This window comes from Arachis hypogaea, chromosome 11 (assembly GCF_003086295.3).
Source record: "Arachis hypogaea cultivar Tifrunner chromosome 11, arahy.Tifrunner.gnm2.J5K5, whole genome shotgun sequence".
Classification (NCBI taxonomy): domain Eukaryota; kingdom Viridiplantae; phylum Streptophyta; class Magnoliopsida; order Fabales; family Fabaceae; genus Arachis; species Arachis hypogaea.
In genome coordinates this window covers 15,093,829-15,159,256 of record NC_092046.1, presented here as the reverse complement: position 1 = coordinate 15,159,256, position 65,428 = coordinate 15,093,829, and the positions used below count along the sequence as shown (strand labels likewise).

General features: G+C 34.9%; 3 protein-coding genes across 7 annotated transcripts; all 3 read right to left on the bottom strand.

The window, feature by feature from the left end:
- Nucleotides 1-14,336: 14,336 nt before the first annotated feature.
- LOC112720370 (CASP-like protein ARALYDRAFT_485429) lies at nt 14,337-33,051 on the bottom strand. The gene is made up of 3 exons (XM_025771292.3): nt 32,764-33,051; nt 14,792-14,924; nt 14,337-14,677 (listed from the first exon to the last, which is right to left on the bottom strand). The coding sequence occupies exons 1-3, from the start codon at nt 32,910-32,912 to the stop codon at nt 14,483-14,485; spliced, it is 477 nt and encodes a 158-aa protein (XP_025627077.1). The 5' UTR covers nt 32,913-33,051; the 3' UTR covers nt 14,337-14,482.
- A 2,799-nt stretch (nt 33,052-35,850) lies between these two features.
- On the bottom strand, nt 35,851-41,975 carry LOC112720369 (putative pentatricopeptide repeat-containing protein At5g43820). Of its 3 annotated transcripts, XM_025771289.3 has the most exons (4): nt 41,397-41,957; nt 39,128-39,236; nt 38,633-38,689; nt 35,851-38,077 (listed from the first exon to the last, which is right to left on the bottom strand). In XM_025771289.3, the coding sequence occupies exon 4, from the start codon at nt 37,996-37,998 to the stop codon at nt 36,328-36,330; it is 1,671 nt and encodes a 556-aa protein (XP_025627074.1). In that variant the 5' UTR covers nt 37,999-38,077; nt 38,633-38,689; nt 39,128-39,236; nt 41,397-41,957; the 3' UTR covers nt 35,851-36,327. The 3 variants fall into 3 exon arrangements, with proteins under 3 accessions (XP_025627074.1, XP_025627075.1, XP_025627076.1); XM_025771290.3 differs by lacking the exon at nt 39,128-39,236 and having other exon boundaries at nt 41,397-41,975; XM_025771291.3 differs by lacking the exons at nt 38,633-38,689; nt 39,128-39,236 and having other exon boundaries at nt 41,397-41,953.
- A 3,828-nt stretch (nt 41,976-45,803) lies between these two features.
- LOC112720368 (vesicle-fusing ATPase) lies at nt 45,804-49,089 on the bottom strand. 3 transcript variants are annotated; one of them, XM_072206508.1, is made up of 7 exons: nt 48,587-49,080; nt 48,403-48,499; nt 47,463-47,518; nt 46,995-47,060; nt 46,824-46,906; nt 46,464-46,597; nt 45,804-46,199 (listed from the first exon to the last, which is right to left on the bottom strand). In XM_072206508.1, exons 5-7 carry the CDS (start codon nt 46,862-46,864, stop codon nt 45,988-45,990), a joined length of 387 nt encoding a protein of 128 aa, XP_072062609.1. In that variant the 5' UTR covers nt 46,865-46,906; nt 46,995-47,060; nt 47,463-47,518; nt 48,403-48,499; nt 48,587-49,080; the 3' UTR covers nt 45,804-45,987. The 3 variants fall into 3 exon arrangements, with proteins under 3 accessions (XP_072062609.1, XP_025627071.1, XP_025627072.1); XM_025771286.3 differs by having other exon boundaries at nt 47,463-47,683; nt 48,403-49,089; XM_025771287.3 differs by having other exon boundaries at nt 48,403-49,074.
- Nucleotides 49,090-65,428: the final 16,339 nt, after the last annotated feature.

The window sequence follows — 65,428 nt, the reverse complement described above, 5'->3', positions numbered from 1 at the left end:
GACATAATAAATAAAAAATGTGCTTTTGTTATTATAATATAAATTAAATACCATAAATATAAATTATGTGTATTTATTTAATAAGAATATAAATTGATAAATGTATATACTTATAATATGCTATTTAATATATACAATTAATATTTTTATATAGAATAAATATTGCAATAAAGAAAAAACAGGTGCGTGAAAAAATAACAATTAAATTTTGCTCATCTCATTAAATAAAGTTAAAAATAGAAGATTTTAGCTGATTTTGATTCCTAACTTTGGTTCCAAACTTTTTTTCATATATATATATATATATATATATATATATATATATATATATATATATATATATATTAAAATTTTAGATTATTATACAAACGGACAGAGAAAAAAAAATCATGATTTGTTTTAGAATTTTTGTTAAGTTGAGAAAATATCTAACAAATTTGATAATAATAAATATTTGATTGAGATATAATTGTTTGAGTGTATTAATTTTATATTCCAAATATTGTAAGAAAATTTTGATAAATTTTGATTTTCAAACAAACAAACATCAAAGCAAATAAGCATTTTATTCTGAAATATTCTCACAAAAATAAGAAAATAATAAAAAAATTCTATAAGATGAAATCAAGCGAGAAAAAAAAAAAATCTCTGAGTATATCAACCGATACTACACTTATGATAGTAAGGATTTGAAGAACAAAATTAAAAAGATTTTCCATTGACTGGAAAACGGTCACAATACTTATTGTTAATAAAAGATCTCCTTGTTATAACCTATGAAGCACGGATATTTTGTTTAGTTATCGTGTCTGCATGTCGGACACATTTCGGACACAAAACTCACCGACATTCGTCTGATACGCGTGTCTGCTGTGTCCAACCGTGTCTTAGTAAAAAGTAAAAAATTCTTCTCCGAACATACTTGGACATACCTAAATACTATCACGTGTCAGCGTGTCCAGTCTTATTCTTAACATATATTGTTAAAATAAATTTAGATATAGTATATATTATTATTTATTAAATAAAAATATTTTAAATATTTGAAATAAGACATTAAAAATAATTAAAAAATTAATTTATATTTTAATATCAATAAAATATCAAAATATCATTACGATTTATCTAAAAAATACGTTATATTTTATATGTATGCGTGTCCCGTGTCTTATAAGATTTTAAAATCCGCGTGTCGACGTGTCCCGTGTCGTGTCGTGTCCCGTGCCCGTGCATCATAGGTTATAACGATCCCAATATTTATTGTTGTTACTACATATATTTAAAAGAAGACAAAAATAAAAATAATTTTTTGATTTATCAATTTTCTTGCACTAACCGTTTTAGAAAATGAATTCTCTTTATTTTTTTAATAATTGAGAAAGAATAAAATATAATCTCTTATTATTAATTTTATAAGTAAAATTAAAAAAATATAAAAAAGTATTAAAAGATTAAAAATCACAATTTTTCAATTAATAAAAATTGAGAAAATTTATTTCTACTATTATGTTACAATATTGTATTTTCTTGATTTAATTTTCTGTCAAGTCTCTTGAAAAACTTTAATTCTATTTTTTTACGAAAAATGCATTAAAAGTTACACCCGAATATTTGCACGAAACTATCTAACATTATTATATCTTCCTTCTTCTTTTTTTAATTTTTATTTTCGGGCAGGATCATCCAGCTCATAATTAACAGTTTTTAACACACAAAAAAGAGGATTGCCGCCGAGTGCCGGATTTTGGTCTGCTAGTTTTGTTTCTTACGTGTTCACTTTCTGAAAGTTGCGTACTACAGTTTAAATGTTAGATGTTTTATTCAGACATACTTCAATTAATATATCCCTACACTTTGTTTACGATCAATGAGATGTGCTTACTTCACTGTCCCCCCGGAAATGTCTTAGATACACACAAAAATTTAATATATCTTCAGTGTCAATGTTGATACTATGATGTAGATATATAGGGCAGACAGAGAGTAAATTAGATCTTTTGTTTTTGAAAAAAAAAAATTATTACTTTAAAAATTTTAAAACGAATTGATCTTTTCGGAAGGAGAATTATTGCTTTGTCTTGTAATGTTTACATTTTAGAATTTATTCGTCTTATAATAAATTTTTTTAAAAATTTATTTATCTAATATACATATTAAAAATTTTATTAAAAGTATTAAACTACTCTTCTATATTAGCCCATGACAACAATAAAAAAGTCTTGTGGCCCACAAATTCAACCCAACAGAATACATAAATTCAATTCTAATTTCAGTCTTTATTAATTTATCTTATCTTATCTTTATGTTATCTTCTCTTCTTATCTTATCTTTACTTTTATCTTTCATAGGACAATGCTCTATATATATTTAGTTTTACCCTCATAGTTTACAACACTTCAGTACAATTCAATCAATCAATAATCAATAAAAGTTCGCATTCTTTTCTTTTCTTATTCTTTCACAATTTTATCATGGTATCAGAGCCTTGGTATTCTCCTTGAAGAGGATACATAAGCTATCATCTTTTCGGTGAGAAATCACCCTACATCTTTTTCAACCTCCTCTCACAATGAATAATCAATCTTCCAATTCAGTTCAAGATCCAACCAATCTTTGTTAAAGGCATCCAAGTGAAAATCCTACCCCAGTTTTGGTTACCCCGGTTCTTTATCAGCAATTCTGTCTGCGCCTCCTTTCTTCCGACAATTTCGTCTGCATTCTGTTTCAGCAGTCATATCTGCATTTTGTTTCAGCAGTTTAATCTGCATATGTTTTAGCAGTTTCATCTGCATTCTTATTGCGCTCCACGCGCCCTCTTTTTTTTTTATCGCGCTCTATGCGCCATTTGAAGTTATTGCGTCATACGCACGCATTTTTTTTGAAGATCGCTGCTTAAGCACAGCATCTCCTTTTATATTTTTGCCGCCGGCAGCTCAAGCTCCGCTGCGCGCATTTTTTGAAGATCGCTGCTCAAGTACAGCATCTCCTTTTATATTTTTGCCGCCGGCAGCTCAAGCTCCGCTGCGCGCATTTTTTGAAGATCGCTGCTCAAGTACAGCATCTCCTTTTATATTTTTGCCGCCGGCAGCTCAAGCTCCGCCGCACGCATCTTCCTTCGCGTCACTACGTCAGATGCGTCTTCCTCAACAATTTCATTGGAACTTATCCAAGCTGTGGATTATTGACATCTTCCATCCACCAGCTTGCGGGGGCGTATTAAACTACTATTCTATATTAGCCCATGACAACAATAAAGAAGTCTTGTGGCCCACAAATTCAGCCCAACAGAATACATAAATTCAGTTCTAATTTCAGTCTTTATTAATTTAGCTTATCTTATCTTTATGTTATCTTCTCTTCTTATCTTATCTTTACTTTTATCTTTCATAGGACAATGCTCTATATATATTTAGTTTTACCCTCATAGTTTACAACACTTCAGTACAATTCAATCAATCAATAATCAATAAAAGTTCGCATTCTTTTCTTTTCTTATTCTTTCACAATTTTATCAAAAAGTGATCGAAAATTAAAAAAAATATATATTTTTGAAATTTTATAATAATGAAAAGTTATTGAAAACCCAAAGTTCAATACCAATTTAAAAGTTTACTAGCAGGCAAGTTGGATGGAACGAAACCATTGTGGCTCTTCGCTTTTGTAAGCTTTCAGAAAAGAAAAACGCTATAAACAAGGGTTTAGTTAATCCTCCATATTCTAAAAAGGAAAAGTATGAGGAGCCAATCTATGTTTTATACAATGTGTACAATAAAGTTAAATTAAAATTAGAATTAAATTAGAGGTAATTAATCAATTTTGAGTAGTTTTCAATTTAAAATTTGAATTAAATTATGATTCTCGTTAGTTATGGCAATTAATTAATTTTGAGTAGTTTTTCATTTAAAATTTAAATCAAATTAGGATTATCTTCCTCTCTCAATACGGTGTAAACTCTTCTCTCACTCTCTCCTCGAAGCAAAAACTGGTACAGTACCGTCACGGTTACCAGTCACCGTCGGACATCGCGCCGACACTCTTCCGACTGGCGCCGTTGTCCGCACATGCCACCATACATAGGGAGGACGCGCATATTGTGTGAGTCGAGCTCGCAGCACCGCAGCAACCTGGATGTCTAGTGCCTCCATCACAGCCAGTTTGTGCCTTCTTCCTGTCGCCGGTTGTTCACTTTCTCTGTGAACGTGGATGGTTATTCTTGGGTGCTTAGTTGTAGAAGATGATTGCTGGTTATGATTTATACACGTTCACATTGGATGTTCATTTTCTCAGTTTTCGTGGATGTTTATTCTTCGAGTAATTCAACAAGACCCAAGCAGCAGCGCTGAGATGATGCGAGCGCGGGGTTCAGGGATGCAGCTCACGTCGACGACGCTGACAGTTGCAGGTCACGGATGTTCAGCCGCGTGAGGAGTGACGGAGGTTCTTCCGGCGAGGGCGTTGGCGCAAGGAGGCGGAGCGCGACAGTTCCGGTCAGCAGGAACGGAAGCTACACGTCACGCAGAAATAGAGCGGTAGAACGCAGGTTGCTGCGCACACGGCAGGACGGCGAAGAAAGGGAATTTTTCTGCGGAACAAACAATGAAGTTTTTTGGAGGGTAGGTAACGGTGAGTGACGAAGGTTTAATGTAAAAAAAGCATTTATTAAGAATAGATAAAATGTTTTTTAAAAAATAAATTTTAAAGATTTCATAATATTAAATGTATAAAAAAAATTTAACTTTTGATAATTTTTTGTTGTTGCATTATTAAGATTATCTTTAAAATATTTGTTAATAAAACTCTTATAAACAATTGGCTTAGATATTATTCATAATATATATATATATTGAGTTTATTATATAGCATTTTGTAGTAAATATATATTTCTCGTAATTTTATGTAATTGTCAAAATTTATTTATTTATTCTTTCGGACATGTCAAAATTAATTTTTGACCTATTATTTTATTATGCGGAGGTAATGGAATGGGAGGTCACATCTCACATGCAGATCCCGTCCCTTATTTGTTAACATGTTCTTTTGGTGGGAGATTCTATGGTGCTAAACGGTTGAAGTCTCTTTATATGTTGAATATATGTGTCGGTCTTGAGTTATGTCCGCGTGTTGGAGTGACTGTTTGCATGTCGGATTCTCTAAAATGAAGCAGACTGTGGGCTCATGATTTTAGTGTTTGTCTGTTAATAAAATTAATAAATAATTGTCTTTTAACATTCAGTAATAAATGAATTTTTTTTTTTTTTTTTGGTTTCCCACGGTATCCCCTAACCCGGCAGGTCAAGGACTAATCCGTCACGGTACTGAGCTCCATTTAAGGGTTTGTTATGGGCTCAGGCTAGTAAAAAAAAAAAAAACCAGAAACCTGCCCCTGAACCCAACCCACTTAGACTCTCCTTCTGCGCGGATTCTTCTTCTTCCTTGCTGTTACCGCCGATTTCGTCTTCTCCAGGGAGCTCTGCTACGCTGCCAGTTGCCATCGTCCAAGTCACAGTTGATTACCGTGATGCCCTTTCCATTCGCTGTTGCATTGGAGCTCCGCCGCAACTCTGATTCACGCTACTGATAAGGATTTCTCGATGCAAGATTTGATCAAAGTCTTTGAAGATATTCTTTTCTATGCAACTCTCAATTACAGAGTTAGCAATAGACCAACACTAAAATCTTTGGACCTTATTCTGCGTCGTCTGTGAGATTCTGACATGCAAACAGTCACTCTAACCACTCATTCTTCCACGCCGACACACCTCAAGATCAACATATATGTTTAGCATGTAAGAAAAATTCAATCCTTCAGCGCTATAAAATCTCCCGCTTTTGGTTTGAGAGAGTGAAGTTTGTAGACGCGTTGTTTAACTTCAACTGCCTGTACAACCAATATTATTAAGGATCAATATTATATGACCAACCAATATTATTGTTTTTACTTTTTAGTGAACAAGTAATAATTTATATCATATTTATAAAAATTTTGTTCAAAAAAAATTATATAATTTATATTTATATTTTTTAAAATTTATAAATATAAATTAATAAAAATTTATTTATTAAAAATAATTTAATATTTATACTGATTAATTAATAATAAAAATTACTGGCCAAAAAAGAATTTGTCTTAATTAATTCCAAGGGTGGGATCTAGTAGTTATTTTACTATTTAGATAGAAAATAGCAACCGTATAATATAACCTTTGTCTAGAAATTTGAGAGGAATGGATTTTTCTTCTTTTTTTTTTTTTTGAAAAATATTGTAAGAGTAGTGGGGAAATGATTATAAGTTATAACAGCTGTTGCTACTTGCTAGCATAGAGAAAAGAAGGGGGAGAAAAATGAAAGGAATTACTAAAAAAGTAAATAAATAATATTTAATAAATTTTATATAATTTATTTTTTATTTTAAATATTTTATTTTTTTTTTAAAGAAAAATCAGGCAATTTAAACACTATAACAAGACACTGTAGAACTCACCAAAATGAAAATGAAAATGAACCATGCATAGTGATATGTTAGGGATTACGTAATCGAGACAAATTGAGAGTAGTGGAAATGGGTACCGTGTCATTTAGATAGCCAAACATGGCAAGAGTATTCATCTTAGACCCAAGACTATAGTTAGAGAGTTGCCAGGTTTGCCAATGAAGTTATTGACTTAAAAATGATTTCATTTTTTTTTTGTGACTAAAAATGATTTCATTTTATTTCAAATAATATAATCTTTTTATACTTATTTAAAAGTTGTAAATTAGAGTGTCACTCTTAATTTTAAAAATAAATGAATAAATAAATAATTCTACTTGTGTAAATTAATTTTGTAATTGAGATTATAGAATTATATTGAGTAAATATCTATTCTAATCCCTAACCATTTAGATGAAGAATTAAGCATACTCCTATGAATTGAAATTAACAAATAGGATCTCAAATTTTATAAAAAAATACCTATCGCGACCGTTGCAATCGGATGGATGTTGACGTGTCCGTAACTATACCCACTCATTCTCTCCCTCTCTTACTACTATACTCTCTAGTCTCTATATTCACTAATGAACCAGTCACTCATTCTTTCCTTCCCCTTCTTCTTAATTACTTATATTACTCAAAAACACAACAACAACAAGAATCTACGATCAAACTCTTGCCGTTCTTTCTCTTTCACCTCTTTACCATACAAATTAATTGACAGTTGATTCCTCTTATGTTTTTGAATAATAATAAGTAATTAAAAAAATGAGAAAAAAGATGAGTGAGTGGTTCATGAATAACGAGTATAGCAGTAGAAGAGAGATAATAAATAAGTATAATCACTAATACGTCAATATTCATCTGATTACAAAGATCGTGATGGATATTTTTTAGAAAGGGATGCTCTGTAAAGACGCAGAAAATATTTTTTTTAAAGATATTTTTTAATAATTAAAATTTAATATATATAATTATTTAAATTATATTATTTTTGTCAAAATTAGGTTAGATAAATTAATTTGATTAAAAAATAGTAAATTAAATTTTGAAGTTATCTAAATTAATATTATTTTTTATAAAAAATGACTATAATATCTCTATTATATAAAATGACTAAAATACTCTTATTATATATATATATTAATTTTAAAAATTCTAAATTCTAACCATTTTCTTCTCTATCGTTATAGAGTTAGAATTTAAAGTTTTCAAAATTTATATATATATGATAGAAATATTTTAGTTGTATTTTATAATAGGGATATTGTAGTAATTTTTTATGAAAAATTTATACCGATTTAAAAATTTAATTTATTAATTTTTTTGCTAAACTGATTTGTCCAATCTAATTTTAATAAAAATAATACAATTTAATTAATTATATGTATTAAATTTTAATTTTTAAAAAATATTTAAAAAAAAAACATTTTTAACATCTTTATTTAAGTAGTTCCCTTTTAAAAATTGATGTCCGCTTTGTTAATTTTAATTTGTAAAGGTGCCTTAATTTTTCGTCCAAATAATTAAAGACCGGAATATACATTTACTCAATTATATTTGATGCACATACTCTAACAAAAGTAGAGGATTGATAACTCGTATGTTTTATACTTAGATAGATCCACATGTAAAATGATTATTATTTATTTTAAATAACAAGTGGTTGATGTCAATTTCACAATATTTTATATGAACTTTTATAGATGATATTTAATGTAGATGATTCATATTATTTTTGCTATGCATCAATCTCTGTCTCTTTCTTCATTTTGTTTGTATTGGGTTTCACCTCCAGTTCATTCTGTTAAATTGAATTGTGATGCTACTTGGTTTGCTCCTTCTGGCTATACTGGTTTTGGTTGTATCATTTGCAATCCTGATGGATGTTGGTTGAAAGGTTGTACTGGAAAAGTCGAAGTGTGCAGTGTTCTTTTTGCTGAATTGTATGCAATTTGGAGAGGTTTACTTCTTGCTTGGGAGAGTGGATTTCGTGAGGTTATTTGTGAAACAGACTGTTTAGAAGCTCTTTTCTTGGTAAACCAAATAATGCTTGGTAAGGATATTTCGGAATGGGATTTGGCAAAGCAAATACAGGAGGTTATAAATTGGAATTGGAGAGTCTCTATTCTTTTAATTCAGAGGATTGCAAATAGTGTTGCAGATTGTATGGCTAAAGCAGCTGCTTCTGCCGCGGACAATCACTCGAATTGGAGCCAACCATAGAGTGAGCTTCAACATCTAATAGATTTAGATATGACCCTAGCCAATTAATTTGATTTTGTCTCTTTTTTTTCTTTCTTTTCTATTTAGTCACCAAAAAAAATATGAGCTTTTATAATTAACGAGTATAAATATAATTTAATAATTTTATTACTTGTTATCTAATTTGTTTAAGTTTGTAATATAATAAAGAATCCCGTCTTAACTAATATAAGTAAAATAGATAAAACTTGAATATGAGAAAATTCAAATGTAAAGGGGTATATATCATAATTTAGTTAAATTTAATTACGTAAAAAATTTTAAAAGAGTGTTCACTGAAACAGAGAGATGAACTGAATTATTGATTTATCATTGAGTGACTGAATGTTATACAATATATGAGACAATTCTGCTATATATATAGCAAACTACCACAATTCTGTTGAAGCAGAAATAACAGAATTAAAAACAAGATAGGTTAGGGTTATCAGTCACTTAATAAGTATGACTTGATCTTCTTGATCTTGATCTATTACATTACATACTTTATTTCTATTACCCTCCCTCAAACTCATGGTGATTTTAGAAATAACCTTGAGTTTAAAACGAAACTTCTCAAAGATAGGAGCTGATAAGGCCTTAGTAAAAATGTCAGCAACCTGTTCTGTAGAGAGAATGTGTACAACCTTCAATTGGTTTTGATTAACCCTCTCATGGACAAAATGGAAGTCAAAATCAAAGTGTTTTGTTCTGCTATGAAGAACAGGATTTTCAGCAAGCAACACAGCACTGATGTTGTCACAGAAAAGAGTGGGGGTACCCAAGAGTGATATGCGAAGTTCCTTTAATAAATTCTGTAGCCATATAATTTCAGGGTCTGCTGCAGCTAACCCACGATATTCAGCTTCTGTGCTGGACCGGCTCACTAAAGATTGTTTCTTGCTTGACCATGAAACAAGATTCGATCCCAAGTAGATTCCATATCCACAAGTAGATCTTCTGTCATCAATGTCAAACCCCCAATCGGAATTTGTAAAACCAAATAGCCGTAAATCAGTAAAAGCATGAAACAATAGACCTTGATCAATAGTACCAGCCAAGTATTGCAAAATCCTCTTTACACATTTCAAATGTGAGAACAGTGGTTGTTGCATATACTGGCTAAACTTATTTACCGAAAAGGAGATCTCAAGCCTGGTAAGAGTTGCACATTGCAATGATCCTACTACAGACCTATATAGATATGGATTATCAAATTCATCATCTCCCTGGTATGAGAGTTTTAAATTCGTGACCATAGGGGTAGGAACTCCTTTAGAGTTTAGCATATTTTTCTTTTCTAACAGTGATTGAATATACTTTGATTGAGACAAATGGAAAGAATCTGAGGATAATTTAGTAACTTCTATCCCTAAGAAGTAGCTAAATTCTCCAAGATCCTTTAAGAAAATAGCATTGTTTAATTGAGTAATGGTGGTTTGAATGACACTGTTATCATTACCCGTAATAAGAAGATCATCAACATAAACTAAAATGTAAAGAATAATGTTATCAGAAGATTTAACAAATAAGGAAGGATCTGACCTTGTTCTATAGAAACCAAAAGCAGCAAGAGTTGAGGCCAATTTCAAAAACCAAGCTCAAGGAGCTTGTTTAAGGCCATAAATGAACTTATTTAACTTACATACACATGATGAGTCACCCTGCTGGAAGCCTAGTGGCTAAGACATGTAGACAAGTTCCCTGAGATCCCCATTCAGAAAGGAATTATTGAAGTCTAGCTATCTGATTGTCCAGTGAACAGTCAGGGCCAAAGAGAGCACCACCGAATTCTAGAGGGTTTAATCACAGGAGCAAATGTTTGATCATAATCAATTCCCTCAATTTGGTGATTGCCTTTGGCTACCAAACGAGCTTTATACTTCATGATTTGGCCATTGGGATGTCTTTTGATGGCAAAAATCCAACGGCAGCCAATAATCTTATCTGTGGGTGTTGAATTGACCAGTGTCCATGTATTAGTCTTGTATAAGACTTGTAATTCCTCCAACATAGCATTCTTCCAGTGTTCTGATTTCAAGGCAGCAGCAACGGATGAGGGTATATTATTAACAAGATCACATGAGGTGGAGAGTGAGGCAGTAAGGACTTTTGGTTTAAATATGCCAGACTTAGATATGATTTGCATAGGGTGAGTATTAGAAGAAATTCTAGTAGGAGGGGAGTTTCCAATTGAATGATAGTATCAGTGATGAAGTTGTTGTGAGGATGTAGGGATTGGTGTGGCTGACCAGATTTTACTTGTGATGTTAAAAGGGGAGTGGTAGGTTCGGAGTGCTGAATGGAAGCAGTGGTAGTCTCAAGGACAGGAGTGGCAGAAGAAGATGACAAGGATTCTATTATACTTGGAGAGGATGGAGGAAATGAAATAAGAGGCAAACGGAGAGTTGTATGAAGAAACTGACCAGATGGTGAAGAGGATTTATGAAGTGGAAAAAGTTTAGCATAAGAAAATCAGTTTTCATCAAACAAGATATGTCTTGTAATAATAACCTTACCTTCTCTAGTTAGGCATTTGTAGCCTTTATGATGAGAGGCATAACCCAAAAATACAGAGAGTTGTGATTTAAAATCTAATTTATGAGTATTATAAGGTTTCATACAAGAAAAAGCAGCACAACTAAAAATCTTTAAAAAGGAGTAATCAGGTAGGTGATGATGTAAAAGTTTAATAGGGGATAAATTATTAGTGTTAGGAGAAGGAAGTCTATTAATAATATATGTTGCAGAAATCAAAGCATCATCCCAGTGAGTTAAAGGGATTGAGGCAGTGGCTAAAAGTGCCAAGTCTACTTCAGTCACATGTCTATGCTTCCTCTCTGTCCTCCCATTTTGTTGATGAATATAAAGGCAGGAGAAGCAATGAGATATTCTTTCTTGAGCTAGATATCGTGTGAAGGAATTAGAGAGATATTCCCTACCATGATCAGTCTGTAATTATTTCAATTTTAAACCAGTGAAAGTTTCCATTTCAGCCTTGTATTGAAGGAAAGCCTGAAAAGCTTGTGATTTGGTATAAAGTAAATAAATGCAAGTATACTGAGTGTAAGCATTCACAAAAGAAATATAATATGTGAAACCATGATAGGATGTATATGGTTCAGGGCCCAAATATCACTGTAAATCATTTCTAAAGGGGCATAAAAATTGAATCATCTAATTAAAAAGGCAACAAGTGTATTTTAGCCTGACAACAATGGTCACAAACACCAGATTTTATTGAAGCAGAGGAAATAGGTAGATTACACTTATTCATTACAGAAACAACAGTCTTGGATGCACAATGACCTAAAAATTTGTGCCATAAATTGTAAGTATCTAATTGGGAAGTATAAACCGTAGGTACTGAAATACAAGAGTTAGAATTTGGTGAAGATATATGACTATTCTTAGGTGCAGATTTTGTAACAGCAATGTTATCAAACTTGTACACTCCATTATATGGAGCTCCTTGTAGAAGAATCTCCTGGACATTCTGAGATTTCACATAACAAACATTAGGATGTAACTCAAAAAAGCATGCATTATCAGTGGCAAATTTGTGTACACTCACTAAATTTTGTGTAATTTCAGGAACAAGTAAAAGCTGATTCAAAAGAAAATATTTGTTTGAAGCTAAATTCACCAAATATGAGTGTCCAACATGAGAGATACTACTATCTGTTCCATTACCTAGAAGGAGTTGGTCTGTACCAAGAAATTTAGAGGGAGCCAAAATAGAGTGTGCATCATTTGTGATATGATTGCTTGCTCCCGTGTCACGAAGCTAGCTTGCATATGAAAAAGTGGATGGAGCAGCCATGTAAGCCCTTGGATTGTGATAGGTAGTAGGGGGTGGCAAGATTCCAGATTGGGTTGGTGTTCTTGCATTAGAAGATGGTGCTTAATATTGTTGATCAAAGCGGTGAAAACAAGAGAGTGTAGTATGACCGGTCCTTTCACAGACTTAACAAATCGGTCTAGAAACAGAATTTGCAAACCTGCCTCTGTTAGAATTCTTCCTCCTCGATCTCTTTTTGGAGCATAATTTGTGGTATTCGGTGGCCTGGGAAGGGAAGATGGTGATTGAGTATAGTGTTCTTGTATCGTTCCCAAAGCAGCCTTTTTAAACATTTCAATCATTTCTTCATGTTCAAGAAGAAGTGCTTCAGCTTCAATAATAGTAATAGATTCAGATTTTTCCATTACTGTTGAGAGATACGAAGCATAGTCTTCTTTAAGGCCATCTGTAATGGCTGATATATGATCTTCTAGAGAAAGAGTGTAGCCTATTGATGCCATGGAATCAACAATTTCTCGAATCTTCTTGAGATACTCATTTGCTGTTATACCTTGTTTCTTTACAGACTTTAATTCATTCTTCAATTGCTGAATCTTGATTTTGGAGGTCTTTGCTAAATATTCAGTGATAGTTGTCCAAGCTTGATGCGCATACTTGCAATCCAGCATTCGATTCTTGAATGTGAGGTCCAGAGAAGAGAGGAGCCATGTCATAAGGTAATCATCTTTTTGCTTCCAAGTCGTATAAGCCTTTGATTCTGTACCCGCTTCTCTGGCAAATTCAAATTCAAATTGTGATGGAATCTTGTCAGCAGAAAGATAATCAGTAAGTCCATTAGCATTGATAACGTGAAGGGCAAGCTTCTGCCAGGTTCAAAAGGTGTTTTCAGTCAATTTGCCAAGAACAGGTGCAGTAAAGGGTTGAGAAAAAGGGAAAGAAGAAGAAGAAAAAGCGGGTGGGTTCTGATGAGGGATGATTGAAACCATGAATCTATCACCTATGCTCTTGATACCATGAAAGAATGTTCACTGGAAGAGAGAGATGAACTGAATTGTTGATCTATCATTGAGTGATTGAATGTTATACAATATATGAGGTAACTCTGCTATATATATAGCAAGCTACCACAATTCTGTTGAAACAGAAATAACAGAACTGAAAACAAGATAAGCTAGGGTTATCAGTCACTTAACAAGTGTGACTTGATCTTCTTGATCTTGATCTATTACATTACATACTTTATCTCTATTAAATTTAGTTATCTAGAATTATTGTTGCCAAAAAAAAATTAGAATCATCATGGATTTTGGCAAAGTGCTCATTATTATGTAGTAAAATATACATAATTCAGAATTTAATACCAACCTTAATGATCAACCCTCAATTTGAGTTTATCAAAATCCATTTATCGGGGGGTAAAAGCGCTAAAATACCAATCCCAACACAATCGATTAAAATCCCATAATTTGGGTACAATGCTCCTAGCGCAATTTAACTCACAAACACCTCATTAATAACCAATCGAGCCCTTCATTCTCATTCAAAATCATCTAATTAAAATTAAAAATGGTAATTTTGAGCTTCATCAAACCCCAATTCAAATTTCAACACTCAAATCCTCATTTTCACTAAAACTACTTCTTTGGAGAACCTAACCCCAAAATTCAGCAACTATATCATCAAATCAAGCATGGACAACACTGTCCAAACACAGTAATTTAGAGTTTAAATTTAAAATGTTAAGTTTAGAATTCATCTTGCCACATTATTATTGGCTGTGCAAGGATGCTTAGGAGGAAAAGGTTGAGAACCACGATAGAAACTTCAATTTTCTTTTTTCTCTTGAACTAAAAGCAATTAAGCAATTATTACATTATTATTGACTATATTCATCACAACTTTATTCCCTTGAAAGAAAAAATAAACTTATCATTTGCATACATATGAACAGCCAGCAAAATAATTTACAAAGACGGTAAAATCCAAAAGTTGAACAGACAAGAAGCTGAAGAAAGAAACCAGGACAAGAAGGCCATAGCAGCAGACAACTGATATCTGCTGCACAACTTTGGCGGACAATAGGATCCGTCCGCATCCAGCAGGAGATCTGTGACGCCGGCCGTCGAACACGCTGCCGCTAGCGATAGATATGACAAAACCTGAAGTATGTGACATATTCTATTCTCATTATTGCATTATAGAAAAAATAAAGTTAATTTTTAGTTGGTCAATATCAGCAATAATGTTTCTTTTTTGTCATAATTTGCACATACCATGTCACCCAAAAGGATCATGAATATGAGTCTTCTTTGATGAGGTAAACATTTTATAAACACAGAGTATGCGTCTACGACCAACAATGTTATGCTCCACGGAATTACCAACCCCATGACTGTCACCAAATAGCTGTTGAATATCATGAACAAAAGCAAAAGGATGAAAATCCTCCTATTGAGGCATGCATAGAAGATAAGCTACATAGCATAAACACCAAGATGCTTCTAATTAAGTTCTAATACAACTTTGGGAACAAGTATAAAAAGTGCACTCCCAAGTCTTTTACCTCTTATTATAAACTATAAAATATGGTATACATATAAACTCTTCAGAAAGAATGAATAACACCTCTGTCATCATGCCAACACTTCCACAAAATTGCAGAGCATTAGTAACATAATTTAATGCCCACATAGCGTAAACTTTTATGATACGATTTCTCTCAAAAATTTAAAAATTTAAGTTGATAGGAGGAAATAATAAGAATAGTTATATATCTAATACGATTCTTTAAGTAAGAATAATTTCTTTTGAATTTATTTAATTTTTACATAAATCTTTTTTTTTCTTTCATTTATCTTATACTATTTTTTTCTTTTTATAGCTCACCAAAGACCAAAGATTGATAGTTAAGTCAAATAATAATAATAATATATTTTTTGAAATGTTAAAAAGTTCGCAGTTAATTAGCAATATTTAAAAATATAGACTAAAAATATATTGTTAGATTATTAAAGAAAAAAAAAATAAAACTAATGGCTAAAAATGATGTCCAAAAACAATAAATTCTATTAATGCTTAAATTTTTTTTAATTTTTTTCCTAAAACTTTATTCCTAACATTAAAATACATATACCTTTTTATTTAATTTTTATGGTCAAAATTAGTCAATGTATACTTTCAAAATTGTCCCTATCATAAGTTCATAACCACATCATTATCATCATCCTAATTATATTCTCACATCTTCCTTCATTATATCCAACACCCCACCTCCTTCGTCAACATCAACATCATCAAGATCTAAGTCATCATTTACTCCTCAATATCACCTCTACCGTTCCCCTTCCATCACCAAATCGATAGCTAGTCACCACTCACCACTCAATCTATTAATTAAATAACAACATTATATTAAAAATTAAATTGATTCAAAACAACGGTGGAGGTAGATTAACTTTTCGAGAGAGGACAAAAAAAAACAATTTACAGTAAACAAAGAATAAATAAAAATGGTAAGGAGACTAAATTAAAATGTATACTTGTAAAGAAAATTTGATGGTTGCACGAGGCTCCGCCAATGGTTCAAAATTCACTTCATATACAGTTATTGATGATTTTTTCTAAGGCTCTACAAATCGGACCGGATTGATTGGTTTGACTGGGTTAATTGAAAACTGGTCATCTGATCGGTCTGGTTGACTTTCAAAATCGTCCTGTAAAAATCGATCAAAAAATCGACCGAATCGATGATTAATTGGTGAACTGACCGAATCGGTTGGGTTTTTTTAAGGCCCAGTTTTGTAATCTGAGTCAGAAACGGCGTTGTTTTGAACGCTAGAAAAAAAAAGAAAGAAAAAACCTACTAACCTAGTCCGAATTTTCAAACGTTGCTAATGAAGTCACGAACATTTCTCTATCCCTTCCAACTCTAATTTCCTCCAACGAGCAAGGAACATCTCCACCATTCCTATCACTATCGTCATCGTCGTCAGAGGTCGGTTCGAAGCTTCTGTCATCGGCCGCCTCTGTCCTGTCGAACATCTATCTCTGCTGTCGTGGACTGTAAGCCTTCTCTTCTCTCTCTGTCGCAATGAGTTCTACAGTTTTTTAATTAATTTTTTTTAATTTTGTTAATTATATGAATTGCCGTAGTGAGTTCTTCAATTTTTCAGTTACTTTTTTTTATTTTGTTGGTTAATTATATAAATTGCCGCAGTGAATTCTTCAATTTTTCAGTTAATTTTTTTATGTTGTTAATTATATGAATTAATCATTCTGAATTCTTGTAATGACGAATATAATTTTGATATAATTTTCAAAAACAGTGATAAGTTCAATTTTGAATTTTGGATTTTGATGGATGAGGTTTTATTTCGCTATATGTAATTTGTAATTCGTATATTGTATATAATTTAGATGGAACAACCACAAGACAATGTTGTCCAAGAATCTCAAACGGTTCCTCTCGAGAAAAATGTGAACCAGCTTGAGAATATTTCACTGTGACGTATGACAAAAATTACAAGGCGCAATATACATATATTTTTTTGTTTGAATACTTATAATGGAGGGGGACATATATAATGAAATATCATCTTGTAAAAATTTCTGGACAAATTAAAGTATATAATAAAGTCACTGAAGAGGTTGAACTTCAATTCAAAAGGTTTTTGGTAAAAAATAAAAAAGTAATATGAAAAAAAAAATTTGAGGAAGTCTTATGGTGTAGAAATACAAGCATCGCCTAACCCTGTACAACCTGTTGTTTCTACAATAATGGGAGACAAAGTCAAAAAAGAGCAATTGTTGATATACAAATTGAAAGTTATTTTAAGAAAATGACTACTCTAAAGTGTCAACCGACTTTGAAAAGTGTTTTGGCCAATAAAAAATTGTGGACAAGGCTAAGTTGGGGCTTGCAAAATAGATCATCGATGCACGCATTCCTTTCAATGCAATTCAAACACCTTACTTTCAGCTTGCCTTGGATGGTATTGCTGCAATTGGACCTCGTTTCAAGGGACCGCCATATGATGAAATGAGAGTTTATTTGTCAGCCAATCTTAAGAAAGAGTGTCAGTTGCTTGTTGAAATTATAGGAGCTCATGGAAAAATACCGGTTGTATACTGGTGGCAGATGGTTGGATTAATCAAAGGCAATGAACCTTAATTAACTTTTTAGTTTATTGTCCATCTGGAATGTTATTTATTAAGTCTGTTGATGCTTCTAATATGATAAAAATTACCGATACCTTGTTTAAGTTGTTTGCTGATGTTATTGAGTGGGTTGAGCCTAGTAACATTGTGCATGTGGTCACTGATAATGCTGCTAATTATGTATCTGCTAGAAAACTCATTCATGAAAAGTATCCAAATATCTTTTGGTCTCCTTGTGCTGTCCATTGCATCAATTTTATTTTGAAAGATATTGCAAGTATTCCTCACATAAATGATCTTGCTTCTCGTGCTTCAAAAGTGACTGTGTTTACAATCATATGATCTTCTTGTCTTGGCTTAAAAAATAGTTGGAAAGAAATTATTCGACCAGGAGTCACATGTTTTGTCATTGTTTTCATTACTTTGAAAAGTATATATGATCACAAGAAAGATTTGCAAGCATTGATGGTGGACAAATTTTTTACTTCTCATAAATTAACCAAAAGTACTAATAGAAAGATTGTTAGTTCAATTGTGTTGGATAGTAAGTTTTGGCAAGATTCTGTTATCAGTGTGAAAATTGTTAGTCCTCTTATTAAGTTGTTGAGGATTGTTAATGTTGATGAAAAATCTTCTTTGGGATACGTGTATGAAGACATGAAAAGAGCCAAAAATACTATCAAGCCAATGTTTAGAAATTGAAAAGCTGCTTATACGTCTTACACCAATATCTTGAAAATCCGGTGGATAAGCATTTGAGGCGGGATCTCCATGCAGTGGCGTACTTTTTAAATCCAGTTTTTTTTATAACGAGGATTTTGTTGATAAGAAAAATATCTTGAGATATTTACCTCATTTGCTTGATATTGAAACACTTTGCGATGACTCAGTTGCCGCAATGCAAGAGATACAATTGTATTGAGATTGTAAAAAAAAATTTGAGAGATAAAGTACCAAGAGAGCGGTAAAAAAACTCGAACTTGGTAAGTTATTTTTTTTCCAATTTCAATTTAGTTTGAAAGTTTACTAAATATTGAGTGATGAACATTAAACAATATTTAAGTTTTATATCTATGTAGGTGAATGGTGGAGGCTACATGGTGGGAGTGCTCCTAATTTATAAAAAATGACAATTCGTCTTTTTCATCAAACATTTTCTTCATCTAAATGAGAGAAATTGGAGCCTTTTTAAACAAATTCATTCAAGGAAGAGGAACCGATTAGAGTATTAAAAACTAAGTGACATTGTTTATGTGACTTATAACCTACGGTTTCAATCTAGGTTGCATCAAAAGAAGAAGAATTATGATCCAATTGACATTCAACGCATTAATAACACGATAGATTTTTGGGTAATGACAGATGAGGATGATCCTGAATTTACTAATGGAGATGTTGAAGGCATTGAAAATTTAATATATACTGATAATGCTATGCCTTCGTATTCTGATGGTAAGTAAAATAGCAAAATTTGTTTCATTCCATAAAGATATATGTTGTTAATTTTGATTTCTTATTGACTTTTTATTCTATTTTATTAGATGGAGGAGACATGGAAGTTGAACTGGATATGCGTGATGTTGTAATTGAATCTTCAAATATAGCTTCTTTTGATAGTACTTCTGAAGATGGTGGCTTTGGATTACCTGTTTATGATGGAGACATTGGAACACTTAATGATGATTATGATTTTTGATGAGTAGTATCTTTGTTTAGTAAAAAATTTGTTTGTTCAATGTTTTTTTTGGTGGTAGAATATTTTTTGTTTGTCATTTATATGTGTTTTTATTTCTTTAGTTATAAACTTTGATATTTAAAGTTGTTTAGGAACTTTAATAATAAATTATGGATAATTTATTGGTTGAAATTATCAAATTTTGAATTTTATTAGTTTAAAAATTATTGAACTTAAATATTTAAAATTATATATTGAATTTTTTTATAATTTTAGTGTATATTTAATTAAACTGGTTCAACTATAGTTCGACTCTAATTAAACCATTGAATTATTGAACTAGTTACTCAATCGATTCAATGACCAGTCCGCTTCTCACAACCTTAATTTTTCCTCCATATAAGGTACATTGTCATCGAATATATTTTAAAATACTAAAATCATTAAAATATATTTTTGAACCTTAACTTTTATCTAACATAAAATATAAATAATAATATAAAAATTATTTAATATTTTGCTTCTATTTGGTCCCTTAAATGAATTTCTAATTTTGTTGTTGTTCTCACCTTTAGGCTTTAACCTCACCCTCATTGCCAAATACATATATTAATTATAATCACAAATTATGCTATTTCATATTAAATGATTTATATAACAGTGATCTCATTTATTATTATTGTTCATCTGCTCAAGGGTGTGGTGGATCGGGACAGACTGAAGCTGAGCAGAGGCTCGAAAGGGTTAGGACCTGGGTACGAACTGTGAATCTGGAGGAGGTTGCGTGCTGGGATCTATTGGGTGACGATGTGGTGGTGCCACTTGCAAGGACTCCGATGCTCAAGTCAGTATTCGTACGAGAGGTGGTGGTTTAGGGTTAGAGTCGATGGCGTACCTATGGGGAGGGGTAGGTCCATCCCCTCTTATAATACGTACTCGGGTGGGCCCCTTGTGGCCAGGCCCACCTTCCTGGAAGCTTCTACTAGCTGTCCAGGCTCCACGTGGATAAGGAAAGGAAGGCAGGTCCCCTCCTGGCTTGGGTTGCACGACCCGTCGGGTCGGGCAGTCAGGTCTGGACCCGGGTCGCTAATTGGTTGGGTCGGAATAGTGCCCCCAACGTGCCAGGTATGGCGTAGCTCGTACCTGGCGCGTTTGAACTACTTGCCCCCGCCAGTAGAGCTCTCGTGGGGTCGGGAATCCGTGATGGAGTCCGTGCCCCCAAAGCACGTGGCCTTTACCCGTTACTAGAAATGTCGCCTCGATTCTCGCGTCGAGCATTTAATGCTCATTATGGCTAATTTAAAACTCGGGTGAAAAATCTATTTTTTTCCTTGGCTTTCGCGCTTCCCTCTGTCAGTTACTACCCTGCATTTTTCCCTGACGCTTTTCATTATTTCATACATCTCCCATCCACTGCCTTTACTATCATTCTTCCCTTTCTTACCTTTGACCTTTGCAAGCTTTTCTGTGCTTTCTCCGGAATTCGTTCTTCTTTTTTCCATAATTTCCTGGTAAGTTTCTACTGCTTTTACCCTTACAGATGATTATGGTTCTGTTTTTGCTTCTGCCGCCATTATTGCGCTATTTTCTTCTGTTGTTGATGATTAGTCTCGCCTGTGATTAGTGCGTCACTATTAGGTAGTTTACAGGGGGTTGCTATTAAGTGCATTAATTTTAACCTCTAATTGATCGTAGATCAGTGTACAGTAGAGTCGTAGCAGAACGTAGCATTAGTTTCTTTTTTCTCGATGTGCCGACCTCCCGAGTTTAACTTTAAGTGGTGCCCAACTGTAGGTATGGCGCAGAGCCCAATTCCGAGAGATCCCGTAGACCATTATATCTGGGCTACTTCTAACGTGATGGACATGGCCTCTAAGATAACCCTTTCGCAACTCCGATCTGCTCTGCAGAGGGGGTTCCGACGAGGAGCATTACGACACGTTCGTTTTGAGGGACCGGGAATGCATTTGTCACATAAATATGAACACCCCCAGGTTGCTTATACGATGTGGCGCCGTCACAGTTACATCCGAACAGCTAGGCTGTTATTCGCTGTTTCAAGATGGTCTGCGAATACTTAGAGCTACCGATCTCGGTAGAGGTCTTCCTCTACTTTCTTCTGACTAACCCTTCAAAAGAAGGAAAACATAAAAAAGGATACAAGTCCTTCCGAGCCGTGCATGGTCGACGGATCTTTAGGTTGTTCGAAGATTCGTTCCATGGCTTCAAGGAAAAATATTTCAAAGTGCGGCCTGCTGAGGGTTGGCATCCCTTCTGGATGACTTTAGAAGGGGAATGCCGGATACTAACCTATTGAAACTTCGGTGCCAGGGCTAACATTTTTATAAGGAGTACTTATAAGGGTCTAAATCAGCAAAACCAGGACATCGCCGATGTATTATTGGCCATTTTTAGTAAGAATAACCATAACCCGCATCTGTTGATGGGTGACCGTGACATGGGTAGAAGTTATGTGGGTGAGTCACCGGATTGTCCTGCTTTTTTTTTTTTTTTTTTATCTTATTTGCTCCGACTTGTATACCTGTTTAACGTTCTAACGTTTGGGCTTTGCTTTCTTGTTTCAGTGTCAATGGCTGCCGAGCTGGTAGGTCTCAGCAACTTGATGGCCCAGTTCCTTCTGAGGAACAATGATGATAGCTTGGAAACCCACTCTGCCAGGGCTCCGTCTTCCCCAGCATCCGAGGTTCAATCACGACCGCCTCCTCAGGAAACCGTTGGTACTAGCACTGGTGTGGTTCCCCCCTTCAAGGAGGTACCTGAAGATGAGGCGGGTCCCGACCTGACCATTGTGGAGAACCCTAAGAAGAGGAAGGCAACGCCCAGTTCAGAGGGGGGGCTCACCGTTATGGAAAAGAACTTCGATGCGAGGGGATTCATTGACTCCCAGCTTCTGCTAAGAACCGATGACTTTTTCCATGGTGGTGACTTTGCCTCTCAGGCTAGGTGGGTTTACCATTGTATGCTCCATGCTGCGACTATCGCGAGTAAAGCGAAACCCGTTCTAGCCCAGGCTGGGGTCCTAGACGGCAAGTACCGCTCGACACTACGGGAGATCGGCAGTTTGAAAGCTAAGATGGAAGCCACCAAGACCAAGTTGGCAGACACAGAAGAGAAGCTGAAGGTTTTTGATGGGACAGTGGCTCGCCTTGCCGACCGGGAGATGACCCAGGAGAGCCAGCTTGGCACCGCGTCGAGTCGGGCGACTGCGGTGGAGGCCAAGATTGCTGACTTGGAGAAAAAGTTGGCCGAGGCCATTGCATCGGCAGATACTGCCAAGGCTAAGATTGCAGGCCTGAAGGGGGAAATCGCCAGTTTAAAGAAGAAGAACAAGAAAATTGTCAAGAATGCTAGCGAGGTGATTGGAGGTACCGACGAGGCGATCAAGGCGCATGTCAAGCTGCTGTCTCCCAACTTTGACACCTCGGCAATTGGGCCTTCAAGACTATTCAGGATGGTAAGATAGTCGACATTCTGAGGAAGTAACTTGTAATTTATTTAATTGGGCTTGTACTTTTGTATTCTCCTTGACTAGGCCGATGTGGTGCCTTACCTTGTAATCTATCTTTTGGACTTGTAGTTTTCTTAGAACGCTTGTCGTGAATGATTACCGTTAGGCCGTTATTGTGCCTTTCCTTCTAACCATTTTTGTTCGCTAGAATGCGTTGGTTATTTTGCTTGTCGTGTCCCCTTTTGACTATCAAATTAGTAGTATCCCGCTCTGACGAGCTTCTGGGCCAATGCTTTTCCTCCGATGTGGTGGCCACAGGACCCCTCATGGACTTCGCTTAGGACGTAGTCCGTTTGATTGGGGCGTAAGTATTTCAGCAGAGGTTGGCTGAGCCCTCGTTTGAATAGCTGCCCTTGTATCACCACATACTTAGCTGCTTCTCTCTTTGTTACTCTGGCCTTCTTCTCGTCTTCCGAGAGTTCTCTGCCTTCCAAAAAATGAAGAATTGGGTCCATCCATGAAGGGGGGACTCAACCCTTGGGTGAGGCACAGAGCTACTGATGGCTCTGTCGCTATTCCTTGGAATAGAAATCGATTCCTGGCGCTAGGTTTGGTGCTTGCTAGCTTTGACAAGAGGTCGGCCCTAGCGTTCTTTTCCCTGGGTACGTGCTAGATCGTTACCTCTTCAAAATCTTCACATAACTTCTTCACTTTCTCTAGATATTTTTGAAGTAAAAAATCTCTGGCTTGGTAATTCCCGTTGACTTGGGAAGTCACGATTTAAGAATCATTATTGACTTCAACCTTCAATGCGCCGACTTCCTTAGCTAGGACCAGCCCCCCTATCAAGGCTTCGTACTCAGACTGGTTATTAGAAACCAGAAAGTCAAACTTGATTGATTGCCCACAGATCACTCTCGCTGAGCCTGCTCCCCAAACGCTTGGTTGGAGGCTCCATCGACATGGAGCTTCCACCGTGTATCCGTATTCCCGGGCGAGTCTCCCATCACTTCCACGAGAAAGTCTGCCATCGCTTGGGCCTTAATCGCATGTCTAGGTTCATACTGCAGGTCGTACTGGGATAGTTCGACCACCCACGTCATCATGTAGCCCGCCAAGTCGGGTTTTTGCAGAACTTGTCGGATAGCTTGGTCGGTTCTCAGTGTGACTAAGTGGCCTTGAAAGTACTGCCTCAACCTTCGAGATGAGATCAACAGGGTGTAGGCCAATTTTTCTAACTTGGTGTATCTTAGCTCCGCCCCTTGGAGCACCTTACTGATGAAATACACTGGCTGCTAGATCTTGTCTTCTTCTCGGATGAGGACGGCTGCAATGGCTTGTTCTGTCACTGCCAAATACAAGAACAGGGTTTCGCCTTCTTTTGGCTTGCCGAGAACTGGGGTGCCGAAAGTATTCCTTTGAAATGGTTGAATGGCTCCTCACAAGCCGGCGTCCATTCGAAGGCTATTCCCTTTTTCATCAGATTGAAGAAAGGGAGGGCCTTTGCTGCAGAGGCCCCGAGGAATCGAGATAAGCCCGTGAGCTTCCCAGCCAGCCTCTGCACATCTTTGACACATCCTGGGCTCGTCATCCTAAGGACGGCCTCACATTTGTCCGGGTTAGCTTATATTCCTCTTTGGGTTATCATGAAGCCCAGGAACTTCACAGCTTCCAAGCGCATTTAAGGGGGTTGAGTCTCATGTTGTGTTTTCGGAATGCCTTGAAGACGGCCTCGAGGTCGTCAACTAGGTTGCCGAGTTCAGCTATTTTCACCAAGACATCATCAACATATACCTCAACCGTCTTGCCGATGAGATTGTTAAAAATTTTGCTCATCAGCCTTTGGTAAGTGGCTCCTGCGTTTTTTAGTCCGAACAGCATTACTCTATAACAGTAGGTTCTTGCTAGCTTTATGAATGCCGTTTTCTCTTCGTTGGGATGGTGCATCGGGATTTGATTATACCCGGAGTATGCATCCATGAAGCTCAGGAATCGGTATCTTACCGCCGCATCTACTAGAGCGTCGATGTTCGGGAGGGAAAAAGAGTCCTTTGGGCATACTTTATTGAGGTCCGAGTAGTCGACACACATTCTCCACTTTCCATTGGCCTTTTTAACGAGAACCATATTTGACAGCCACGTCGAGTACTCCAGCTCCCTGATGAATCCTGCCTCCAGTAGGCTAGCAGTCTGTTTTTCCACCTTATTAGCCCTTTCCTGGGACATCTTCCTTCTTCGTTGCGCCACCGGGTTAGCATCTGGTTTAACGGCAAGTCGATAAGATACAAATTTAAGGTCCACCCCTGGCATATCGGACGGAGTCCAAGTGAATACGTCGTCGCTCGCTATGACAGCTTCGATAAGGGGTCCTTTAAGCTCATGGGGGAGGTCTCTGTTCATGAAAGTGAATTTTTCCTCCGTATCGCTGACTTGGAACTTCTCTAAATAGCCTTCGAGTTCTGGCCTTGACTTGTCGTCTACTCTTGCATCTAAGTCAGCCAGGAACACCCCAGACGCTTCCTTCGACTTCTTTCTTAGAGAGAGACTGGCATTGTCGCAAGCGACTGCCATTTCTAGGTCTCCCTTGATGGAACCAATACTTCTGTTGTCAGCCACAAACTTCATTGTTAGAAATTTGGTGTATATGACCGCTGAGAATTCATTGATTGTTTTCCTTCCAAGGATTATGTTGTAAGTTGTGGAGTCTCTCAAAACAACAAACTCCGCCATTACCGACCTCTTACTTTCGCCGGCTCCAATACAGATCGGGAGACTGATTATCCCGTCGGGCCTTATATAGTTGTCACCTAGGCTAATGACGCCATGTTGGTGGGTCTTGAGATCGGCTTCCCTGAGCCCCAAGGCATCGAATACATTTCTGAACATAATGTTGGAGTCCGCTCCTGTGTCAATGAGGATCTGTTTGACTAAGCTCATCCTGATCATCGCCGTGATCACCATGGGTAGATTTTTGGGGTGATCGTGGCACCATCGGTCCCCTGGGCCAAAGGATATCTCGGGAGGTTCCTTGGACGGGGCCTTGGGGTTTCCTATTGACACGGCTAGGACTTTGGCATCTTTCATCGCTGCCGACTTTGACCTGGGGGGTGCGTCTCGTCCTACTACGATGTTAACGACGACCGTTGGGCCGTTGTCATGGTTCTCATTGGATGTTTGCCTTGGCTTTACGGCACGGCTTCGGTCTTCCTCGGATCGCTCACGTTCTCTTCTTCTCAGCTCCCTTATGAACTGGGGGAACTCAGTCAGCTTGCCTTCGCGAATAGCCTACTCCATGGCGTCTTTTAGATCAAAACAATCTTGTGTCTTGTGGCTGAAACCTTTATGGTAATCGCAATACAAGCTCTTGTTCTTGTATGTCCTGTCCTTTAGCTATCGGGGTTTTAATAGGATACCCTTCTCCGCAATCTATTGATAAACCTCCGCTATGGGGGTCATGAGGGGGGTGAAGTTCATGAACTTCCCAACCCAAGGAAACGGCTTGGATTGCTTCCCCGACGCCCCTTCCTTCGGTATCTCTCTTGGTTTGTCGGCATACATGGGTTGGCAGGGAGGTGGGTTGATCGGTTGCTGCTTATTGGCTACCACCACCTGGCTAACCTCCTCATCATTGATGTAATCTCTTGTCACGTTCTGGATCTCTTACATGGTCCAGACGGGCTTGGTGGTAAGGTGCAGTTCTCTGCGAGTCTCTCTATGCTCCTCCGATCTATCTTGGGTGGTGTGCAACCGAACGTTTGTTCGAACTCTTTCATCGTTCCTTCGGGAGCTCCTTCCTCGTGTTTTCGACCTCCTTGGGGGAGATCTGGTGCGAGATAGACTGGGACGAGAGTCTCTACTGTGCTCAGGACGATAGCGGTCCCTCGCTGCCAACTCTCTTTTGAGATTCTGCACCCGGTGGCACAGTTCTCGCATGATCTTTGCACTGTCATCACCTGTTCCGCCAAAGGGACGTCTCTCATGTGAGCTTGAGGGTGGGTCGTCTCTACAGGATTGCGCTCCTGTGCGCTCTCAGGAAGAGGCGACGGAAGCTAACCTGCTCATCAGACGGATTCCCTCTTCCTCGCGCGCCTTTTCTCCTTCCTCTCCCAAAAGGAAATCCATCCGCGTCAAGTCCCCACAGACGGCGCCAATATTCGTCTGCTCGGGGGCATGGTGGATCGGGACAGACTGAAGCTGAGCAGAGACTCGAAAGGGTTAGGACCTGGGCGCGAACTGTGAGTCTGGAGGAGGTTGCATGCTGGGATCCGCGGAGTGACAATGTGGTGGTGCCACCTACAAGGACTCCGACGCTCAAGTCAGTATCGGTACAAGAGGTGGTGGTTTAGAGTTAGAGTAGGTGACGTACCTGTGGGGATGGGGTAGGTCCCTCCCCTCTTATAATCCGTACTCGGGTGGGCCCCTTGTGGCCAGGCCCACCTTCCTGGAAGCTTCTACTCGCTGTCCAGGCTCCACGTGGATGAGGAGGGGAAGGCAGGTCCCCTCCTGGCTCGGGTTGCGCGACCCGTCGGGTCGGCCGCTCAGGTCCAGACCCGGGTAATAGGTTGGGCCGGAATAGTTATAAATGCTAAATTGGATAAATCATCAACTATATTTATCTAAAAAAGCCATATAAGATAATAATTAATTTGACAAAATATAAGTTACTAATGGCGTAAAATCTTTCTTTTTCTAATTGCAAAAATTTTATTTAAAAAAATAGACTAACGTTGACAGATATAATTAATTTTAAAGCAAAATAATATATTCACACAAGCTACATATTAAATGAATCTAAATTCAGATCCAGATAGACTACGTGAAAACACTCCAACTACTGATGAATTTTGTAGGGTTATCAAAGCTCATTGTAGAGACAATATCTTCGAATGAAGGCGCACTTCCAACTTTTGCACTGTCATTAGAGCCAGGGAGAAGAAGTGTCTTTAAACGAAAGTCATTGTGAAGATGAGAAGGTGGTTCGCGTCCTAGGAAGGCAAAAGAAGTGTGAGAACCACTAAAAAAATTCGCTCAAAACCATCCAATTTCTCATTATAATATGATGATATTTTATTACTATCGAATTTGCTATTGAAAAGAATGATATTATTGGTAGTAAGCAAGTGCAAGTGGAATTTATTGTGGGTGTTGAGGAGGTGGGATAAGTGGTGCAACGATAGAGACAAAAGAGTGAGGTGATATTGAAAAAATGAGGATGTTGACATTGTTATTGATATTGATATCAATTAAGGAGGTGTGTTGTTAGCATAGTTATCAAATCCGGCTCGACTCGGCTGGTTCGATTGGAAATCCGGACACCCGATCATCTGGCCGGATTGAGCCACTCGTCGAACCGTTTAAGCAGTGAACCCAATGAAAATCAGTTCGACCTGGCTGGTTCTATGAAAATCGGTGATCCAAACTGGTTCATGTTACCCGAACCGGATTATGTTTTTTACTATTTTTTCCTTAAGAAAGAAAAGGTGTTGTTCTCTCCCTCACTTACTCCCCACCTGGCCGGTGCCCTAACCCAGAACCAGAACCCATCTCACCTCTCTCTTCCCTCACCACTCTCTCCCTTAAGCTCGTCGCTAACTCCTCAAGTTCGTCGCTGCCTCAAGCTCATCGCAAGCTCTGTCGTGCTCTGTCAACGCTTCCTCCACCGTGAGTCGGGGTTTAGGGTTTCAGCTTCGGCCCATGTCTTCCATCAATGCTTGCTTCGTCTCTCTGCCCAGGTGAGTTTCAGCTTTAGCCTTGTTATTTCTCTTTCAATTTCATTGCTATAAATTATTAGTACATCTTAACTTTGTTGTTGAAAGTTGAGTTTGTTGCTGAAATTATGATTTAGCTAATGTTAATTTGTTGTAAATCATATTTGGAGAATTGGAGTTTTTTTTTTTTGTTGCTACCTAAAAGTTATCATCGTTTAAATTTTTGTTGCTACCTGAAAGTTATCATAGATATCATAGCTGAATTTATTGCTAAAATTCTAAAAGTAGAATTTATTGTCAGCTGTAAGTTGAATTTGATGCTAAATATATCATAAATGTGGTTGTTGCTGGAAGTAAAATTTGTTGCTGGATAACTGAGTTGAGTTGAATTTGTTATTGAACCTTGTTATTCTGTTGCTTAAAAAATGCTAAATCTTTTGTTGTTGTATCTTAAGGGATAAGAGATAAGAGAGTTAGTCAGTAACAAAATCAGTTTGGTACAGTTAATTAGGACTTGTTATTCTGATATCTGATCTTTCTCTCTTCTCCAACTCTGTTATAAATAAAGCTCTTGCATCTCTCTAAGAGGTGTGTAGAATTGATCCATTGATGGAAGAATAAGATGAAGTTAATTCATTTCACTAGTTTATTGAAGCTCTCTCTTCAAACCCTTCTTTTTCTGTTTCTGATGTTCTGCATAATGCAGCGTTTCTTATGGAAGTTATAGATGCAAATCAAAATGAGAAAAATATTGATCAAGTTTCAAATTTGTCCTATGAAAACATAGATGTCAATTTTAAGATCACTTAAACTTGATTTATCGATTGTGTTATTTTTTACTTGCACTTGTTTATTTAAATGGAAAAAGTATTTTGTACTAAAAACTACTTTATTATCTCTTTTTGTATCATTAGTTATGTCTAAAAATTAATATTTGATTATTATTATTATTATGTTTGTAAAGATTTTCATTTTAAGTTTTAATATATAATTTTAATTTTATTTATATAATTTTATATTTTTTTAAATTATGATCGAGTCAATTAGGTGAATCAGTGATTTATCAGTTAAATCAATGACCTGGTCATATGATCAAGTTGATTATCAATTCAATTCTGATAACTATAGTTATTAGAGATGATGAGAGAAGAAGAATGAGTGAGGGTGATTATTAAAGATGTCCGAGGTACAATTTGCATTAATTTTGAAAGAAAAAGTTAATCTGATCTAAAATAATAATTTATAACATTTTGGATGGTAGCAGTTTAATTTTTTTTAAATCGGTTGGTAAAATAAATAAATAAATAAATAAATCTTATTTTATATTCACAAAATATTTCACTAAATAATAATAATATAAGAATAAGATAAAAAAAGTAATAATTTAAATATATTATAAATAAAATTTTAAATTTAATAATAAAATAATAATAGGATAAAGTATTAATTTTGTCTTCAACGTTTGGATCAAATTTTAATTTAGTCCCTAACGTTTTAAACGTCTTATTTCAGTCTCAAAAAATTTTAAACTGATTTAATGTTGTCCTAATGTCAAATTTAATATGAACAATTAACTTAAAGAGCCAATAACATTTTATTTCAGAACATAAGTAAAATCAACCCATTAATATTCAGTAATGTAAAAATTTTTCATTTGATTCTAGAGTGTTGATGATTAATTATTAGAATTTAGAATTCTTTTTTACAAGGAGATTGAGAAGAAGCGGTATTATAAGAAAATTTTGGTTGTATTTCTCTAATACAGAAAGAAGATATAACTTAACAATTACGTTATTAACGTTCACATAACTCACTCCATTAACTATTTTGTGTCAAATTTACCTATAAGATAACATTAAATCTCTTTAAAATTTTTTAGGACATAAATAATATGTTTGAAACGTTGGAATCTAAATTAAGATCTGCTCCAAACATTAGGAACTAAAATAGTAATTTAACTAATAATAATATGAGTATATACCCATTTTGGTCCTCAAAGAATTTTAAACCAAACACTTTAATCCCCAACTAAAATTAATTACTTGATTGGTCCCTAACAATTAATTTCGTCAGTCACTTAGGTCCCTTGTTCTGTCAACTCTAACGAAGGATAAAATGGTCCTTGATAACTCTAATAGAGGACAAAATGGTCCTTGACAACCTCTGTGCAGAAACAACACTATTCTCTCCCAAATTTCATCATATCTTACATAACCCTAACATTCTAACATTGCAACTTCAAGTTACATGTGTATATTTTGCAACTTCAATGTTCAAAAGAAGAAAATCATCAACTTGTTTTCAACCAATTCATACTCAGGAAACTAATGACTATATCTCTCAAGTAATTATCGTCTTCGATGGATCCCATAAATCTATACAACAAGTTCGATTTGTTAAGACCCGTCGTTGTCATCGTCATCTCCCTCCTCCTCTGCCCTATTATTTCTATGGCCACATTGTCCACCACTCCAATCGCTTCCTTCATTTTCTTCTCTGAATTAATGTTCAGTAATCGCTTCAGTTTCCATATGAGCGGTGACGGTGACATTGCTTGCTATACTAATAGCTTGGATGCAAGGTTGAAACTGTCTACCAGCTTGGACCCAAAAAGAGAAGGAATGAAGCACTTGAGGTCCATTCCAAATGAGAATTTACATATGATGTTGAAGGAGAATCTTCTCGTGATGTCCTAGTGTCCAACAATCCATATTGCTTGGCAGATAATGGAAAAAGACGTGCCCTTAGGGTAGTTGTAGAACTTGATCTTGAGGATGTGGTGGACGTTGTCGGGGTTGAAAGTGATGTTATCGAGGATGTGGAGGTGTATACTTTTGGTGGGCGAAGTGAGGAGGAGGTGGGTAACTAGTCACAGATATTTGAAAAGTGTGTGGTTCATGACATGTTGAGGTAGGTGTGACATGCGTGGCAGTTACACCATGACTTGATTTTGGAGCTGAAGAGGAGAAAGGAGAAGATGGAGAAGAAGACTATGAAGGTGAAGAAGGAAAGTATGAATGTTAAGGTTATACGAGATATTATGAAAATTGGGAGAGAACAGTGTCATTTACGAACAGAGGGAGCCAAGGATCATTTTATCATTTGTTAGAGTTGTTAGGAACCATTTTGTCCTCTGTTAGAATTGTCAATGACTATTTTGACCTCCATTAAAGTTGACGGAACAAATGATCTAAGTGTCTGACAGAATTAATTATTAAGGACTAATCAAGTAATTAATTTTAGTTATACTCATATTATGCACCTTAGATTGGGTTTGATTCCTTTTGGAATCAAAATGGGAATTTTCTTTTAGTGAAAAAGAATTGAGTGAAGAGTGAAGATTCTCACTGTATTAATAAAGAACATGTGTAATTTTTTTTTCTTGTTACTCATAATAAAAAGAATTATTTTTACTATTCACTCAAAAATACTCTTCACCATAGTATTATCTAATCTAAATTAGTATATTTTTATTGATTTTCATTTTGAATTGGATTTGATAAGTGATTTTGTGTGTTTGGATTAACTTTTATAAACAAATGTTAGTATGAAGGTTTTTTTTTTTTGCAAATTAATTTTGATTAAAATTATATATCAGTGCCAATGTAGTAGTGATCTGTGTTAGGAAATTTTTTGTTAAACGTGATTTTGAAAGAATAATATTTTTGGATATTTCTATTTAATTTAAATATTAAAGATATTTTAAAAGTTTAATAAATTTTTGAAAAAAGAACTTTATGCTAATAATAATAAAAACATACAATATTTTAGCAGAGTAACTATTAGTGTCGGTCACTTTGAAATGTTTTTCATAATGTTTGAAATTTTCAATTAATAATTATACTATTAATCTATAAAAGTATTGAAACTTATTCTGTCTCTTTCCATCAATTAAAGAATGTTTAAAAAATTATCTTTATACTACACTTGATTTTATACTTCAATTGTGTATTCAATTAAGTTGACAGGAAAAATGTCTAACAGCGTAACATAAAAATCATACGGGACTGAATTCATGAAAATCAAAAGCATGCAACTCTCAAAGTCAAGGAAGCACTAATCAGTTGTAAATTGTTCTAGAAAAACTCATGAAATAGGGACGAGATTTAACAAATAAAGAAAGCGAAAACCCAGAATCGTAAAGGGAAATGGGGGACGAGGAAGATCAATGAACGAACATAAAATCATATGGGGAAAAAAAATAAAGAAAATAAACAATGAAGGTTAAGAGGGTACCAGAAAACAGTGTAGGCATAGAAATCAACGTCCAAGCACATGAAGAGAAGGGAAGCAGAGGAAAAGACGGTTTGCCCCAAACGGAGTGCGAAGCTGGCGCTTGTGCCAAACGCTCCTGGAACTTCCTCCATTCCAAATTTTCCAAACATGCCCTTAATCTCTCTCTCTCTCTCTCTCTCTCTCTCTCTCTCTCTCTCTCTCTCTCTCTCTCTCTCTCTCTCTTAATTATTAAATTTAAAAAAGAATGAATAAAAGGGAATATTGAGGGAAATGTAGAAAAGGAAAATAGTCAGGGACCGTGAGTAAGAATATGAACATGAATGTGAAGATAATGGAACAGCATATTAGTCACATGATAAATTGAATTTTGTTTTTGTAGTATTATTTGCTTTTGTTTTGTTGGCAGTTTGCAATTGACTTAGACACAACGCAGAAGAGATAAGAGTAATTTTGTGATGAAAATGAAACCGTTTAGGTAAGAGGTGTTGTGGGCCTCACATATTGCCTTGCAACTAAGAATGTGCAGAGTGATTTCGAGTACATATGTGGGTCTTAACTCTTAACTCTTACTTATTGAGAAAATGTACGACTAATATTAACAAAAGTTAAGCGTGGTACTTCATATTCAATCCATAATTACAAGTATTAACAAAAATTGTATTTAAACAACGTATTTGACCAACTCCCTTGAACAACTCTCCACATAGCAAGTTCGAGTTCAGAGCTAGCAACAACTAGGTTGAGAATGAAGCAGTTGTAGTCGAGTTGATACTTACTAAAGAGACAAGAGAAGAGTATGCCAGCCATATAGAAATCCACTCAAACTCGCAAATTAGAGTGACTTGTGTGCTACGTGAATCTATTGTAATAATATTGTACTGGCATGACCAAGTACAATCTCATACAAGATCTACACAACCTATGCATTACTATTGCAGGTACCTCCACCATTGATTTGTTACATCACCACCGATTACAAGTTCAGCATCCTCCTCCTTCACATGGCCCAATCACACAATCACACGGACGAAAATAAATTTTGCTCCCCCACAGGGCCCGTGAAAACATATGTAGGATGTGCATAAGACTTAAGAGTTGCTTAACGTTTAAGGAATTTGACTAACTAAATTCTGAAAATAGCATTTCTGTAATATCAAGAATTGATAATTCATATATCATTGGTTTCCCCACACAGCCACACTTATTGCACCCGCCGGATAATCTGAACCAGTATTTTATTTGACAATAAATTTGATCTATTATCTATCTATTATTCTTAAAATCAATTATTTCTCCTCACACATTTACCATATTTTCTCCTCAATTGCAATCCCTAGGATTTGAACCCGCCTTTGAAATGGGGAGGGGGAGATATGCCATGTAAGCTAAGGCTCATTGGCAAATGTACACATACTAAGAAAGTAATAGATGAAGAAAAATATTGATCAGTATTTTCAGCCAGCAATCCAATTCCTTTAGTCCAAAGTGTCCAACAACCCAACTTAATGCATTTAGCCTACACTTTTAAATATTAACGGCTAACAACTAAACAAGAACAATAAATTGCACTGGCCATGTAACATTGCTCACAGCATCACACTTCAAAAATTTCACTTGATTCCTATTTGTGACAACTCAGAGGTATACAATTGAAAAGTCATAACAGATTAATCTGTTAATAATATTTACAACATATATAGGTGGTGATATCAATTAAAGCAGAGACATCTTGAACACACAAAAATGCACTTGAACAATAGCGGTTTAATAGTACTGCTGCTTACTTTGTAAATGTCGAGCTAATTGCCTACAAACTTCACATCAATCTGCATATAATTCCGTTTGTAAGAGCTTGCTCGTCTCTTGAGGCCCTGGTATCTACCATCGAACATGCTGATTAATCCCTCTCTGATGACTTGTAAGCAAATCAATGGGCTTGAGACAGCTAGCCCTGAGTTATCAGACTTCTATGCTCAAGGCGAGAATCGAACATCTAACAATAAAGCTGAATACACTATAAATAACATTGTACTTGCAAATTATAATTTGCTAGTTATCTTCAAAGTTTAACATACAAGTATACCCAATAAACAGTACCATTTAGTGGAGATTCTCAAAATATGGAGTACCCAAAATTGATGAATACATTAACCTTTCAGTCCAATCAAGTTCTGGGAAAAACTAACATTATTCCAGTATTTGAAAGTGAAAGGTAATCTACACAATTTAGAGATTCAATGTGTCAAATGCATGAGAATGGTGAATTATATGTGATGTATTATATTATATTTCTAGTCTGAGAACATAAAAGTAAACTAAGGTGTTATCACTGTTACTTGCACAGTTCTTGAATCATGTAGTGATAACTGATAAGCAATGGTTGGTTGCTTAAATGTAATGTGAAATATAGCAAAATAAAAAGAATTATAATTAGTTGACTTCAAAATTATAACAATTTAATCACCTTGCTGTGATTTAAAATTTTCAATTAGTCCATCTAACTATGACTACAGATAAAATAAAGTCGACTGAAAATCTTGCCACATCAGAAAACCATTCAATCAATCCAGACGGATTATGAACTAAATCTATGCATAAGCATATGAAGAAATGTGCATGCACTTCAACCCATGCCACCTACACCTTCTCAAGTAAGGTACAAAAACATGGGTGAGAAATTTGGTGGTACAAATAGCTTTATCCTTAGATCTAAAGTGCACATCTTTAGCACAACTTACTAGAAAATTACACAAGCCAATTGGAAACGAAGAAATGATATTACGACTAAATTATCGTGTGTATTGCAAAATGATAATACAATACCTTTACTGGAAGACATAGTGATATTCAAACAATAAACTTTTGTAAACTTTAAAATCAGTAGTTCAAATAATCACCCGAATACACCACAAGAATGAGAAAAATTGGCAACTTAAAAGGAAACCTAGTTGTTTAAAGTTCAAACATGTTCTCCCATTGAAGATTACCTTAACCATATTTTTAGCCAGTCACCAGTTAGTACCACCGAGGGAAGTCATCTTGCAACAACACATATACATAGTCAAACAAACAAAAACACAGGTAAAATACCTTGGGAAGCAAATAACATCTCAAAACTTTATTTAGTCAAGGATTCGGCTAGAATAACAGTTTTGTCACTGTATCATATAGATTAAAGTTGCTTTCCACTCCAAAAAGCAAAACTCTTCGTATACCATAGATAAAACTCATAATGTGACTCGGGAAACATTATCCTAATAATATTTGCTACTTTGTATACAAGTATTTTAAATTGACTACTACTTCATGACTTATAAATCCTTAGTGGGAACAACATCAACTTGTCTACACCATCTAGCTAAATAAAACTCTGGCAATACTGTCTACACCACAAATAGCACGACAATAAATAATTACAATACCTGCAAACTAGTAATATTTTGAGATGTGATCTATTTCTTGGTGTGTACTGGTATAGCAATATTTTTCTTGGCTACAGTTATTTACTAGTGTTAAAATCAAACAAGAGGCTCTACTGCAGGAGATGTTGATTGGCATGCCTGTTCAGAAGTGCCAACCATTAGAACGCCAAAAGCTCCTTGCACTTTTAAGGGAACGAGCATGCTTTATCTTCAGAAACAACTTGTATGCGATCTCTGTTTTATTTGAAGCAAGCAACCTGTTACTTAATTTACTATATACAAGCCTACTTGGACAGAACCCTTTCTGCAAAGACTCCTCCATGACAAGAACCGCATTTTCAAGCTGTCCTATGTTGCAAAGTCCAGTGATGATGCACTCATAAACTTCAATATCTGAATTATACCCACATTCTTGCATCTCCTGCCAGATATTTAGTAACATTCCACATTTCGCAAACTTCATTAGACGCATAAGCAATATCTTATAAGCATTCATTGATATCATACATCCTAATTTTCTCACTTTCTTGTAAATAATTATTGCAGCATATGGTGGACCATAGTTGCATAAATGCTTGATGAAGGAGGTTACCATCCCAGTAGAAGGTACAACTCCTTGCCTTAGCATTTCGTCAAACATCTGGAGTGCATCAGCAACCTTCCGAGCTCTCAAAAAGCCAATAATAATTCTTGTGTACGTATCAAGATTAGGTTCACAATTATTACTCAACAATGCTTTATAATACTTCATAGACTCATCAAAATCTCTAACCGACACAAAATTAAAAATCATTGCATTATAAGTCTCAGTATCAGCTGGACAATTTTTCTCCTGCATTTTATTGAAAACCTCAACAGCCTCATCAATGCGGCCAGCTCTGCCTAAACCCTCAATAAATAAACTGAAAGTCCTACAATCAGGATGAAATCCATCTACTTCCATTTCCTTCATAATCCTCTCAATCTCATTCACACTACCCAACTTAGACCAACCACCAGCAACAACATTGTACGTAGTAACATCAAAAGATACTTTCCCTTTCATTGAATTAAACACAGAACTTGCAGCACTCATATGAGACCGTTGGCAAAGGCATGACAAGAGTACATTCAAGGCATCTGCATTGCGTCTCAACCCGAGATCATCCAAGTTGCTAAACACTTGAATTGCTTTAGACACATGACCAGCCCTGACAAAACTATCAATAACAATAAATAACAGTAACAAATCAGCTTCTAAGCCATTAACCTTCATGTCATCTAATACCTCCATCATGAACTTGAAAAACTTCCTTCTTCCTAGTGCCTTAACAATCACACGGTAACTGCCAATGTCCTTAGGTAACATTGGCTGTTTAATTGCCCAGTTAAAAAATGCAACCATGGCTTCACCACCCAAGTTCCCAGAGTTCACTACCCTACCGAGAACATCAATATTCACATCAACACCAACATTGGATAAAGCTTGTTCAATTGCAGCCTTACCATTCAGCTTCTGAAGAAAAACACCACGCAATTTCTCCTCTGGTGACAAAAACCCATCGACAGGTTCCCTTGCCGATTTGGATTCATGGTCTTTCAAGATAGTGTTCTGTGATGCACATTTGGCTATGGGTAAGAGCTCCGATATTTGCTCAAGAACGAGGTGTTCGTCGAGATTGGAAATGGTTTTTTGTCGATCAGGGAACAGTTCTTCTGAGAAGAAAGAATCTGAAAGATGGTGGAGGGATGTGGAAATGGAACTGAGCTTGGAGGGAAAAGGGTGTCTCAATTTGGCACACTGCACTAGAAGCGGTAGAAATCGAAATGCCATATATGATCAGCTCCACTAAATGTTGCCTTTAGCATATACCTGAGAGGAGTAGGTTTATTTAGCTTTGTATTTTGAACCCCTGCAAGGTACAAGATTTACCATTTTAGTAAAAAAAAGAAACTGGTAAAGAAAATCTTTTGTTCCTAACACCTTGAGTAATGAGTACATAAATTTACCCCTAGACCTAACATTTTTTTCTTTCTTAATAAGTTGCGACACACAATGTACAATAACACAATCATCCAATTTGTAAGTAAAGCAATAAGTCACAACAGGCAATGATGTGCACGGACATTAATTATGCAACGAGTTTAATTTTCTATGCCATATACTGGAATACTACATTATCATAGAAAGCAGTTGAAGGTCTATCACAATGTACAGTAACTCAAGAATGACTGTGATGATTAAGATAAACAAGATTCTGATGATATTTCTGATTTGGATTCCCCTTGACAGTGGCTAAAAAGTTACAGCTTTAAGAATAGCTTTAATTATGAAGGCTAAATTCCACATACATAAAATGGGAATCCATATCAAATCAACTCCAAAACTAACCATTTTATCACAAAATCAACAGTAATGCATAGGTTGTGTAGATTGTATATGGGACTGTAATTAGCAAAGCTTATACCTTTTGCAAAGTGCTTAATTTGAAGTTCTAGCATTATAGAGGATCCACTTGCACTTCCTACAGACATAATAATGGCGAAACTTAGATTCTACTATACTAACAAAAGCACAAGATAGCATGAAGAGGAAAGACTGAAAAAGGACAAGAAAAGGACGGGAGAGAGTAAAAGTAGCGACATTAACTAAGAGAACAAAATCTATGCAGAATTTGCTGCCAAAATTTATAAAAAGAATACCACGCAAACTTGAGCAAGCCTGAAGCCTCATCTGCTTCAATATACAATTGAAGGTTTCATAGAAACTAGTATTCTTAAATTGAGCACTCACTGTTATTTCCTTTGCATATTCAAAATACCCTGGTTTCTCATCACAGAACACATCCTCTAATTCTTTAATTTTTCAAATAGTTATGCTTGGTAAGTTAAATTTTAACTTTAGGCTTCATAGCGTTAGGCATATACGCTTTCCAGTTTCTCTTAAGCAAGTAAATTACAACCTTTATGCTCTCTGTAGTAACTAGAGTATCTTTGCTTCCTCTACCACATGAAGATAGCTCCAAGAAAGACATAATCCTATATCCATTTTTTATTTTCAATACCAACAATCTGAAAGGAACAACAGCCACAAAATTAGGATTAACAAGAGCTTAACTAACGAGAACAAATATGTAGTAACTTATTGTAGAATTTTTTATATTATTTTCTTATTTTTTAACTTCTGCGTCAATTATAAAAGTCAGATGCAACAGGCTGGAAGGGTTCCTCAATTATGTCAGTAAGATCAGGAAATCTCCACCATAGTGCTTGGATCGACAAGATCCCTTAAGTAATCATCCATAATTCCAGAATGAATCACTAAAACAGAATTACAAAATCAATTTATAGAAATTGAAAACCATATAATAAATATGATCAACAGAAATAGAATTACAGAAAGAATCACAAACAGAAAAATATATCAACAGAACAGAAAAAGAAAACCATAAGATAAAAAAGATCATCAATAAATCTCATTGTGTTTGTGCCACAGCTATACCAGGTGAAAACCAAGCCACACCTATAAGACTTGACAATTTTCTTCATATGATAAGCCTTCGTCTTTCCATTTGTTACATTCAAATGACAAGCAAAACAGAAACAAATTAAAGCTCCAGAATGTTAATTAGTTCATTCATAATAACAAGGTTTATTGAAAGTCAGGCAAATTAAGATTCTAGTTGGGCAGAACAAAGCACAAAGAGTTGAGAGCCAGCTTTGAATTTAATCATTTTAATCACTCACTTTATTTTCATATCTTAAAGAGGCAAAACCAGAACTAATCAGATAAAATCAAGGTTCTGAAAACCGGACCAGTCATCGAACCGCTTTAGCTATTGGTTCACTGGTTTACTGGTCCAACCGGTTTAACCGTGGTTCAACCGGAAAAATTTATAATAAAATAATAAATAAATTATAAATAAACACTAAAAATAAAAATAGGAAAAAAATAATTTTCTATTATTCCACAAGGCCTATTGATACCTGAAAAAGTATTTACCCTTATGATTATCAATTTGTCATTCAGTTTGTTACTAATCGAAATTTAAGAAAAAGCTCCACTGTTCCCCACTACATTGCCTTAACACAAATCCTGGAATACACAATGCTCTCTTAATTCCAAATTAAACTTGAAAAGTTCAAAATCACACCATGTATTCAAAAGATAAATAAATAAGATAATCATATTCTGCTACACATAGAAGCCTGAACAGGAGTGATTAAGATAAAAGTTAATATCAAAGTGGTGCTTTACAATCCTAGACTACTTACAGCCATCAAATACTGCTAAAATTGACATCAGGATGTGTAGCATCATGTAATGCACTCAAGTAAATCCTATTGGAGAAAACTTCAATCCAAAAATTTATAGTACAACATAATGCTTCTCAATGTAGCTAGACTAACACAGAAAACTCACACAGTTAAGCAAATCATTATTGCAAGCCAGTCTTCTGAATAGCTACTCTTATTCCCATTCCTCCCAGCAACCACTAATGTTGAGCATTCAGGACTTGGCAACAGCATTGAAAGGGAATATGACAGTAACATTTTCTTGCAAATAAGGGAATCATACGCCACAAAAATCCCCATAATGATAATGGAAAAATCACCTTCAAGATATGAGAAGAATCCCCCTTGCTGGACCAGTTTAGTAGTGATCAAGAATATATCACTTCATTAAATAATGGTATTAGTTACTAATACAATCTGTTAAAACTTTTTGGTAAAGGAACCCATCAAATCCTACAAAGGAATCAAGCTGAATCTCTTCTACAATAGCTTTCTACAGGCAGGGACAAAAATAACAAATTTGAAAGGTGAAGGGGTTTCTGGTCGGGAGGGTTGAGGAGGAGGGGACTAAAAATTAACAGAAAGAAAACATATAATAATTAACCACCTGAAACAGACTTACATATTATCAAAAGACACATCAGACATGAACAATTCTCAGCAACAAAATTCCAAGCAGTGAACAAAAAGAAACCCAACATGCAATATCCTTCTCTGATTTACCAGACAAAAACAGAAAAATAGAAAAACAAAGAAATCCACCTACTGACCGAGAATAGCAGAACAGAAAAACAGCAGAACCAGGGCTAATCAATAAGAAATAATCACTCAATAAAAAATTAAAACCACACAACATTCAAATTTTCAATAATCATTGGATGATTTTTGAGCAAAGAACGAAGAACAAAGAATGAAAAAAAATGAAGTCATTATTACCTTCGTTCTAAGCAGTCTGAGCAGAAGGGCAGAAGCGCGATCGAGACGGAGACCAGGCGATGAGCACAACGACGAACGGCGGCAAAAGCGTGGCTGAGCAAAGGAAGAGAAGACGGCGGCCGGCGAATTCGAGGAAGAAGTTGCGCTTGGTGAATGAGGAAAGGGGTTGGAGACTCGGGCTCGACGCCCAGACGAAGACGGTGGTGTTGAGCGCGACGGATGCCGGCAGAAGAGCAGCGGTGGGGGAGCAGAAACACGCACAGTTCGAGCACTCACTGGCGGAGGAAGGCGCGAGCAGACGAGCAAGAGGAGAGAGGCGAGATGCGAGCACACGACGCGGAGGATCCGGCGAGAGGCCCAAGAGCACGAAGACGGAAGTTCTTGAGTGCGACGGACGGCGGCAGCAATCTCTCACTCCGACAGACGGCGACAACTATTGGTGGTGGCTAGGGTTTGATTTCTTTGGTGGAGGCTTGGGCAGTTTGCTCTTTGCTGAAGGGAGGAGTTGGAGAGAAGGGGGGGGGGGGGGGGGATAACGCGTGCAACCCCTTTTTCCCTTTCAATGAAGGAAACGACGTCGTTTTCTTTAAACCGGCCGGGTTCCAATTCTATCTGACCGGTCAGTTACCGACCAATTTAGCAGTTTTTGAGCGGTTTATGATTCGACGGTTTTACACATTGGACCGGACCAATTTTTATCGGTTTTGGTTGAACCGGTTTAACTGGTCGGTCCAATTCGATTTTCAGAACATTGGATAAAATAGATCACTGAACAAAGAAATTTAAAAGATTAAACTAATTCATCTTGTTAATAGATCAAGTCATCAAAAATCAATTAGTCAGAAAAGACATCACATAGAGCAGATAGCTAAAAGGTTGCAGCTTGGAGAAACATTACATAACAACGGCGACGATGGAGAGAAACACGTAACAGAAGCCAAAGTGAAGATATGGGAGTAACACTGGAGAAAGAAGTGGCCGCTGTTCTGATGATTGAGAGAGAGGCTCAAATGGGGATAGGGAGGGACTTTGGGAGTAGTGGGAATTGGTAGGTAAGTGAATAGAGAATGGGGTGCAGTAGTGGATAATATAAACACAAACAAGAATAAGATGGCAGAGGCATAGTTGTCAGAACCAATTCGATAATCGAACCAGTCATGCTACTGGTCATTGGATTGGTGAGTCGTTCTGAAAACCATACCGGTCATCAAACCGTTCTAGGACTAGTTTACTGGTTTATTAGTCTAACCGGTTCAATCGTAATTCAATAGGAATAACCGTTTTATAATAAAATAATAAATAAAATATAAATAAACACACTAAGATTAACAAAATTTTCAAACATAATTTTAACAAGATCAGCACAATAATTAACATGCTTTAACAAAAATTAACAGAGTTTTCAAACCAATTTTAACATCAGCATAATGATTAACAGAAAAAAAAGGCACTGAATGAGCACTGTCAACTCTCCAATTGCTTTGTTTCTAACGATAGTTCCGGAATAACCTTCTTTCCTTCCCAACAGCTTCAAAGTAATCTCTAGCTCATCCCACAATAAGTTATATCTATTAGAAATGATCAAACTACATTCATTTTGTCTGCAAAAATAGTTTTAAGCATATCTTACGTCTGAACATGGAAAGCTTCATTGCAAGAATTCAAGTCAGTGTGCATGTCCACGGATAGCAAATCAATATAAACATTATAATGCATGCTATAAGTTATACTTGCACGGGTCGAAAATTTTTATTTACAACATAAACTCAACTTTTTTTAATTTTTTTTGGATTATTACTTTTTACATTAGTAAAAATCTTTATGTCTTAAAATAGATATCAAACAAATACAATCGAACTAAAACAATAATAGTAGAATTTTCTAAATACATATTTTGCTTCCCTCTAATAAAGAGGTCATCATCATTAACAGCACCCTAATCCAAATCCATTATCAATAATATTAGATTTGCATATCAACAAAGAACACTCAGTTATTAGACCCACGGTGTCTCTTCTGAACGATAGTCGAATATAGAATTTAGGGCATATCGAACAAAACGAACCCCAAATGCAGAAGACAATAGGAATTAGAGAAAAATAAGATCTATATGGGTATATGAAAAATATACTAAACAAATAATTCTGTTAAATAATCCACTTACCAAATTATATTTTTTTAAAAACTTCCTTATAAACAACATTATTAGATGTGGAGTTCCAATAGTTATCATCTTCATTAGACAATAATATCTTTAATCCTGATCTTGTTGTCACTCTAGATATCGCAACATAAAAAATTGGTTGTCGAAGATAAATACCAACCAAAGATAAAGTTTGCCCTTAATTCCTATTAATAGTCATCGCAAAACAAAGACTAATTGAAAACTGTCTGCGCTGAAATTTAAAAGGAATACCAAGATCACTGGGCACTAAATTCATCCAAGGAATAAAAACCTTGTCATCAATGTTACTTCCAGACACAACTTCAGCACCAATAATATTATCTCCAAGATCTTGAACAATAAGTCGAGTTCTATTACACAATCCATTTGCCTGATCTATGTTCCTTAGCAAAATAATAGGAGCACCTTTCTTCAATTTAAGAACATGATTTGGTATCCCTAAACATGTAATCTAATTCAAAAACTCAGTTGTCAACCAATCAGTTTCAATCACATCTTGACAATCACTTTTACAAATAGAGTCAAAACTCAAATAAACCTTTACTAACCCAGGAAGAGTATCAACAACAAAATCATTTATCTGCGACACAATATCAACAGTAGGAGCAAGTATAGCACGTTCTTGAAAATACAAAGCATTACCATAGTTATCATCAATATCTGAATATATAGCTGAAACAATATCCTGAATAGGATTGTCAGTCGAAGGAATAAGTAAATCACTTGGAATATCAACAATAATTTCATCCTCCTTTTGAACCCCACAAGAACCTTCACCAATCTTTAAAATCCAATTAGAAAATTCTTTTACTTCATCCAAATTTGACACCAAGGAGTTTTTTTTATAACCGAAGATTTTTTGTCAACCACATTACCTTACAATGTTTCCAAAGAATTGACGAATTAATTGAAGTCATAACTATTTCAGCATGAGTTCGTTTAGGAATAACTGGTAACACTTGTCTAAAATCACCACCAAGCACAATAACTTTCCCACCGAAGGGAATATCACGAGCCGAAGGCACATTCAAACTCATTAAATCACGAAAAGTTCTATCAAGGGCTTCAAGTGCCAACTTATTCGTCATGGGTGCCTCATCCCATATTATTAGAGAAGCACGACGGATGAGTTCTTCTCATTGACTATCTTTCTTAATATTGAACATAGATTCCTCATTCAACTCGATTGGGATGCAAAACAATGAGTGTGCAGTCCTCCCACCAGGTAGCAATAAAGATGCAATACCACTAGAAGTAACATTTAAAACAATTCTCTTTTCTGAACGAAGAAGAGAAGACAACAATTTCCACAAAAAAGTTTTTTCAGTACCACCAAATCCATAAACAAAAAAGAACCCAGCTCTTTTATTTGTAACCGTGTAAATTATTTTCTGGTAAATGAGTTTTTGTTCATCTGTCAATTTATTCAAATTTATAGCATGTTCTTCTCGAAGTTGATGTACATCATAACCCAACTCATTCATAATCATAGAACTTGAAAAATGAGAAACCAAATCTTGATTAGGAAAAGGCATTTGGGAAAAATCTTTAAAGCTTTTGTCGTTCATTTGCAATAATTTTTCAACTTCAATCACACAAAGAATCTCAAGTTCTTCTTCTGTGATCATGAGCTCTAAGAAATAAGTGAAAAAAAGAACACATAGATTACAAATACACTACAAGAAAAACACTCATTCAGATACACTTAAAAAGTGTAGCCAAAAATGAAAAAAAAATGATGCCTTAGGCAAAGGCTACGATTTTTAGTCTTTGGAGACGCTTTTGTAAAGGATGCCTATACCAGTGTTGCCTATTCTCAAAGGCTACGCTTTTCTGGCTAAGCTTCTGGCCTTTAAGAATAGGGTGTGATTTTTAAGTGATGTTGTTCAGGACCAAAGGCTACGCTTTTCAGCACTAATGGTTACCAGAATTCAAAAGAATAGGCTACACTTTTCAAGACTACTGCATCACTTTATAAACGTAACAAATAATATATCTATAGCTACTTTATATAAATGTAGCATTTTATCCCTCATTTTTTTTAAATTTTTGTTTATATTTTTTTGTTTATATATATATATATAAACAAAAATTTCTAATAATCTTTTTATCTAAAACCTAATATTTGGGAATATAATTATATATATAATCTTGTATTTTTAATTAAATTAGTTAATTATTATAAAATAAAAATAAATACATAATAATACAATACAATAATCTTTAAATAATAAAAATTATCCTTATATAATGAACCAAAAATATTAGGATGATCATAATTTTGAGTATTTATACATTTCACACTAAAATAAGCATACTCATATCAAAATATGCATGAGACCACTTAGAGATTACCACTAAAAAACTAGGAAAAACCAAAATATTATATCATACAAAATCCATCTTTCACCCCTCTTTGGTTGCACCTCCAAAGAGTTTCAGAGTCTTGAGATATGTGTTTTTGAAGTTGCTGTTCCAGAATTCGGTAACCTTAATATTCTCTTCCTCAACTTGCTTCGTGAGATCCTCTAGACTCAGTTGTCGACTTAAAGCATATGAGACGGCACTTTTCACAACACCTTTAAGTTCTGCACCACTGTAGTTTTTTGTTCTAGCAGCTGCAAAAGATAAGGCAAACCCAGAGTAAACATTTGCTGACCTTCATAATTGAATAAGTGTGATGCTGATAATTTTATTATCCACTTTTTTTAGCGAAATGATAAGTAAAAGCTTGACATCAGAAGTAGTTGATCTTGCTTCAAAATATTTATTAGCAAAGAATCAACCTAATCAAGATTACTTATTGATTACTTCCATCAAAGACAACAAAGACATAAATATACAAACTTATATCATCCTAAATTTGCCATAATAACACATACCAAGCTCTTGAAGATTCACATCAGGAGCAAGAAAAGAATTTTCTTTCATCTTGTTAGTATGAATTTGAAGAATTTGCAATCGACCATTTTCATCAGGAAGGCTTATCTCAACCTGGACTTCCAACCGCCCTGGTCTACAAGCAAAAGAAATGGCAACAACTAAAGAGGTATGCACTACATATGCATATAGTTACTATAGGAGTTTATTATAAGAAATCAAAGCAGCAGTAGATTGGATAACAATTGCAGAATACAATAAACAATAGCATATCCTTGTTGAGTGTTCACAAATTTACATTTATATTTTTCACACTAAGCATATTTAAAAAACCTACAAGAAAGGAGGGAAAATTTAGAGACCTTAAGAGAGCCTCATCAAGCATATCCTTTCTGTTGGTCATTCCAATAAGCAAAACATTATTTAGTGACTCCACACTATCTATCTACAAACCAATCATATTGTTTATTAAATATATGCTTCTGACTACTAGAGAAGAGTTATTATTTTAATAAAATATGATTTAAACTGACCTTAGTAAGAAGTTGGTTCACAATTCTATCATGAACTCCAGTACCATCGCGAGTTGAACCTCTTGACTGCACTCACACCGAGGAAGATTGTGTGACTAAAGATAGATCGGAGAATTCTATAATACAACTTTAAGCTCAATACTACAATTTGTTAGGGATAAGAAAACTTGTATTAAATTAAATCTTAATATTTAAAATTGTACTGCAATTTTGAGGAGTCATCGATGAAAAATATATAACTTAATAAATCTGAAGAAAACTACATGAAAAAAATTTCACCTGAAGCTTTTATGACTCTAATTTAACTATCTACAAATCCCACAAAGGAGGGTCACATAGTATTAGTAGCATAGAAAATCTGAAGCATCTAATATTGACACACAATGATCATGAATTAACAGTGATCAATAAATAGGCAAATAACACATTGCATGATTCACATTTGTCCAAAGTTCAGAAATTCCATACCTTATAAATAGCATTGATTTCATCAAAGATAATTACATGCAAATCACTTTCATCCCCTGAAAATACAGTGATTAATAAGAGTGAATTATCAGAAAATTTAATCTTAAGTACATGCAATCTGTGTGGCTCCTCTGCTCTTGTTCAGCATCAGCAAAAAGGTCCCTCACATTCTTTTCAGTTTCACCAACAAATTTGCTCAAAACTTCAGGGCCATTTACAATCTAGTACAGCCACACAAGGAAAATTAAGATTGTACAAAATGTATTGAGTCCGAAATGGTAAAAAGTTCAAGAAAGGTTATTCCAAGACAGTCACTAGTCTAGTATGAGACACAATTAGAAGCCGTCACTGCAATTAGAAAGTTTGGACAACATTGTTTCTGCAGAAAATGACCATTTTCTAAAAATCATCTCCCAAACCACACATAAGAAAATTCTGAAATTTTAGGGGAACAATCTAGACATCTCAAGGTTTCATAAAAAAATAATTTCACTCATTTTGAGTGGCTAAATTGCTCCCAATTTTGTTCACAAAGTGCTGTCCGAAACTGCATAATTCTGCAACATGTAACCTTGGATTTTGAGAGGTCAAAAATTGATTCCTAACTTTTTACTCACTCTAACCTTGCATTCTAACTTTCTTTTACCTATTGTGACTTGTTGGAAAGATTAAATCAGCCCCAAGTACTCAAGATTAATAAATCACCATTTTTTTTGTCACTTTTCACATTTAAGCATACTCATATGAAATAAAAAACTTCTGCATTACTCAGCATAGCAATCCAGCCACAAATCACTCAAACAATTCACATATATTATCATCAATTTATTGCATCATATATAACAAATAGTCCAAATAGATCAATATTCAAATCATTAACATCATTAATAGTTTCCAGTTCTAAATGGATCAATATTTCAAATCAATCCTAAAATTGTACCTGTCGGTGTTCACAGTTCCAAATGGAGACTCGATCTGAGTCATTGGCGGTTACCATTCATGGATGCATCAGATGCAACTTGATCTTAATGCTTAATCTGCAGCAAATCAGCAATTCATTATCATAATAAATAACTTCAAACAAATTCACTACCACTCTCTTTCCATGTTCTTTTATTTTGAACCTGCAAAAAACCTAATTAATTCTTCAAATTCGAACTATTAACCCATTCCATGACCGAGTAGCAATCGTCACCATCTCTTCTAGCGGAATCGGATGAGAAATTGTAATTTATCTCGCAATCGAGACGTTCGACAAAATCTTTGCTGTGAACACCCGGACGTGTTCTTGTGGAGGCAACAAACAGAGTGAAGTGCGGTGCCAGAGGGAGAATCATTCTGCTGACAACGTCGATGGTAGCAGCGCTACGGTTGAGGTATGCAGTGTACAGGGCATCAAAGCTGAAGGTGAAGAAGATGATGAGCTGCGACGGTGAGTGGTGAGCAAAGGTGAAGACGAAAGAGAAGGGGGCCGGTGAGTGGTGGTGAACGAAGGTGAGGGCGTGAAAACAGTGAAGGTGGTGGTGAGCTTTCTAAAGCAGAAGGGTGCGGGTTTCAGAAGATGAAGGGCGTGGGTTTAATTTTGGTGGTAACGTGAAAAGGAAACAAAAAATTCACTAAGTGTAGTATATGTATTTGGTTTCTTACATTAGGAAACACTTTAAAAATTCACCTAAAATATAACAAATAAGCTGCTCTTTGCTCTCTTTAATGTAAAAAGTGAACCCATAGCTCTTAAGATAAGGCTACGCTTTATAAGTGATATTTATAATATCTAAGGAGACACTTTTCAAGTGATGCTACAAATGTGTTTCCTATTCTCCTACAAAAAAGAAACACGGAGAAAAGTGTAGCCTATTCTAGGAATAGGCTTAAAAACTAAACATCATATCGTGATATAACCATCTACACAAACTTAATCAATAATAAATAATCAAACAAGAGTTTGAAAAATACTTGGCAATTGTAATTCACGTCTTCTATGATATAAAATATCATCAGCCAATAGTCTCCAAGTGTCTTTTCAAACCATTTCAGGTTTATTCATTGAATTAGATGCCAACAATGTAACAAATAACTTACGAAGTTGAAAGCCAGAAGACAATTCTGCAATTTCCTTAATGGCATTAATGAACTCCTGTTCATCACTCAATAAACCAAGATGATTGCAAGCAGCCTTGAAAGAATCATATAGAACACCATCAACAGTACGAATGCTTTCAAAACTTTTACAACCCTTCTGAATATTGAGCAACAAACACAAATAATTGATGAAAATTAGCCTTCCAATTGAGAACCCTCTCTGCCTTGGAACCTATTCCTGAGTATCACGCAAGTAAACAAATTGATTTGGATATTCAGAATATAACAAATGATTACCATGTGGGAACTTAACATTAGCTCGCATCCAAGCAGTAAACATTGTATCTTTATACTTGTTCTTTTCAACAATTTTTGGAATCTTATCATCATCAGTAAAATATTAGATTCTGTCTTTTGGGCAAATGGAATATCAACCATTGAACAGATGGCCACTTGTGATGAATATCAAATGCAAATAATCTCCAAGCATATTCACAAGGTGCTAGATATCGACAATCGTAGAATTGCTTAATCTCGTCAACATTTTGAACACCATGTTTCTGAGTTTGTACATTTCTAATTGTTGCAGTGACACGATTTGGTCCCTTATTTATATATTTGAACAAATACTTGATGACATTTGACTTGTTACAAAACTCCAAATTGATGTGAGCTTGATATTTTATTAGGAGCATTGGATTATACAACAACCCGATTATCCACATCCACACCATTTATTGTGTATGTAATCCCCATATTAAGCCTTCTATATATGGAATAACCATCCTTATCAAAACTTGTCGAGTCAACAAATTTTTTGGGATAAAATTTAGAATAACCACCATTTCTCATGCAAGGAGAAGAAGGTCTTAATTTACCACAAGGACCATGAATCATATATTTGGTAACAACACTATATAGCTTTGGAAATCTCGTTGGGTCTGGTAACTCATCTGATATAACCTTATCCATGATTTCAATTGTTTGCATCCTACCTGCATTTTGAAGCCTAACCAATATATGTGCATGTGGCAAGCTTCTTTTTTGAAATTCAATTGTATACATTCCTTAATAAAAGAAAAATCTAATTTTAAACATAATTCATTATTAGATAAGCAACAAAAAATTCCATAAAATTTACCTGTATTCATAGGTCCAAAGAAGACACCATCCTTCAAATCAATCATCAAAGATTGAATTTTCAATTCAAACAATCTGTATGCAAGATCGGGTCGATCAGATATAGGAATACGAGTCCGTTCAGTGTATCTTTGAAACTCCAACCAACTTGGATTGCAATTTATAGTAATAAATAGATCAGGATATCTATATTTTTTGCAAATAGACATAGCATTCTGACAATTATTAAACATATATCTTCTTCCCCCAGTAAAAGAAGACGGCAACACAATCCTAGTTCCAATGGACGATGCATCGATATCTCCTCATTCCATAGCCTCCTCAACTCCTTACAACATATGAGATCTTATATTCTTCTGATCAAATCTAACATACAGATGCCGTTGTGACTCTACCATGCTAAAAGAATAAACAATAAATTGTTGAAATAGCCTTCTAGATTTAAATATTGTCCCAAACTCAATTTTTTGTTCTTGAATTCATAAGCAAACAAATTCCCGAAGAGAAACTCTTTGTCTTGTGGGTATGTTTTCTCTACTTCTAACATGACAGTATGTTATATCTTCTTAGTATCCATCTTCACTATATGGGAACAACAAAGGATATTGCAATGGCCAATAGCAAGTATGTGTCTCATGAATAGCTATAACTATCCATTCTTAGAATGAACAATGATATCGCGTCCAGTATCTGAGCCATCAAAGTCACCAACAATAAGACTAGCAATTTCAGCAACCGTGGGCTCACTATACACTCGAGGACCTGTAGCTCGATGTCTAAACAACCGAATGGAAAAAGATTCATCAGGATGTTGCTGATAGAACTGTTTAGCCATCCGAAAAGATTTGGCAACAATATTATTTTCATCGATCATTTTCAATAAATCTTCAATTAATGTTGAATCCAAAGAACCTACACCACTGGTCAAACTTTATACAAAAACAAATGTTAGTTACCTATACACAAAAAAGAATGAAAAACAAATTTGAAAAAATAATAGTTGGGAGTTACTTAAAACATAATCAAATCATACTGTAAAATTTTCTCTCTATTTGCCAACTCATTCTCAGTATCAAAGATATACAACTGAGCAAATTTTGGTGGTTGACCAGCCATTGGAAGTAAACTACCAATTCTATTATAATTCTGACCATAAAGAATAAATTGAGGCGGACCCGTTCCATTACTAAGAGATGTGTCAACCCTTCCACCAATAGAAGTAAAACAAAACAGATTATTATATGCCCGAATGTTCTTCAAAAAGTGTTTACTCCTTGGATCATTTCTATTGAAAAGCGATACCAACAATTCAGGGGGTTCTTTCAACAATGGCAATTCCACTTTGCCTTTAAGACAACATATTGAAAATACTGGACAATTAACTTTAGATTCTCTTAAAACACGTTCAGAATACCAAAAAATCGTACCACACCATGTATAACTGTAATTACAATCATCGTGATCCAAGTATCCTATTTATAAAATAATCAATATCATTACAGTATCATATGTCACGAGAAAAATAAAATTTTGCTAATCAATATAGAAAAAAAAAAAGAAAAATATTAAGCTTATTTATTAAAATTAATTACACACCTTTATTTTCACTTGGTGCAAACGTCACATGATCCTTGATATTAACAGGGGTTGTGAATACGTTATTAAGAGAATCATAAATAATACCTTCATTTAAGTGAACCAATGTATTTAGTAAATCTAAAATTAAAAATTAATAAAATAGCAAGAAAAACTCAATTTATTATTAACCACTATTTAGAGTTTAGAGTTTATATTTGTCTATATGTATATACCTTCATTGTTAGACATTGACCTATGAGAAGTTAGTACATTCTCGAATAAAAAGGTCTCTTGATCTATAAAAAAAAATACAAATGAATTTATTACTAAAACTAAAAAAAATCTACTACAAAAATAAATAAATACTTAAGTAAACAAGTATATATATATATATATATATATATATATATATGAAAAAAATGAATAAGAATCAAAAGAATGTGAGATGTTAAATAATAATCACCAAGAGGATCAACTAACCGTTTTTTTGTGGCCAATGTCTTGTCTCTTTTCCTCTTTATTACAAATGTTCTATTCTCTATATCAAGTGTAGATGATTCACTTATAATATTGCTAGTTAAAGAGTAGAAATAAAAGAATAAAAAGTGAATAGAATGAACATACTCAAAGGAAAGATTACACTTAGCTTTGGTTTCATTTGAAAAAGTAAAAAAAAAAAAAAATGAAAAACACAACTTGAGAAATGTTATGTGTTTTGAAATCACAATATTATTGGATACCTTCAACCTAACCACTACAAGGTTTTTGTTTATTTGTGGCAGTTTTTTTTTATTTGTGGAGGTTTATAACCCCCACCAAATAGTTTGTGGGGGTTTCTAAAACTCTCAAAATTTGAGGTGCCACGAGATCTTTTGTGGGGGTTTTTAAAAACCTCCACAATCTATTCAGTGGAGATTTTGTATGTGTTTAATGGGGGTTTTATATTGGACTTTTGTGACGATTTTAAATTACTTTTGTGGCAGTTTAAAACCCCCACAAATTATTTTTTAATTTAAAAAAAAAATTATTTTGTGAGACTTTCAAACCTCCACAAATTCTGTAATTATTTATTTATTTTTAATTTCAAATCATTCATTAATCTCATCTAATTTACATACTTTTAAATTAAAAATTTATTTTTTAATATCAAAAATGATAAACACACTCAAAGATAAGTCTTAAACACCAATTTGGTTCAGAAACTCCATAAAATCATTCACTACAAAACAAGATAATCCAATTAAATTAAATACACAAGTGTAAGCTTCAAAGTTAAGTCAATCCAATCAAAAATAGATTAACATAACTTGCTACCCACAAATGAATCACAATTCTCATGAAAGATATAGGAAAAAAAATCAAAAGGGTATTAAGGTAAAGCCAATGATTTTCAAACTAAATTGAGTTAACTGGATTCAAAACGCATAGATTTCAAATGAAAATGAATATAAATCAAAGTTAATTTAATTCTGAACATGCATTCAAAACTCATAAAAAGTTAAAATCAAAATGATTAAATCTATTTAAATACAAATTTAAAATAATAAATCAAAATTTTACACTATATATGGCCTGCAGCGAGGTTCATAGCCTATCCATCTCACACCAGCTTTGGCATATCCATCAGTTGACGGGACGAAGAATGAAGATCTTCTAATTGATCCATAAACACTTCAGCTCATTTTTAACTTTTTTGCATCAAATTAAGAATCAAGAAACGAACATCATAAACATATAAATGTATTAATTAACAGTTAATTAAGAGAGCACCAGTGCAGAGATTTATTTTATTTTCTAAAAATCTATTTTGATACTTAAATCGTCATGCCTGTTCTTCTAAAAGCTTAATAGTTGAATAGAGGCATTTTAATGATTTTATAACTAACATTCAGTATTACAAAGAGTCTATTGGAGGTAAATATTAAGCAATGCATATGTTCAGTTTACCTTCTTTGAAGTTTAATTTATATTTAATCTTTTTTCAAGAATGGTAGGCAACAATAATCGAGTTCAAAATTAATTGGTCAAAGAGATTTTGATACTATGTCATGAGTTATCCCTCGAAAAGGTTTATTGGTTAAGCTGTAAGCTAAAGTCTCAAGAATGAATTTAGTGTGTAATGAAGTTAGTATTGTTTGCATTCAGCTAGTAGACTATCTTCTATTCATTTGTATTTTCTTTTTTTAGTTATCTCATGTTAGTAAAATTTTATATAAGTATCTTCTTTTTCTGTCATGCACAAAGTAATTAAAAATTTCTATCCAAATAACAAAATAATATATTTTCTTGTTTAAGATTCTAGATTTTTGATCATGTTTCTGCAGTATGTGCCCCATGCAGAAGATTCTGTCCTTGGAATTGTTGTGGGAATGATTTAAGTGGAACCATTCCAACTACAATTAAAGGTTTGCAGTCTCTTCAATATTTAAATCAGTTGATGAGCAAAAACTATTTAGCCATCTTACTAGATTACTTTCAGCCATCAGTTTTATTGGTAATGTGTTATGATAAACAAGTTACGTTGAGTAGTTGATTTTTATATTCGGTTCGTTAGAAAATACTTACGATTCTAAGTACTAAAGTATTGAGCATTAATAGATATGCTGCTAGAGCTTGCTAGGAGAGAAAAGAGTGTTGGAATAAAACCAGATGTTGATCTTGATATCTTCATGAAGGTATACTCTTCATTAATTATTTTTTTCCCTTCTCTTTTTCAGGAAGTATTTTCTCCTCTGTTTCTCCAGTACGAAAGCTTCTTACACAAACTAATAATCTAATCTATTTTCTTTTGTAGTCAATAGCTTTTGGAGGACAGGAAACAGATCTTATGGTAGAGTACATCATAAAGGTATTCATTAAGCAAATTGCGAAATAGTTTAATATTTGTTGAGTTGATAAAAATGTAAAAATAGAGATTAATAGGCTCTAGCTACTAGTATCCCGTTTCAATACAGCTTATATCATATTGACATTTTTATAAGTCTTCCAAACTCCTAAGTGCTAAGATATTTTTCACAAAGATATTAGGTTTGGACATATATGGAAACACATTGGTGGACGATGAAATGCTCAAGGGCATTTCACAGGGACAAAAGAAGCGACTTATAACATGTTTATTATAACATTGACATATAATTTGTCTTATATTTTAGTATGTGCTATGCTAACCAATTGATGTGAGATTTGCAGAAGACTTACTGATTGAAAATATGTTGATAATTTTGTTAATTTAAGTTTTGTTAATTGTAATTGTTATTGCCAATGATGGCTTCTTGATTTCTCTTTTTTATTCATTTATTTATTTTGTTAATTGTTATTGTCAATGCAGGAGAGTTACTAATTGGAAATATGCTTCTTAGGATTTGTCATTGGGATTGGTTTATAGCCTAACTTGATGTAACATAGTTATAGGTTTGTAGCATTTTTTATTTAGATTTGTAACATGTTTTATTACTTTTTAAGAGAAATTTGTGTATCAATATTTTGAGTTTAATGAAATATCACATTTTGTAGTAATTAATTTCAGTATATTTCAGTATATTTATATTATGCATGCAATTTGTATTAAAAAAAATTGTTACAAAATAATTATTTTGATTTTGTAACTAAAAAAAATGTTAGAAAATCAAGTTACATTTTGTAACAAAATTTTATGATAGGAAAAAATAGATTGTTACAAAAAATACCTTGAAGATCAAAATTTGTTACCACTCTTGTAACGACTTCTAGTTTTTTGTATCAGAAAAATTTGTTACAAAATATCATTTTGAATTGTAACAGTTTCATTTTTTGTTACAAAAACTTTTTGTAACGGGACATACTGCAACGGCCCCTTTTTTTTGTTACAAAATTATTTTGTTTCAAAATTTTGATTTTTTGTAACAATTTTTTTGTTACAAATATTGCTTTTTCTTGTAGTGTGAGGAAAAGGAAAATATGAAAATAACAAAGGCATCCAAGAATATTGAATTGCACTATGCATCAACCTAATCAAATTCGCGATCGTCGACAATGTTTTCCAGTTTCTAAATTCCATTGACGATGAAATCATATGCAACATGACAATTTCTAAGAGCATAGGACAAAAACAGAGCACCATAGCAAACTTCATGTGAATAATAAAGAAATTTATGAAACAAAAATGTTTCAACAGTGGCTAAAATGGTTTAACATTTGCTGCTTTCTTGTCATCTTTTCATAAAACAAGTTCCACACAAGGATCGAATACTAAACAAAATTAATGATAACACAAGATAAAATGAAGTCCTCTACTTGTAGCAAATTTTAATAGCACAGTTATTTCAACTCAATAAATAAATAACATAAAAATGAAGTACCAATCAATTTTACACTACCATCTATATGATTTCTGTGATCCACCGTCTCTCTAATCTCCTTCAGGGCTTGTGCCTTTTCTTCTGCTTCATGTTCCAAAATCTTGTACTGTAAACAGAACAAAAACCAACTTGCACTGTTAATCATAAGCTGAGTTGATAGAAAAAGGAGCATTATTTTATTTTATATACCCTTTGCCACATGAAGAAAAGATCTGCATCTCTCTAGTTAACAACTTCAATAGAGGTCTGTGGTGGTAGGATGCTATTGTTTGGAGGGATGTTGATGGATGCAGGATCAAAGCCTTTAAAGAGAGAGAGCTTATCAGTTTTGATTTTGGTATCACCATACTATCCATCACATGAGAACCAATCGCATAGTTGTTATAATTAGAAGACTGTTTCTTCACATGTATAACAATACAAAGAAACCTTGCTGATTATCATGTATCAATATGAATATGATGTTATAATATTGTTAGATAGAAATATCTTACTGATTGATATTGTTGCTGCAAGGTTTCTTTTCTTAGATTGTGAGTCTGGCTGCATACATTACATATAAATAGAATTAAAATTTGAAAAGAGAGGAAGAAATAATAGAGAAGAAGAGTACCTATCTTCCATCCAAGACATGTGTTCGGATCGGAAGGCAACATGAACGACATTATTCTCTTCTTCCACTCTTGCATTGCCGCATTGTAGTGTAGTAGTTCATCCCAATCAAAGACTCCAAGTAAAAGACTGATACTTTATAGATTTAAAAAGTCATTATGCTTTCCAGAGTGCAAAAATGGGTCTTTAAGGTTGAAAATGATGGTAAGAGTTGGAGTACAAATGAATAGAAATTAAAACCACTAACCTTATTGATGTTGGGAACTAATTCCTACAAATTAAAAATAATATTCTTTGTTATACTCTATTATAAAATAACAGAATTTTTTAGTTAAAAAATATAAGATCAATTATATATTCACTGCATATCACTGCCTGCATATCTACTCTACCATCCGAATTAAGTTTTCTTGTAAGGGAATGTCCCTATGAAGTACCAGACCAAGTGAAATAAATTTAATAAGCAGGCCAATTACAAATACACAACTATAAACCGAAGCAACTTAATCCAATATTATTAATTTGATACTAAAGAAATAGTATATGAATACCTTGCCATGAATGCCTTTGGAAACTCTGTGAGAAGCTTCCTTTATAGAACTATCAGCCTCTTTGGCCACTTCAAATGTCACCTAATATGTTGAAGATGCCATCAGAAAACCAACAATACACTAATTCACTTTAGAGAGTTATTTAACCAGATTCTAAATGCTCACCCCATCACTGCCGGTTCTCCTTGTCGTTGATGAAGTATAGTATGTTCCATTAGCACCACCATAGCGTACGGTTGAGCTCTGGAAGCAGAAACTTTGAGTTTGAGGTTCAGCTCCTGTTGTTTCCTGCATATCACTGCTTGTTGCCCTGCACTATTTTAAATGGACAAATAAAAAGTTATCATAAATTTATTCTATCACATCATTGTTAACTAGCAATACATAATGCAACTGACTAATGTGATATTTGATGTGATAAAGAGCAAGATCTTATTAGATTATCTATTTTTTGTTCTTTTATTATTTCTCAAACCTAGAACCTAAACACAAGCCTTAAGCAGTAACCTAAACCAAAACTAGAGTGCATATTCCATATATGAAAAAAAGAGAGTACCTTCACACGATATCCCTGAAAATGTCAACAAAAAATTCAATATCAAACTTCTTTAATCCTTTTCAAGGCTTTGTACTTCCGGATACAACAAGAACACAGCCAGAATACAAAAAGCTTACACCCAAGATTTTATTTTATTTTTTTAAATTAGCTTCCTGACAAGCTAGTAGAATTTGCTTACAAGCTCAATGTCTTGGCGTGAAACTTTCTTGCTATCATTAATTGTAGCAGATGCTGATCCTAAATCCGCAACGAGAGCATCAATTATGTGATTGTTCAGTTATAATTCACTTTGGAAGTCGTGAGAAGCTTGAGTTGAGGCAATTCTTACTTTCTCTGCAATTCAGTTCACGAAATCCACAAAAGAGGTGCAGAAATAGCAATCTTGAATCATTGAAATGATAGAAGCAAGTGAGAAAGCTTCCGTATGAAGCTGAACAAGGCACAAATTAGAGTTAACAGAGATCTCAAATTCAATTCACCTCTCTAAAAAACATGGAGATTGTCTGAACAAATTCTAAACGGAAGTGAGTGAGAAAATTTAAGTCTTAAACTAAACAAGAACAAATTAGAAAGAAATTCTCACCGCAATGACTTGGAACGACATGAAAATCTGTTCCACAATATCTGATAGCTTGGAAAGCAGCTTCAATCGAAGCTTCCAAAGACTCTATAGATTAATAGTTAAAATCTCTCTTACTCTATCCCTTTATTCCAGAGACACTTATTTATATATATTTTTATAAATAAAATTAATAGTTAAAATCACTAGAACAGCAAGTTTACAAATACATTTGAAAACCCATACGTCATCGTACAGAATAGAACAAGTGTCCTGAATGCATTGTGGCATTTTTTCTTGGAGGAGTGGTATAGATTACGCAAAAAAATTTATGTCACGTCAAATGCATGATGATAATGATATTTATCTTCATATGTTTCACACACGTAATTAACTGGCTGTGATTGAAGCACGTCTAGTAGTCTTAATGATATATATACTTTTCTTATAACTCACCCTTTCCTAAGTTTGCAAAATCCAACTCCACTTTCTGCCATGAGTAATGGAAGAAGCAAAAGCGCTGAGAATGAGCTTTGATTCAGGGAAGACAAGAAGCTACAAATAAGCCATGAGAAACTAGCCTGTTTCCAAGTGATATCGTTTGAATGTGTTAAATAAATCCCTGTTTTTCAACACCTTGTCAATTCACCATTAATTTAAAAGTCACTGTAAAGAATAATCTAGCCTCAACTAATAACAATACTGAATTTGCATAATTTAAAAGACAACACAACATGACAACATCACTATTAATCTATAGAAAACTCAATCAGAATCCTAACAAAATAACTAAAAATCACTCCTAACATAAAAAAATTCACTAACTACTGGCATGATACAAAATAGCTTCAATTATCAATCCTGACTCGTTTCCAAGACTCGTTATCAACGCAAATGAAAAACAATGAAAAAATACAGAACAAGAGAGGGTACAGTAAGAAAGTTGCAACAGAACTGAGGAGGCAAAATAGACAAGAAATTTAGTGTTAACAAAGTAGAAATATCAGCAAATTAATAGGGAAGAAGAAGAAAAAGAAGTACCACCGGCAGTTTAAAGGGAAAATTGGAGTGAGAGAAAGTAGCACTGAAGAAGAAGCTTGGGAGTGAACAGATCTGCAAATGCGTTGTACTATGGCAACTACGGTGTCATCGACGGTGGAAACTGTGGCAACAACGGCGGCACAAACTGCGATGGCAACAGTGGTAGCAACGACAGATAGAGAGAACAGATTTGAAAACACGTTGATAGAAGATGTGACTCGATCCAGAAGCTCTCTACTGCAACGGACATGATGCGTGGGCGTAAGTCGGCCAATTAAGAAGTCAATATAAAAACAGCGTTGCGAGTATAGTTCTTAACCAGCTAAAATTTGCCTCATCAATTTAGAAAGGTTGTCACAAAAGTTTAGAATAAAAATACTGGGAGTATGAGTCCCAGGTCATCTCCCAACGAGTTGCTAGAAAGGATGCTAAGTTATTAATCAGGAGTTTTCCGAGAATTTTGAGAGTTGAATGACAGAAAATAAATAATTGTAATCTAAAAGAGAAATATATATTCTAATTAAAAAGCATTGACTAGTGGAATGATTAATCGGAAGTTCTATCCTTATTGGAATTTTCTCGAGTGTAGTATAAAGAGGTTGTTATTTTCACTTAGTTAACCCTTACTAAATAAAGAAAAGTCAAGTGATTAAGCTAACTCCTATTCGCAAATCCTAGTCCTCTCCCTTGGGAAGGTCTAGCGTTAGTAAATACAGAATTAGCCAACAACTTCCAATTTAACTAATCACTTGAGCATTCCAACTCAAGTGTCTCCTCTTAATCACCCCCATGTCAAGTAGGGAATCTACTCCATTGACATGAAAATTACTTGCATAGAATTAAAAAAGGGAATAAAAGAAAGACATGATAGACAATAACTGCAATTTAATTAAAAATAAAAGTAATCCTTTTCATTGACAATCCATGAAAATAATCCAATTGTAACTCTAAACAAGAATTAAGAATATAGAATAAATAAAAGAGTAAGGAAACAAACTAGAATAGTATCTTTAACGGAGGTGATGACTCTTCAATATCCAAAGCAAAAGCAACAAACTATGAAACTATGAATGTAAAGAGAACCTAGAGGAAGAGTAATTTTTCTCTAGATTCAGATCTAAAAACCTAAAACCATGCTAATGAGAATGTGTGTTGAGTCTCTGCATGTTCCCTGACTCTATTCTGTGTTTCTGGGCCGAAAACTTGGTCAAAACTCGGCCCGAAATCGCCCCCAGCATTTTCTGTTATTTTTGCAGATCGTGCATGTCACGCATACGCGTCAGTCACGCGTGTGCGTCGCTAGTCGTTTTGGCGTGTCACGCGTACGCGTCAGTCACGCGCACGCGTCCTTGTGCAGACTCCAATCCACGCGTACGCGTCAGGCACACGTACGCGTCGCTGCAAATTTCTCCATACCGCGCGCTCGTGTGAGCCATGCGTGCATGTCGGTGCTCACTGGTTATCTCCTTGGTTTCTTGTGTTCCTTCCATTTTTGCAAGTTTCCTCTCCATTCTCTGAGCCATTCCTGCCCTATAAAGCCTGAAACACTTAACACACGGATCACGGCATCGAATGGTATAAAGAAGAATTAAAATATACAAATTAAAGATCTCTAGGAAGCAAGTTTTTAACCATAGAATAACACTAGAAAGGAGTTGTAAAATCATGCAAATCATATGAATAAGTGGGTAAAAGCTTGATAAAACTATTCAATTGAACACAAGATAAACCATAAAATAGTGGTTTATCAACCTCCCCACACTTAAACATTAGCATGTCCTCATGCTTAGCTCAAGGAGATTAAAAGACTAAATAAGGAAAAGTAAGACTCATGCAATGCAACGTAATGCAACCTATGAATGCCACTATATGCTAAAATGAGTTTTCCTACTTGGTTAAAAATAAATAAGTTCTTCAAGACAAGTATAAATCAAATATCACTAATTAAAATCATACAATAAAAACAAGTAAACTTGTAAGAAGACAGCTCATGAAAGCAGGGAATATAGAATCAAGCATTGAACCCTCACTGATGGTGTATATGCACTCTAATCACTCAAGTGTATAGGGTAATCACTCTACTCTTCTCTAGTCATGCTTTCTAAACCTTGTTCTTCACCTAACCAATCAACAAATATTTAATGTACCAATGCAAACATCATGAGGTCTTTTCAAGGTTGTAATGGGGTTAAGGTAAGGGTAAGGGTATATATGGCTAAGTGAGCTATAAATTGAATCCTTGATTAACCTAAGCTCTCACCTATACATACTCTCTATATACTTTTTAAATTCATGCCTAGATATCCAAAATTCCACTTTTGCATTACATACTCATGCATCAACTCTTCTTTTAATTTGTATCACCTATGCATTGATCTTTTCATTAACTTAACTCAGCATTGGGATAATTTTGTCCCCTTATTTATTTACTTATTTATTGATTTTTTTTTGGATTTTTTTTCAATTTTTTTTAATAGAGAAATAAACATAACTTATCAATGCACATGGATTTTTAATTTTTTTGGTCTTACATGAGTAGGTACCCAAATTTCCAATATTTTATCAATTGTAAAAACATAACATATTCCCTTATTAACCCATGTTTCTACAGTTTTCCCACACTTAATTGACACACAATCTCTATCTTAAGCTAACCAAAGATTCAATTTGGGGTATTTAATTTGTTTTTCCGCTTAAGGCTAGTGATGTGGTAAAATATAGAACAAATGGGATAGAAAGGCTCAAAGTGGCTAACAAAGGTGACATAAAAGGGTAGACTATTTGGGATAAGTGAGCTAATAAAATAATGGTCTCATTCATATGTATGCATATAACACATTAAATATTGGACATATAGGATGGAACAAAATATAGATTACAATCAAAGAGAAGAAAACACACAAGAATAAAATATTATGGTTAAATAATGTAACCATGTAATTAAACTCAAGTCTCACAGGTTGTGTGTTCTAGCTTTAAACCATGTTCCAATTTACAGTCTTCAAACAAGTTTTTAACTCAAAAGTTTTGATTTAAATTAGTAAAATTTTTCAAAAATAGGGTCTTAAAAAGAAACTTATTATTTTTCCACCAAATAGAACATGCATGCAAATACCTATTACTATGCAATCTATCCTATCCTAAAAAAGAAAAATAACTAATTTATTGGTGTTAAAAAAGAGCAGTTACCTCCGGAAGTCAGGTACTGACCGACCTCCCCACACTTAAAGCTTGGCACCGTCCTCGGTGCCATCAGTCAGGAACAGAGGGGGGTTGGTAGCAGTATCTCTACAATCGGGACCGTCATAGCTCCCTGTGCTGGTAAATGAAGTGGAGTCCGGGGTGTCTGGGTTTTCTTCAGGTGGGTGGTTACCAACAAGCAGCTCCTTAAGGTATGTAAATCGGCGCTTGTTACGGTGCTCTCTTTGCTTTCCCTGCCGGTCAAGCCGGTCTAACCTTTGAATTATCTGTAGGAGTAGCTGATTTGTTGAAGGTGCTTGTGATGTGGAAGGAGAAGGAATATCTCCTCTGGTTCTGTGCTTCAGTTGATAGTGGCTGCTGGAGGTCTGATGTACTTCCTGTTAGGGACGTACTGATCATCCCGTGGAATCATGACCTTGGTATCTCCAGCTCTGTAGGAGACTCCGGCTGTTAAGACTAGATCTGAAACCAAGGCGGGAAAAGGTAGGTTGCCCGCAATCTGTACGTGTCCCATAGCATGCCGAAGGTGTCTTGGTAAATTGAGAGGCTGGTCTGTAAGGATACACCAGAGTAGAACAGACATGTCTGCAATGAAGGAGGACTCGTGAGTGCTCAAAAAAACTTAATGGGACATAATCTGTGCCCATACTCGAGCCTCCAAGGTGAGTGCTGAAGCCAATATGCTCTTCGGTCGAGATCGATGGTATCCATAGATCCATCTGCTGCCAGGTTGTGCTATAACTCTGAGAACGGCGTCCCAGTCAAATTGGTATATCTAGCGCTTGAAAGAGGCTTCTTGGTATGCGTCCAATCCTTCTGGAGCAGGGGGAAGATCTAAAGCTCGCTGAATGACCTCTTCAGTTATGGGGACTTGCTTCTGACGGACATAGACAGACTGCATGGTTGGCATGTGAAAATTGGAGTAGAATTCAACTACCCATGAAAGGTTAACCTGCCGTGGCTGTCGCCGTAGGAATCCCCATTGTCTTCGCTCAATGCGGGGTTCAACAAAATCAACAATGTGGGTCGGGAAGATGAGTAGGTACTCATTATTATAGTTCCTCTCAGCCAGGATGGGGAACATCTGCTCACAGTAGCGGCTAGTGAACCGCACAGTGTCCTTTGCTGGAAAGGCTTTCTCTTTTTCATCGACCTTGATGATCCTCTTGATTCGCTTTGTTGAGGATTTTACTGCTGTTGAAGATGGCTCCGCAGTTAGTGCTATTTTTGTTCCTTTCCTTGCCGGTGGTTTGGGAGTAGCTTTCTCTTTACCCTTCTTGGTAGCCATCCTAAAAAGGGAAAAAGTAAGTAACATTTAAAGCTAAGGGTTAAAGCAAGGAAGAGGATGGTACAAGTGATAATCAATGCACGGTAAAGAAGGATGTCGTTAACACATGGTCGCGACTACATGTGATAAGTTTATCAATGGAAATATAGCAAGTGTATGTTATGGCAAGTAGATGCAAGATGTTTATTGGCATGCTGGCAAAGGCATGAGTAGCATAGATCAAGCATTAATTGCCCAATTTGATTATCAAGTGTTTCAAGCTAAATCTGTTTGTATTGACAATTATATTTAATCAATAATATGTAAAAAGGGGTTTTTTGAAAAACAGGCATTGGAGTAGAAGGATAGAGTATTTAAATATGCACAATGCCATACGGGCTTTTTCACAAACACTTAGCATGCATAGTAAATATGTTATTGAAAGTATTAAATTTGAACATGCAAGTAACCCTAAGATAATTAATAATTGTCAAACAATTCCTTAATAATCCACAAGCAATTAGGGAAGAAAATAATAACCCAATTACATCTCTAACACCAATTTAAATAATGCAAAAAGAAAAATAAAGAAAAAAGAAAACATAGATAATGAAAGTAAAAAGAAAAAGAAAAAGAAAACATAAATAAAAATAATAATAGAAAGGTAAAAAGGGAAGAAGAAAAGAAAAGAACCTTGATAATGGATGTGAAAAAAGAAGGAGGGAGAAAGTAAAAAGTGAGAAGGAATAAAGAAGAAAGAAGGAAGATGAAAGAAATAAGAAGGGAGAAGAAAAATTAGGATTGGGAAAGAAAAGATAAGAATTCTGGTACTGATCTGGATAAACTGTGCGGCGCAAGCGACGCGGACGCGTGGAGCAAACGTTCGCATGGGTTGTGATATTTTCAAGTCACGCGTACGCGTGGGTGACGCGTACGCGTGAAATGAATTGTGCCATTGGCGCGAGAGCAACCTCGCGTACGCACAACTCTCTGTTTCATACGCACATTGCCAAAATTTAGGGTGACGTGTGCGCGTGAG

Bases quoted from the DNA above. Each gene is read 5' to 3' on its own strand.
- LOC112720370 (XM_025771292.3), bottom strand. From the start codon at position 32,912: ATGTTTGGAAAATTTGGAATGGAGGAAGTTCCAGGAGCGTTTGGCACA. The intron at 14,925-32,763 runs GTACCCTCTTAA...GATATTCAACAG, and splicing joins TATGCCTACACTGTTTTCTG to CTATTTGGTGACAGTCATGG. The intron at 14,678-14,791 runs GTATGTGCAAAT...CACATACTTCAG, and splicing joins TGATCCTTTTGGGTGACATG to GTTTTGTCATATCTATCGCT.
- LOC112720369 (XM_025771290.3), bottom strand. From the start codon at position 37,998: ATGGCATTTCGATTTCTACCGCTTCTAGTGCAGTGTGCCAAATTGAGA.
- LOC112720368 (XM_025771286.3), bottom strand. From the start codon at position 46,864: ATGACCAACAGAAAGGATATGCTTGATGAGGCTCTCTTAAG. The intron at 46,598-46,823 runs GTCTCTAAATTT...TTTTGCTTGTAG, and splicing joins CTTGATGAGGCTCTCTTAAG to ACCAGGGCGGTTGGAAGTCC. The intron at 46,200-46,463 runs GTATGTGTTATT...TATCTTTTGCAG, and splicing joins TGTGAATCTTCAAGAGCTTG to CTGCTAGAACAAAAAACTAC.